General features: G+C 34.9%; 6 protein-coding genes across 6 annotated transcripts; 2 read left to right on the top strand and 4 right to left on the bottom strand.

The window, feature by feature from the left end:
• Positions 1-23,970: 23,970 nt before the first annotated feature.
• On the bottom strand, positions 23,971-24,471 carry LOC123686250 (histone H2A). The gene has a single exon (XM_045626267.1). The coding sequence runs from the start codon at positions 24,433-24,435 to the stop codon at positions 24,061-24,063; it is 375 nt and encodes a 124-aa protein (XP_045482223.1). The 5' UTR covers positions 24,436-24,471; the 3' UTR covers positions 23,971-24,060.
• Positions 24,472-29,205: 4,734 nt separating this feature from the next.
• LOC123685868 (histone H2B-like) lies at positions 29,206-29,667 on the bottom strand. The gene has a single exon (XM_045625728.1). The coding sequence runs from the start codon at positions 29,623-29,625 to the stop codon at positions 29,254-29,256; it is 372 nt and encodes a 123-aa protein (XP_045481684.1). The 5' UTR covers positions 29,626-29,667; the 3' UTR covers positions 29,206-29,253.
• Positions 29,668-30,895: 1,228 nt separating this feature from the next.
• On the bottom strand, positions 30,896-43,126 carry LOC123686651. Its single transcript, XM_045626865.1, has 4 exons — positions 42,713-43,126; positions 40,718-41,053; positions 38,034-38,226; positions 30,896-31,741 (listed from the first exon to the last, which is right to left on the bottom strand). Exons 1-4 carry the CDS (start codon positions 43,119-43,121, stop codon positions 31,315-31,317), a joined length of 1,365 nt encoding a protein of 454 aa, XP_045482821.1. The 5' UTR covers positions 43,122-43,126; the 3' UTR covers positions 30,896-31,314.
• On the top strand, positions 31,815-32,286 carry LOC123685802 (histone H4). Its single transcript, XM_045625689.1, has one exon. The coding sequence runs from the start codon at positions 31,929-31,931 to the stop codon at positions 32,238-32,240; it is 312 nt and encodes a 103-aa protein (XP_045481645.1). The 5' UTR covers positions 31,815-31,928; the 3' UTR covers positions 32,241-32,286.
• Positions 40,602-41,063, bottom strand: LOC123685801 (histone H2B-like). The gene has a single exon (XM_045625688.1). The coding sequence runs from the start codon at positions 41,019-41,021 to the stop codon at positions 40,650-40,652; it is 372 nt and encodes a 123-aa protein (XP_045481644.1). The 5' UTR covers positions 41,022-41,063; the 3' UTR covers positions 40,602-40,649.
• Positions 43,127-43,212: 86 nt separating the features above from the next.
• Positions 43,213-43,684, top strand: LOC123685804 (histone H4). Its single transcript, XM_045625690.1, has one exon. It carries the CDS (start codon positions 43,327-43,329, stop codon positions 43,636-43,638), a length of 312 nt encoding a protein of 103 aa, XP_045481646.1. The 5' UTR covers positions 43,213-43,326; the 3' UTR covers positions 43,639-43,684.
• Positions 43,685-69,739: the final 26,055 nt, after the last annotated feature.

Raw genomic sequence — 69,739 nt, 5'->3', positions numbered from 1 at the left:
CCGGCTCGAAGGACCACCTTTGTTAACGATAGCGTTTTATACCGGAATTCACATTCCTTCTTTCGAATGTCGTGTATTATCGATTATGGGAAATTTTCCGGGAATATTTCTAGACGAGATGGTGCAGAAATTTTCTATTTTTGATTTTTCCATTCGGAAATTTCAAGGATTGATCAATTGAGCATTTTGCTCGAAATAATCCTCATATTCATACATTTCTAGCCAAAGTTCCGTCGACTTCAGTTTTAATGCATTAATTTTCAGTATTTTTCCTGCAGAAAGTGTATCTAACGTTTTTGAAATATATACACTGTAACGATTTCATCAATTATCACGATAATGTCTTCTGCCGATACAGAGGTGCAACAAAGCGGTGCGTCCGTTCCAATCGGTGCGAAAACTGCGAAGAAATCCGAGAAAAAGACTGCGACCGCGAAACAGGCCAAACCCAACCATCCTCCGACTTCAGAGATGGTTAATAACGCCATCAAAGATTTGAAAGAAAGAAGTGGATCGTCATTGCAGGCCATCAAGAAATTTATAGCTTCCAACTATAAAGTAGATTCGGAAAAATTGGCTCCTTTCATTAAGAAATACCTCAAATCAGCTGTGCAATCTGGATCTTTAGTTCAGACAAAAGGAAAAGGCGCATCTGGTTCGTTCAAATTGGCAGCTGGTGGTTCGACATCGGGATCCCAGAAGAAAGTGATTAAAAAAGCCACCTCCAAGTCCAAAGATGATCTTAAAAAATCCACTTCGGCATCAGCTGTGGTGACCGACAAGAAGAAAAAGAAGTCTACTGTTGCCAAAAAACAAGCCGCTGTAACGAAAACGAAGAAAGCAGTTGCAACAACCGAGAAGAAGAGCCCCAAAGCCGCCAAGTCCCCTTCTAAAGCTAAGAAGATTGCGAAATCGCCAACTAAGAAACCGAAAGCTCCAAAACCCAAATCAGTCAAGTCTGTGGCAACTCCGAAAAAAGCAGCACCTTTGAAGAAGAAGAAGTGAATAAATATATAAAAATTACTGTTGTGATGAGAATGGTTCGTCTAACTAATCGGTCCTTCTCAGGACCTTCAAAAATTATCGATCAAATTTGAAATATTCATCTTGTTCTCCAATTTTTCTGATTCCCCATTTCTCTGTCCACCTTGAAACCGAAAGTCCTTACCGTATTGATTGTTGTCCTTCAATTTATTTTAGAATGAGACTACAAAAATTTTTTTTACAAATTTTGCCTTGAAAATGTTCTTCATTTCATTTCAGGGATCTTAGGGCTTGATGTGCTCTGAAGTAGATGAAAGACTCTGGCATTCTTGTATCGTCAGGTTCTGCGTGCCGACCAGATCTGTCCCCTATTAATTGTACTTGACTTCTCTCTTCGCCTGAACCACGGCACATTCATCTTTCCCCGGCTTCATTCCGATAGCCCCAAAGAACGCTACCACATTTCCCAATTGCTCGTCGTTAGCGGAGTAGAGCTTGAGGTCGTCGATGTATCTAACTGGCTTCTCAGTAGGTTTAGCGCCAAACAAAACCAGAAGAGACTCTGCGTGTCCCCCTGAAAAATATCTATCCTGATTTTGATTTCGACAGTTTTAACATAGATCTTGTTCTTATCCAAAAACATGTGGACAAGAGGTGGCGGGTCAGGTTTTTTTACCTTTAAAACAAAGTCAGTACTTGCAATCAATCATTACCGAATACATATAGGTACTTCAAATAAATATATAATTCAAGCGGAATATCGAAAAAATGCCAATATTCACGTAACAATAAATCGGACAAATGCAGGTACCGAATGAATAATATAAGGCTGCTAATTTCACACATACTTTCTGAAGGACTAATTGATACGTAAGTATCTATCACTTTGCAATCACAAATAAACGTTTCAGAAACTATAATTGATCATTTCAAAGAGCGATTAATATTTGTTATTCATATTTAATACCTATATATGTGTGCTCGTTAAATCGCTCTTTGAAATGATCAATTATAGTTTCTGAAAGGTTCTGTGTTTGCAAAATGAAAGGTACCTACGTGTTCATTAGTCCTTTAGGATGTCTGTGTAAAATTAGAAGGTTTTTTCTTATTCCTGCATTTCAAACAGCTGAAAATAGAAAACATGAAATTCGAGCGATTCTTGGGTGTTATTGGTGGTAATAACCTATTGATGGCGGAGCTTATCAGAGAGAAGCACTCTAGCTCAACGATAGAGTCAAGGAGGCTCTCAGAAAGGTCCGGAATGATAGTTGGGAAGAGAAACTACTTTCTCTTTCCACAGAAGACAACAGTGTTTGGCGGATGGCCAAAGCATTGCACTCAGATAGGAAACCAACCCCGCCGATTCACGGTTTACGAGGAATGGTATACTTTCCAGAAGAAAAGTCTGAAGCTTTCGCAGATAACCTCCAACGCCAATGCAGCTGTAGTTACAACTATGCGGAATTGGACCACATTGAGGACGTCAACCGCAAAGTGAAAAATGAATCAACGGAAGCTATTGGTTTCGAACCGTTCAGGAAATCCAGAACACTATTATGTCGAGTAAAGTGAGAACGGCACCAGGACCGGACGGCATTACTAACTTGACGTTGCGGAACCTCCCTCGAAAAGCTTTAGTAGCACTGACGAATATAGTCAATGCTAAAGATTCAACACAATAACGAAAGAAAAGAATATCATACAGTAGGAACAGTTCGGTTTTTAAAGCCAACATTCCACTGTGCAACAAGTGCTCCGAGTAGTGGAACCAATCACGGATGGATATAACCGGAAACAAGTCACAGTTGCTGTGTTTTTGGATGTAGCCAAATCGTTTGATAAAGTACGGCCCAAAGGACTGCTATACAAACTGCTTACGGCAGGTTTCCCACTCTCCATGGTCCAACTTTTAGCTTCTTACCTGCATTCTCGCAAGTTTAGAGCCAGATTTGACGGAGTATTGTCTTCAGAGAGGTCTCTTTCAGCCGGAGTTCCGCAAGGATCTCTGCTGTCTCCAATATTTTTCACAATATATGTATCCGAAATGCCAAAAACGGTGAAAAACTCCATGGCACTTTACGCTGACGATACCGCCTTTCTTGCCAGTTCTTGGTGTCCCAAAATGGCAACGAAGTACCTACAAGAAACCCTGAGAAGATCGAAGCAGTTTTTTTTAGCCGAAAGAAAATAGATCCCATCGGACTCGTCGTAATGTTCGGTAGGAGGATTGTAATGGAAAAACGAGGCCAAGTATCTGGGAGTGATACTTGACAAAAAGCTCACTTGGAACCAACACGTCACATCAGCTGTGACGAAGGGGAAAGACAACAGCGGCAGCGTTGCAACCGCTACTTTGCAAAAGCACAAAAATGTTTCTTTCCAACAAGCTTCTTCTTTATAAGGCCACCATCCGGCCGGTCATGTGTTACGCATGTTCGGCTTGGGGATACGCCGCAAAGACGCACCTGCAGAGACTTCAAGTCGTGCAGAATACGATCCTAAGACCAGCCGTAAATGCAGCTTGGTTTGTCAGCAAGGTACGGATAGGTACATGAAGACCTGAAAATACCATTCCTGGGCGACCATCTAAAAGATCTGAGCGTGAAGACCTTCATTGAAATGGAAAATCATGCAAACCCTTTTATAAGGAAGGCTTGCGACTACGATGAAAAAGCTCCTAGGAAACACAAACGACCGAAGATGGCACTTCTCTAAGAAGTGTGTATTAGAGCCAAACCCTTACTGGCACAGAGATTGTGTAATGATTACACAAACTTTGCCACCTGCTAGAGCAGATCAAAATAGCTCACCAGAGGTGAATTATATTGAGATGGAGCAGTAAAAGGCTAATTTATAGCCTGACTGCAAAAGAGAAAGAAGTTGTTAGCTCTTCACTGTATTTAATAAGTAGAGCGAGTATGGACTGTATTTTTATTATAGATGTTGCGATGGCAAAAACAATTCACAGATTTTCCGCTAATGAGAAACTGAATATAAAAGCTCCTTTTCTTTCGTAGGCCTGGAGGGATCCCTCAATGATGGCACACCAGTGGTCATGCACTTGATATTCTTGAACCTTATAACTAATTACTGTCTCTATCAGTTACTTACACTTGAATTAATTTGCCACACACAGCGAAGTCAATAAACTTATCGAAATTAGCGATAATGCGAATACTATTGTTTATAGCGACGAAATATGCGGAGAACAAGAAAGTATATCACTCTCATTAACAGTTCCAATTAATAATAATGTTTTTGCTGTTATAAAAAACCGCTCGTTCCATATTGGCTCATATTGCCAATATTTTCAAATCATTTTATGAGTCAGCAACCCACAATACAGAAAAGTGCAATTGTGTGCTGCCGACACAACAGAAGTTGTAAGTTAAAAAAATTCATACTACCTTTTTTTCTCAAAAATAAAGGGGGAATTCATTTGTTTCAAATTTGATTCACAATGCATTGGGGAGAAGACACAGTAATAACACCAAGAAGTTTTAACACATGATTTATTACAATTTCGATAAGTATGACAGCTTCATGATTTTTCTTTTTGGGTTGAAGGAATCAATAAGGTCAATTGGCTTGAAAAACATTTATGTATGATAATCAAAAAAACAGTTCCTCTGTCCGAAATGATCAATGAGCCTCTCCTCCAACGGAATCGTTCTTCTAATTCTTTCTTTCTACTGATTACTGGTTTTGGAGTTATCTACTAAAAATCTACCATCATCGTTCAGAAATCTATCAAAAATCTACTGACATACTTTTTAGAAAAAATTCCACAGTTGGCACTGCATTACAATTTCACATTATTCAGATTACACTTCATTCTAGTGTCTCTTATGGTTAAATTTTACTTCATGAATAGGATAGATATTAGAGATGCGTATAGATTCGAACATAAAACAAGAAAATTTTTAGGAAATCGTTAAAGAATGGATCGAATTTTTTAGACGAGATATATTCTACGCCTATGGACTCAAAACGCGAACTTACCTATGATAGGTTAGGTTTTCATTTCCGGATGTTTTACACACTATACATGTTTTTCGAGGTTTTACCATGATTAAAATTAACAATATGTAACTTTAAATTCACAAACTTGTATAAAATAACGACGATTACAAACGTGAAATTAAAATGAACAGTTAACCCTTAACGTCCCTCTAGTTGTCACGTGCAATAACAACAACAGAACCGTGTTGCCAAATCCCCACAATATTCGCAAAACATCTATGCCACAGAACGGAGAAAAGTTTACTTCTTCCTCAGAATGGCAACGCAGTACATTATAAGTGTTTGTAAACAAAAATGTTATAGCGATGTCAACAAATGCTATAAGGCACCTCTATATTTTCTTTCCTCTGACGTATTCACCATAAAATCGTACTCAACTTATTATATTTTTCTGTTTATCAATAAGAATTTTCCTTTTATTTACTGTTTTGAACTTGTGACCAATAAATTTTATGTAATGTTGTCTTTGATTTATTGAAATTCAGATGCTTTTTGGTCAAATTTTATCCAGACTGATATATTGGTTGCTTTTGGTAACGATCAAATCATTCAATGATTCTTTGAAGGTGAAATCGTATTGCACAGATTTTCTTCCTCTAATAATCCAGGCTGTAATGACTTGCCTTCTTTTTTCAAACAGTACTGTGAGAAATACTCAAATAAACTAATCAATGTGTGTTTGAAATTGATACAACTTTTTAGTTTCAAAATTTCTTGGATCAAAACCAATAATACAAACAAACTGAATAATCTAACCTCCTGTCAATGACATTTCCAATGCCAACCCGAAATCTGCAATTCAAAATGTTACTGATCGAATGAGCCATTACCAACTTAATTTCGATTTTCCACCAGCCACCCGGGATGTCAATAATTCCTGAACGGACTATATTCTAAAACAAGTTGCAGAATGGGCTTCTATTCTAACACGAATGCGAAATTCGAACGCATGAGTGTTGGAATTGCCTTCTGCAACGAGTATTAGACGATATTTTCTCTATTTCAGTCAAGTTTTGTGAATTATTGTCGAAATTAAATGAAAATTTTAGATTGAATATCCTAGTGACATTTGTATTGTATCATTGCAGTTGGTGTGACTGTTACGAACATTGACAGATTACGGAATTTGAATATGAATCGTACATTTAGAATTTTGAAATAATTTACAATTACTCATTAAATTCGTTAGTTATGTCTGACGAAATCGATTTAACACCACCAGAATTAAGAGAAATTGCGATTAATGTTGCAAATCATTTCACTATAGGTATCCGAATTACTGTCTCCAATGAGTAACGTCATAAAATTCGTACACTCGCTCATAGATGTCCCTAGCCCTAGCAGTATTAAAAATACGATATATCAAATATGATAATTAATGCAGTTAAGAGTTAACTCGTATAACTCGAAACACCACGGGAGCAAGATTTTTCGTCGAGTTACGTATAGTTCGACATAGGCGTAGTTCGAGTTATACAATTCGTTCTTGATTAAATTCGACTTACGGGAGAGTTGGATAATACCGAGCCCCTAAGGACTTGGACCTATAATTAGGAAACTATTTGATATTGAAAGAAACAATATTGAGTAATTAGTAGGACATTTATTCAGGTACAATAACCGCATAACAAAAACTTCTGAAATTTAATCAAAAAGTATTTATTGTCAATTTATAAAAAAAAATAGAGGCGCGGTATTATCGAACTGATTCGATATTATCGTGCCCAGGTTTGACAAAATCGTGCGCACATTATTTGCTCGCGAATGGGTAAGTAACAAAAGTATCTAATAATAAAAAAATTGATATCTTTCTGAGTAATTTTTCTGCGTGAAGATAGGGAGAGCCGAATCTTCTTCTCAAAATTAAATCAGTATATAAAATATCACGCAATAAGTATTGATGGAAACTTAAAGTCTATATGACAACAAAACGTAAATATTTTTTTATAACATGAAGTCTAAGTAAATTTTCGTCTGAAGTTTCTAGCAGATGTCTTTATTTTATTTCCCTTTCGAATAGCCTCAAGTACAGACTTCATATTTTACGGATTGATAATATCGCGCCCCGGCGCGGAATAATCAAACTTGATAATTTTATTTTTTAAGCTCAAAATTTTATGGGAAATATTATAGTACGTAAAAAAGTATTCGGTCAATAATTCTACAGTGTACAAGCATTAGAAATTTATAGTATTAAAGTATTACAATATAAATACAGTATTACTTACCTCTTACTGAAAGTACGCGAAAAATTATAAGGAGTGACGAAAAAAACTTCTACAGGGCGTGCTATTTTCGTCGTTTCAGGGACCGTGATGGCATTGCGCGGAGAAGGATGTAGGCATGTCCAGCTTTGATGTATACACACTACATCAAAGAAAAAGTGGATAGTTTTTGAATAATACTGAAGCGCGGAATTATCAACCGCGCGGTATTATCCAACTCTCCCCTACAAGATAATATAGACCTAAACCGCTTTATAGAGGTAAAGAATAGTGATATTTATTCCCTATAATAGGAGTAGATCGTACATATTTGATGAATTTACTGAAAAATGAATTGACAGTGAAAAATTTTATAATGAGATAGACCAATATGTCTCTCTGTGTTGACAAATTCTGAACATTTTAAGAGTTTGTCTAATGGAGGAGTCTGATTTAGACTCTAAAACAAAGGTTAATTAATTCAAAGTGTAAGTATTCCATTTTTTCGTCAACATTTTTTTCAATCCAAGAGCGTAGAAATGGGGAGGTACAGGGTGTGATTACCCCACCCCAAGATTTTCAAAATATAAAATTTTAGAAATATCGCGAATACGAATAACGAAAATTTCTCCATCAAATGAACCAATAATAATAATCATTTTTCTTTCCTTTGAAATCGACACGTCAGTAAAAAATCGGACCCCTTTACCGTTTATGAGTTTATTATCGCTTTCAAAATGAGTACATTAATTGCATTTCAGCTCGTCTTTGTCCGAGGTTTATTATTTTCCTTCATCTATCCGTTTTCTCGGCATCGCCCCTTTTTTGTTACCTGTGATTTTTGCATTCGTCATCGGTATACACTTACCTACCCGTTGTTTTCGGTTTTTTGTATAATTTTCGTCACAATACTGTACTTGTCGAAGAACTGAACTGAGTAATTCCCATCTGAAAATTGTCTGGGCTGTGTTATATAATTTATTGTGGATCATTCAAATTGCAATTTTTTTTGTGAATATATCAGTTTTGAATTGATTATATCTGAACGGTGTTCCTAAATTGGAGGTACAAATGAAAATGACAGATTTCTCGGATCCTATTAGGAAAAAAAGTCCTAACACGATTACGCAAACGCTTTGTTTTTGAGATGCCGGTGTTAAAGTTCAAGTTTTTTTCTCATATCACCTATCCTTCACAAGATATTCAATTTGAATTGGCATAGATCTTCCGATTTAAAGTTTTCAGCTTGTGATATGCTTGCAAATCTGCAGTGTGATATTTTTTGTGGAAGGGTACCTGCTTCTTTCCACCAGAACTATTTTTTGGTGAAGCACTGGTTCTATAGAAAAATGTGGAAAGAAACTCTTGTCTAGTACAACACTTTTTGGTTTGTTATAGTTTTGTCGTATCTGCTATCGATTTCGAAAAAAAAATTCAAACAGCTCTCTGGTAATCCTCAGGAAAATCCAAATTATTATAAAAATCCAGTTAGTAAGCTGTGATGAATAAATTGATTATAACTTCTGGTACTTATCAACAAATTCTGTAGCGAAGATTAATAAAGATTCGATAAACTAATAAATATAAGCATCACTAAAAAGTATGACTATACAAGAAACACCCTGTATCTCGAAAACAAAGCGTTTGCGGTCTCATGTTTATAGGACTTTTTTTTCTTAAAATTATCCAAGGAATATTTTCCTTCGTAACTCCTTTTTAGGAAAACCCAGTATAAGGTGAGAACAATCGAATTGGTAATAAAAAAAAATATTGAGTAATTAAGATTCAACTTCGTTATCAAACTTTTTTCCCACATTACAGATATGAGTAAACGTTGTTGTAAAAAAAAATTTTGTTCGAGAATCCCCCCCCCCCCCCAAGAAAAAAGAAAGATCTCCGTCCTTGGTTTCCAGATTCCTCGTCATTGCTCGTTGCGAGGCGTATACTTGAAAACCGAGTTGTGATCTTTCGAATTATTATGTGTGGTGCTCCAATTATTTTTTCTCTTGATATTTTTGGGCGCCCCTGCAGACCTTGCGCCCGTGACAAGTGCACCTTTGCCACGCCCTAGATACGGCACTGGTATTGCCTATTACCCTAACTGAATCAGGGATGTAATGTATTTCACAAAGACGAAAAACAACACTTCGAATTACGTGGAAGTTGTTTACACATTTAACATATGGAAATTTCCTACGATTCTGCGTTCGAAACTAGTTACTGACAAAGGCTAAGTGTTTTCAGCGGAACATATGTTTTTAATCTCATTTAGTTTTCGAAGCTTTGCATGCCTTACCGCCCTTTGTATCAAGGCACTTAAACATGAGCCCGCAAACGCTTTGGTTTCGAGATACAGGGTGTTTCTTGTAGTCCTACTTTTTGTGATGCTTAACCAGTTTATCGAATCTTTATTAATCTTCGCTACACAGTTGGTAAATAAGTATCAAAACTTATAATTAATTTATTCATCACAGCTACCTAACTGGATCTTTATAATCATTTGGATTTTCCTGAGAATTGCTATAGAGAGCTGTTTGAATTTTTTTCTCGAAATCGAATGCAAATACGACAAAACTATAACAAACCAAAGTGTAGTACTGAACAAGAGTTTCTTTCTTATTTTTTTTAAACTACCAGTGGTTCACAAAAAAGCCTAATTTACATTTTCTTGATATCTCTTTTTGTTAAAAAGTTATTACCATCGGAACACCTTACCCCGGGAACTTCCAGCCCCACTCTCCCCTAATCTCATACCGCCAGTACGTGAAAAATGCAAATCGAATATGAATTCTAACATATAAGTTTAGCAATAAAGAGTTCTAATAATAATAACATAAGATTCTACGGATAGAAAATACATTCGGAAAGATCAGTATGATATGGGTTCTTTGGTTTTTTCAATGAAATAAATTCTACGAAAGTAAGAAAGATAATGGAAAATAAAAAAAATATACCTGTATAGCTATAATGGGTTCATATACCTGTATACCTGTAATGGGTCTATGTAGATTGTAGTGTCCCAGCGCAGGTTTTACTGCGTCTACTTAAAGATCTATTGTATTTTGTACGTTGTCATGGAATAGAACTAATTGCTGGATTTTCCAAACGACAATTTGATTATAAAAATATAAGTAACCATTTTTTCGGTAAAACCAGGGTACTCTCGACTTTCCAAGAATAACGAACATTTTTACATTTATCCATCAGATAACAGTAAACTGTGTTCAGTATTACCTGTTCATTCAATAAATCTGTTGAATAATTATGCATATTTTTCTGCTATGGAAATTGATGGCATGGTGGCTATGTTGGAATATCGTGATATTGATGGAGATTCTGTGCCAGTTTTAAAGGCATTCAAACATGGATTGGAGGAAGAAAGTCTAGATGACTTTAATAGCAAAATATTATTTATGACAATTCCATCTTTTTTCAATTGTGAAATGCTCATTATTTTTTAAACCACCGGAAATATATTTATTTATTTAAAGATATCAACAAAGTTCCAGTCATAGGTGGCTAGGTTTTTTGAGTGGAATACTGGAATATTCGAATAAGTATTAACAAAATAATCATTGAATATTCACTTAATATTCATTGAATGATCAGTTATTATGTCATAAGAGCATATATAATATTCGATTAAACACTGAGACACGAGAGTGCAACTCGCGTGGTGTTTCCCGATATACGACGAGATGAAAAGGTCCGCATAATCGAAATATATAGTCTACACTCTGGTATTCGTTATGATTATATCACGAAAAATAATTTCAATTTCTTATTTATTAATGGACCTATAACCAAAGCGCTGCCTTTTAAAAAATTCAATGACATTTCAGTGAGCTTGACTTTTTTTTTTTTCCAAGTACGTTACTATGGAAATAATCACAATCTGACAGGAGGCGAAACACCAAAACGATTATACCAAGTCGTCAAAGGTGTATTTACTTATCAAAACGCCGGAATAGGGTGATAAATTAGTTTGAATAGAGCCTAAAATTATTATGTTATTTAAATTATTCTGAGGAGTATAGTTACGATTGGGTTCCGCTAGCTCAACCGTAAAGCTCGCAGAACCCGCGATTTCTCCGACAATTCAAGAAAAAAAAAATTTTGAATAAGGTAATAATAAATAAGCCTACAAAATCAAAATAAAAATCAAAAATTCGAAAGTCTTTCTGCTAGCTTAACGAGGGTGCACCTTCTCCCCACAAGATATTTAACTGAATTTGGCATAGATATTCCAATTTAAAGTTTTTGTGATATTTTTTCTGGAAGAGTGCCCGCTTCTTTTCACCAGACCTTTTTGATGAACCACTGGTTGTTTAGAAAAATGTGAAAAGAATCTCTGGTCCAGTACTACACTTTACGGTTTCTTGTCAAACAAATTTTCAGAAATCCCAAGGAAAATTCAAATTATTATAGGATCCAGTGATAAATAATTAATTATAATTTTTGGTATTTATTTATTCAATCTGTAGAGAGGATCAATAAGAGATTCGATAAAATGTTATATGCATCACAAAAAAGTAGGACTACAAGAAACGTAGGTACCCTCTATCCAGAAAACATAGCATTTGCGGGCCCATGTATAGGACATTTGCTCCTTAAAATTATTCAGGGAATTTATCATTTTTCTTCGCACCTCCAATTTAGGAACAATCGAATGGTATGAACAATCGAATTAGAAAAATTCTATTTTAATTTTTGCTTCAAACTTCATTATCGAACTTTTTCTCACATTACAGATATGAGTAAACGTCGTCAACAATTTTTTTTTGATACGCACATTTATCTGGTTATCTAGAACTTCAAATATATCCTTTTCAGAATTTCTAGATGCTTCAACTGTTCCAAAACTTAGAAAGTTTGCGACATACTTCCAAAATATCTTCTCCCTCATCGGAGTTGAATGTGGATATTTTTAATTGAATGTTCGACAAGATCCAAAATTTAATTAATTGAATAGCGGAGATTCAGTTCGTGAAATTATATTGCACTACTTTTAATAATGAATACACCTGTCACTTGTGAAAAAATTACATAGTTTAATTTCTATGCTATAGAATATTTATTTGAAACGCACCCTAAAAACACATTAGATGGAATTAACCCTACGTATAAATAAATAGATAACATTGATTGATAAAATCTCGAATGACTTTTAAATTATTGAATTTGGGAGCATAATAATGCTGGAACAGTACCCGCTTCATTCAATATATACTTGCGCAGAATTACCCCATCCCATGCGCGGTATTATCCCAGCACATGGGGAATTTCGCGCAATGACATTATTATTTCAGATTTTTAATATATTCTCAAAGCGATTCGTCGAATAAATGCAAAATTTCGAAGTTAAATTGTGAAAGTTTGCATTTACATAGGAAACTTTTTTGAAACCTTTTCCGTTAGGTGCGCGAAATTCCCCCGTTCTCCCCTACTCAATAGAGAAATAATAATGATACTTCCGTACACCGTTCTCTGAAACGATTCGTATCAAAGTTGGTATAAATTAAAAACCGATTGTCAAACAGTATTAATATTAGGGAGAAAAGTCTCACAATTAGACATTAGTAGGAAATCGGAGAAATTAAAGTAGAGGCGTAGGGAATAAAATTCCAGTCCTTATACCTAAAATGAACATCTGAGTCATTATTAATATTCCTACCCCTGATTTTCGATTATGTGAAAAAGGACCTTTTCTCGGAAATTCTATGGGAACTATTTGTAATATTGTTAATGTCAACTTTCAAAGAAAAAGATGGTTATTTAGCTATTGTATAGGTAGCGTTTATTATTGCATTCAAAGGATTTCAGACATGTTTTATTATATACATAGGAAAGGTTGATTTCACTTTTATATGGGTATCTTCGATTCTGAGAAGCTACCAACTTTATCTATTCAAAATATCTGCTCATTAATAACGAATTTGCCTTCTGAAAGACAGGACCTACAAATCCTTTTGTTCGAGTAATAACCAGAGGGCCAAGGGCGTAGAAATGAGAGGATACTCGGGGTAATTACTTCCCCCCCCCCAAGATTTACAAAATATAGAATTTCAGTTTATTATCGCTTTCAAGATGATTACTTTTATTGCACTGCGAGCACGTCTATGTCCGAAATTTATTATTTTCCTTTATCTACCCGCTTTCGTCGGCGTCCCTTCAGAGGAATATAAATGACTTATCATATTTCAAAATGAAAACAATCTTAACGCGTGACACCACATTTTGCTAAATTCACTATTTGAAGGAAACCTATAAATGTAAGCATTGAATTGAGTTTTACGATATCGCGCAAATACTACACCATATACGAGATATATTCTATATGTAGAACTACAAGGAACACCCTGTATCTTGAAAACAAAGCGATTGCGGTACCTCCAATTTAGGAACACCCTGTATAAGGGTTGATGATCGAATCGGTAATCAAAAAATTGCTATTATTTTGAGTGATGTTTGCTTCGAACTTCGTTATCGAACCTTTCTTTCTCACATTACAGGTATGAGTAAACGTTGTCGTCAAAAAATGTTTTCGATTTTTTTTCGGTCTATCATATCAGTTCATTTACATATTATATGTATTATTTCGCGTTATGAACTATTTCTTGTTATCGTTCGAGAAAAACAGACAAATCTGCAACATAAAAATTCCTTTTTTTTCATTTCGCAAGCTTATAATTATGATGATAATTTTGAGCAAATTTTTGTGAAATAAATATTAGGTCGGTAGGTAGGGATTTGAAGGAATAATTTTTCTGAAATATATAATTCATCCAATCAGCTGTTACATAACCATGAATTAGGAATACCTAATACATTCGAATTTTTTTTTTTATCAAACACGAAAAGCACGGAAGTTCGTTAGGAAAGATATACCTACAGGAGGTATATTTACCCCTAATATCCAGAGGAAAAGGTCATAAAAAAAGGTTATTTTTGAAAACATTTCTTCCCAGAAAAGGCGAGCGGCATTTTCAAAGAAGTGAATAACAACAATCGTAAAACCCACTAGAGTATTAGACCAGATGTAACCATTCACCAAATATTTTGCAGCAGAAAACGGTTCATTTCAATTATGTGCGTTGAGCTGATAAGTGAGTTTTAGGTGCGTCGTTATGTGAATATAATAATTCTTCATTCTACGCAGTGTTCGGAAAATAATACATAGGCTATTTTAATAAAACTGTATGAATCATTCGATGACGCTATTGAAGGTGAATAGGTAAGTCATGTAATCTGTATGTACCTATTTATCGATTAAATATTAATTTCATCAGATTTGTGGTCGATTCTAGATTTATAAAACTAGCAAACTAGAATTCTGTTCGAATCTGAAGGAATCGTTATAAGGATATAACGATCCCCCAAGATGACTCATCATTCGAAGCACTCATTGAAAAGTACATTGTTAGTGGATATCAGACGATTCATTAATAATGAAATTCCATAACATGAAGCAATATCTATATGACATATTTAATTATCAATTGCTCCACTGATCATATTTTTGTACAGTATCGTCACAGTTATTACATCAACCCATAGAAGTACAGTGACTGTCTCTGCAGTGTGCAAACAAATATGCTCCGATAACGTTTCTGATTATTCTTCATTCAAATTAATTCAATCGTCATATTTCAAGCGCCATAAATTTTTTCAATTTTGAATCCGTTTTCTCTTCTTCATATCGCCAAATTGTACATATAACAAACTTTTGATGATGACCTTTATTGTTATCTTCATTTACTTCTGAAGATGTATAATTATTTTCTCTACAAATCTATTTTAGGACCTCAAAGTATCAACTTAGGTACATGTGTGCTCTAGCTTAATATTCTAACAGTTATCAATCCATTTGATATCTGAAATTCATAAAAATTAACTTTCATATTGAATATTTGATATGATGCACCTCCAGCCCATAAACGTGTTGATGAACATCTAGAAGACAATACAAATTTATTTTCTTTCCATAACATACTATTCTCGTCATTTCAGGTAAAATGACGAGAAATTGAAGGCTCAATTTTAATTAATATTTCATATTGTAAACTATCAGATGAGTCATTTTTACTGAAGAAGGAGAATGTCTCCGAAACGTATAATTATATATTTTTTTATATGAACTAAACAACTTCATTAAAAACCTGACACTTCCAAATAAAGAAAATACTATTGACTATTAAAAAGCAGGTAAATAACATGATCAAAATATATATATATATATTTTTTTTTTTTTTTTTTTTTTTTTTTATTTACCGACAAGCGGGATGGATCCAAGACAACCGGGTCACCACAGCGACCAAGGTTGTACTCAGGAGCTAGTAAGAAATCTTCTGACTGTCCGCGTGGTACCTAGGATGACCTCTTTCTGTGCTTGGCTAATCAGGTAAGTATCTAATTGTAGACGTTTCGTGTTTTCAATCATGTGTGTCTCCACCAGGCCATTTACCGATATTATGAGTGGGAGAATTGATGTTTTCCTCAGACCGTACATTTCTTTCAGCTCAAACGCGAGGTCATGATATTTGGTGAGTTTCTCAGTGTACGCTCGGGCGATATTATCATCGGCGGGTACCGTTATGTCTATTATCTGCACCAATTTTTCGGTCTTATTAAACAGAACTATGTCCGGCCGGTTATGCGATATTGCCCTGTCCGTGACCATAGTTGTGTCCCAGTACAGTTTGTAGACATCGTTTTCCAGGACGCTGCATGGTTGGTAAATATATATATATATATATATATATATATATATATATGTCGGAAGGATAACGAGGGCAATTGTTCATAAAACAAATCATAAGGATAAGGACAGTCCCTCTCAGAGAAATACCAACCGTAGACACGTGTTTCGGGCTTTCGGCCCTCATCAGTACGGTGAACAAGTGTTAGGATGTGCAACACTTGAAAGAAACAACAAACAAACAGAGTCAACAACAGAACAACTGTTTGTTTGTTGTTTCTTTCAAGTGTTGCACATCCTAACACTTGTTCACCGTACTGATGAGGGCCGAAAGCCCGAAACACGTGTCTACGGTTGGTATTTCTCTGAGAGGGACTGTCCTTATCCTTATGATTTGTTTTATGAACAATTGCCGAATTGATTCGAATTTTGTAGAAATGAGTAAGAAGCATAGAAATAATCAGATTGCCGGAAGGACACTGCTCTTGTTATAGAAAGCTCAATTTTTATGAGCTCATCAACAGTTGAAACCATAGAAATATTGAGACTCTTAGGTAAAAAAAGGTTTTTGACCATTTTCTGTTGTTTATTTTAATACAAATCATTCAATGTTATAAATTTTTGAAATCAGGAAAAATTAAGCTTTCAAAACATGGCATAGAAATTTAGTGTTCCCTTTGAAAAAACATAACTTTGGGTCATAGCTTCGTAATTAAAAACCTTTTCGAAAACACGAGCACGCCACTGGATTCTACGTAAAAAAGTGTCTGTATAATGTTTAAATTTCGGAGCTCTAGCATCAGTATAAGCGGAGATGTAAAAGCTTTCGATATCGCCATTTTTCCAATTTTCGCTTATAACTCGAAAACAAAAGGTGGCCAAAAATGAATTCTAACCTTGTTAGTTTCTCAAAACAAGAGACCGAGAATATGGGATATCAGATTTTGTCTATCACCTCAGGTTTAGAAGTTGTAGTGCAAAAACATCGAAATTTGCCCACTCTGTTTGTGAGGAGAAAATCAAATTTTGTCCCAGATATACAACATAAATTAACTATTGAACTGCTCAAAATAGTCATCATTCATTTTTCATTGCAATTAAGTTTTGAAATCATTATACAAACGTGTTTTTTCAGATGTAAATCAGAAATATTTCTATGCAAAATAACGATTTTCTTCCTTCTGAAACATAAAAAACTAAATATTAATTATTCATCAAACTTCAAAAATCATCGAAAGTTTTACTTTCACATGGCATGTTAAAATCATTAATATTTTCCATACAAGAATCATTTGGGGAAGTTCTGGAATCATAGGGATGATGATAATTAATTTGATATTTCAGTAAAGGCCGAGGAACAGAATTTAACTTAAATCCAGTTGATTTTGAAGGAATATTATAATCGCAAGTAAGAGGGCTTTCAGATATATTAGTACATTGAAATAGGATATGAGGAAAAACCCAGTCTAATTATGTTCTAAATTTAGTTTCTCATGGATTACCTGAAACCTAAAACAGAACTTGTAATAAGCGACAATAAAAACTACTTGATCTGTTCATTGCTACCATACATGCATTACAAACAATTAATTGTTGGCTGTTCAATCAAATACCTATTTATTGGAAACCTCGAACGCTGATTGGCTTGTTATGAGAATAAAATTTTTACATCGTGATACGTATACCGTGTAATGCTGAGTGACTGTGACGTCACATCCGTTGCCAGTGTTAGCACTAGCGGTTTCACCCCCCTGCTCTAAAGGCTGTCGTGTAACTTTGCCAAATCCCTCATTTGTAAGAATAACCCTTTTTACAGTCGCAGTTTTTGTTGCGCGTGTCACAGTATTGTTTCGCTATTTTGATCCACTCTGCTTATGTAATTGAAAGATTTGCGCGAGAATAAGTTATTATGATCCGATTTTCTAACGTTTCCATATCACATTCATTCTCAATTTCAGAAGTTCATCGCACCTGCGCCAACTCAGGAGATGGCAATAATCAAAGCAACCTGTTTTAATATGCACTGAAGGAATTCAGAAGTTACGTCACTAGGGAGACATTCTACAGGAGCATCGTTCAGAAATTTTTATTGCTCCGGAAGGAACACTTGACTTATTCGCTTTGTATCCAACATTCTGCCTTTTCAAGTATCTATGCTCGCTATTTAGCATAATGCACTGGACTTATTTCATCTTCACTCGCACACCAGTTTATAAAAGCTTCGTACGCTTTTCGGATAGCTACTCGAAGTTCTGGTGGCGTGGATTCAAATTCACAGGATGTGCAACACTTGAAAGAAACAACAAACAAACAGAGTCAACAACACAACAACAGAACAACTGTTTGTTTGTTGTTTCTTTCAAGTGTTGCACATCCTAACACTTGTTCACCGTACTGATGAGGGCCGAAAGCCCGAAACACGTGTCTACGGTTGGTATTTCTCTGAGAGGGACTGTCCTTATCCTTATGATTTGTTTTATGAACAATTGCCGAATTGATTCGAATTTTGTAGAAATGAGTAAGAAGCATAGAAATAATCAGATTGCCGGAAGGACACTGCTCTTGTTATAGAAAGCTCAATTTTTATGAGCTCATCAACAGTTGAAACCATAGAAATATTGAGACTCTTAGGTAAAAAAAGGTTTTTGACCATTTTCTGTTGTTTATTTTAATACAAATCATTCAATGTTATAAATTTTTGAAATCAGGAAAAATTAAGCTTTCAAAACATGGCATAGAAATTTAGTGTTCCCTTTGAAAAAACATAACTTTGGGTCATAGCTTCGTAATTAAAAACCTTTTCGAAAACACGAGCACGCCACTGGATTCTACGTAAAAAAGTGTCTGTATAATGTTTAAATTTCGGAGCTCTAGCATCAGTATAAGCGGAGATGTAAAAGTTTTTCGATATCGCCATTTTTCCAATTTTCGCTTATAACTCGAAAACAAAAGGTGGCCAAAAATGAATTCTAACCTTGTTAGTTTCTCAAAACAAGAGACCAAGAATATGGGATATCAGATTTTGTCTATCACCTCAGGTTTAGAAGTTGTAGTGCAAAAACATCGAAATTTGCCCACTCTGTTTGTGAGGAGAAAATCAAATTTTGTCCCAGATATACAACATAAATTAACTATTGAACTGCTCAAAATAGTCATCATTCATTTTTCATTGCAATTAAGTTTTGAAATCATTATACAAACGTGTTTTTTCAGATGTAAATCAGAAATATTTCTATGCAAAATAACGATTTTCTTCCTTCTGAAACATAAAAAACTAAATATTAATTATTCATCAAACTTCAAAAATCATCGAAAGTTTTACTTTCACATGGCATGTTAAAATCATTAATATTTTCCATACAAGAAACATTTGGGGAAGTTCTGGAATCATAGGGATGATGATAATTAATTTGATATTTCAGTAAAGGCCGAGGAACAGAATTTAACTTAAATCCAGTTGATTTTGAAGGAATATTATAATCGCAAGTAAGAGGGCTTTCAGATATATTAGTACATTGAAATAGGATATGAGGAAAAACCCAGTCTAATTATGTTCTAAATTTAGTTTCTCATGGATTACCTGAAACCTAAAACAGAACTTGTAATAAGCGACAATAAAAACTACTTGATCTGTTCATTGCTACCATACATGCATTACAAACACAATTAATTGTTGGCTGTTCAATCAAATACCTATTTATTGGAAACCTCGAACGCTGATTGGCTTGTTATGAGAATAAAATTTTTACATCGTGATACGTATACCGTGTAATGCTGAGTGACTGTGACGTCACATCCGTTGCCAGTGTTAGCACTAGCGGTTTCACCCCCCTGCTCTAAAGGCTGTCGTGTAACTTTGCCAAACCCCTCATTTGTAAGAATAACCCTTTTTACAGTCGCAGTTTTTGTTGCGCGTGTCACAGTATTGTTTCGCTATTTTGATCCACTCTGCTTATGTAATTGAAAGATTTGCGCGAGAATAAGTTATTATGATCCGATTTTCTAACGTTTCCATATCACATTCATTCTCAATTTCAGAAGTTCATCGCACCTGCGCCAACTCAGGAGATGGCAATAATCAAAGCAACCTGTTTTAATATGCACTGAAGGAATTCAGAAGTTACGTCACTAGGGAGACATTCTACAGGAGCATCGTTCAGAAATTTTTATTGCTCCGGAAGGAACACTTGACTTATTCGCTTTGTATCCAACATTCTGCCTTTTCAAGTATCTATGCTCGCTATTTAGCATAATGCACTGGACTTATTTCATCTTCACTCGCACACCAGTTTATAGCTTCGTACGCTTTTCGGATAGCTACTCGAAGTTCTGGTGGCGTGGATTCAAATTCACAGTCGAACATTATCCGTTGAAATCGGCGATAATTTAATTAATGACTCAACTGTCGTCAGTATTATCAAAACTTGATTATTGGTGTGATAGATCGTTAAAACTGTTCAAGTATTCTAATGAAGAGTGTTTTTGGCCACAATGGAACGTATGTTCAAAGGGAAAATTAACAATCCGCTGAAGTTTACGGTTCTTAGTGACAAATTGTAGTTTAGTTATAAGTAGATTATAACGATATACTGTGATTGGTAGGTGTTACGATTAACCTATAATGTGGTAGGTAGTGGAGGTAGTTTGAGCCCCCCTCCCCAGGGACATGTTTTGCTATATATAGTTAGTAGCCTAACGTTTCTGAAGATCACATCGTTGGCGAAACGATTCGAGTGTGGTTCTACATAATTCATTAATCGTGAAACATTTTCATCATTCTCTACCTCGTTGAATTTTTCATATCGGGATGATATAAAATCATCCCGCGTGCTTTCAATTCCCGGATCCCAATTAACCGTAAAAAAATTTCCTTTTGTAGGTAAGATATCATTCACTTTACGCATTTTCAATTAGGTGTTCATGTTGTTAAGTTACGACTTTTATTCCTAGATTGTCGAACTTGTCGGATTGTCGGATTCTTCAGCAAGTAGAATTTTTGTAGCTTTTCGTCGATACATTTTCCTTACTACAACACGAACCCTAGCATTTTTCAAACCATGGGAGCGTTATTGATAGGTGTAGCTTTCCTACCTGTTAGTGTGAGTTCGAGGTATAGCGAAAGATGGTAAGTTCGCGAGTGTACAAGTGAACAATTGGTGGCTTCATTCGGAAACTCCCGCATTATTCGTCGATTTTATATTCGCTCGAACGCATTATGTTAGAGCTTTTCTACACCGCCCTTGAAAACCGAAAGTTGGAGCTGAAATACAGGGTGTTTCCTAAACATGCGGCAAAAATTCAGGGGGTTGTTCCTTGGACTATTCTAAGAATATTTTGTCCTTTGATGATTTTTGAAAAACCTATTTGTTTCGAAGATATAGGGGAAACAAAATTTCAGATAATAACATTTTATTATGAAAAATTACATGAAAATTCAACTCAACCTACAAAAACTGTTGAAAATGACCACCTCTAGCCAGCATACAAGCATCCAATCTTCTCCTCATTGACTGCCGAACCCTTTCAAAAACACCAGGATCATTTCTTATTAAGTTACACCCAGCAATGATCCGATTTCGCAAGTCTTCCACATTTTCTACTGGAGTGGTATAAACTAATGATTTTAGATGGCCCCATAGGAAATAATCTAAGGGGTTTAAGTCCGGGGAACGAGCAGGCCATAAATGAGGTCCACCTCTTCCAATCCAAATTATTATTAATTATTGAACTATTATTAATTTTAAAAATATGAAAAATGTTGTTCGCCCTGTATCTTCGAAACAAAGAGGTTTTTCAAAAATCATCCAAGGACAAAACATGCTTAAAATAGTCCAAGGAACAACCCCCTGAATTTTTGCCGTATGTTTAGGAAACACCCTGTATATCCCGCACCAAGGGCCCTGTGGAGAGGCTATGTTTTCTAACCTGACGCCCATCAGGTAAGTTATAATGTTAACCACAATTTTAGACTTTAGTATCATTTTCATATGTTTCGCTGTCGCTTATACAGTCCACCATTTCTCCACTAATTTAATGAACAATCGGACTCGACTTACCTGTTGCAACCTCGTAGTATAGTTATTTTTTATTGAGTTTGATTTCATTATCTTTTACTTTTGTTTTATTTCATTTTCAAAAGATAAAAGCACCAATTAACATAGCCCCATTAGTTGACATAACTATTGAATAATACAAAATAAATAAATTGTAGCTCGAAAGTAACTCCGAAATCCATCGTAGCCACCGGTACGATAATTATCGAATTATACGATAATTTATTCGATTCGATAAATCGAAGTTTGAAGGTCTAGTTAACTAGAATAAGTCCTTTTCTACTGTTCATAGTGGGGGACTGTTTTACAAATTTGTTCATTTTTATTCGAAAATAGACCATTATTCAGAACAACCCATTTCGTAAATTTCTTACCTGATCTCCCACTGTATTATATTAAGTCTTTCGACCCGATTATCTCGTCGGTGGGTTGCGATCGACCCGGGTCTAATAGCTACCTAAGCCACTGTATATAGGGTAAATGCACTGGTTAGCCGACCGTCAGTGTCTCTCGACTCGACCATTCCGTGATTTGAGATAAAATAATAATAAAATATATCTTGTAGTGTAAAATATTTCCGCCGTACGTGTTTTCTCGACCATTGCTACCCTTTCAAGATAGTTTGCATAGTAGGGGTATAGGTCAAAGTTTTCGCGCTGAAATAGTATATTGTGCAACAAGTGGGGAAAGTCCAACTTTTCTCGCGAGTTCACACGAGCGAGAAAAGGACTTTCTCCACATGTTGCACACTGTACTTTTCCTACAACTGCACAAATTTCAATAATTCAAGTAATGGACTTGATTCAAATCAAAATGTATGTGCGAATTTATCGCGTTTCCATAGAAACGACTCAAAAGCCCAATTACATTGGTCTACCAAGCGAGGTGTGGGCAAAGTGCTGTGAGAAATAATATTTCCCACAGTATGAGCAATACATAGTTTTGAAATTGAGTAAGCTATGAAGAATACGCTACTTTTCATAGCAGTTGTGGGAAAATGTATATTATTCGGCAGTCGCGAACTGGTATTGGAAAATTTTTACCTTTTATTTCTCGACCAAAGTGGTCGACAACCAATATGTAATTTCAATAATTGTTTATTTCAACCGATATATTTCTGTTGGATCATGTTCGTTTTTTTTTTTTGAATATTAGTTTGCGACCACTGAATTAACGTTGAAACATACTTATTCTACCTTTCATTTATTCTCGGTCGAGAACCAATTTGATTGTATAGTATATACAAAGCCACTTGAACTAGTCCATAAAAACGCTCGGCCAGATGTCTCTTTGAAATGGAAACCGCGATCCGCTAAATACCGGGGGTTTATTCGAAAGTATTGTTAGGCAATAAATTCACTGGCCCCAAAGGAATTTCTGGAAACTTGGACAACCCTTGAACATATAATTGAAATATTCTGGTTCCTCCAAGTGACTTTGGATATACTATACTTAATTCTCGACCACTTGTGGTCGGTGTTTTATATACTCATTAGTTTCTGAAAAGATATTAAGAACAAAATAACCAAATAATATTATTTAATATGAGTTCCTATTTTGAAATACTTATAGAAAATGAAAACTTTTGCAGAATAATTTTTTTACGTTCCCAGTGTTTCTTACTCAATTACCTCATCTGAAATCCATCTGATTGATATAAATATAAAATTTTTAAGTGAAGACGAGAAGCGAGCGGCCACTATTATTAGTGGTCGAAAACAAACAAAAAAATGGTCGAGAACTCTGCGGCATGGTCGTGACCCGAATGTTATTCAGATTTTCTGTTTTCACATTTCGAAGGTTGAATGCGAAGAGAACGTTTAAAATTATATGACAAATTATTTAAAACTAGCCAAAGAATCGATGAACATCAACACCTTTAAAATTTGATTAGTTTATGTGTGAAAAAGTCGTACCCGAAATCGATGTTTTTGTTAATTTGGTCGAAAATCAGAGCATTTACCCTACTTACGAATGTCAGTAGGACCGTGAAATTGTCGCAATTTTATTATACCCAAAGTGATCAGATGATAAAAAAATCTTTTCAATGAGGAAATATTGTGGCCCTGAAAAGGGCCGTTTCACATACAGATTGTATTTATGATTTCTTTTCTGTCTTCTTTGGCAAGAGGACGGCTTGGATATTCGGTAAAACACCACCTTGAGCGATAGTTACTCCCGATAGCAATTTGTTCAACTCTTCGTCGTTTCTGATTGCCAGCTGAAGATGTCTGGGAATAATTCTGGTTTTCTTGTTGTCACGTGCTGCGTTACCGGCCAATTCCAAAACTTCGGCGGCTAGATATTCCATAACAGCGGCTAGATAGACGGGTGCTCCAGCTCCAACTCGTTCAGCATAATTTCCTTTGCGTAATAAACGATGAATACGACCAACTGGAAATTGTAATCCAGCTCGGTTGGAACGAGACTTTGCCTTACCCTTAACTTTTCCACCTTTACCGCGACCAGACATTATAATATAATAATATAATACGCGAATATGGGAGAGTAAAATGATCGTTGGGCTTTGATAATTCCTCGAAAATGTCCTCGTATACATATATATATACTCGCGGTTTCGACCAATCAGCGTAGTACGTTCCATACTCTGAATGAGGTAGGGCTTAGTATACTAATTTCATACATTGAATGCCATTGATTGCCATCCATAGAGTTTGAATTATTATTTGTTTTTTGTTTGTTTTTTTATTTGCATACAGTCCCAATATATTTGATAATTGGTTCCGCAAACAGCTAGAAATTAACAGGAAGAAAAATACAATCGCACAGTTGACTATGCAGGTTTAGTCATTTCATTTGAATCTTTCACCTTAATGAAACATTCGTCTGTAATATATAAATCATCTAGTGCTGCGATCACTATTCTGTAAATGACATCTATCATCTGCGTATAGAGCTAGCATATTCCTTGACCTTTTTGGGGCGTTGCATATGCAGATGTTGTTGATTTTGGGCTTAGAACTGAACCTTGAGGCACTCCTGCTTCCATTTGTCTGGTGGGGATATTACGTCGTCTATTTTGACATAAAAACTCTTCAGAATCCGAAAAGCTCGAGCGTTCTATCAGATACGGATCAAAATAATGATTTTGACTTATTTATTCGGTGTGATGTCATTTTGATGATGACATCAGCATATTGGATTCCCTTCACTTCTAGGTACTGTTGTTGCCTAGTGATACCGGCAGCTAGATAGGTCAGGAGAGGAGTTTTTTTTCATCTTTCGTAGAAGTAGATTGTGTGATATTAACTACGTCCTTTGGGGAGACCTCTGATTGCTTACGGGCTCTAGAGTTTCCGTTAATTGAAGAACACGTAATGATTGTAACAGCATGATATATGTAATCTTTTAGCGTTAGTTACTCTGAGAAATACAGAGTTGAAAATTACTACACAGCAGAAAGGATGCCCCAAGAATAGGATCGAAAGAACAGCTAATAGACATCCTAATTAGGAAAAAATCTGGGTAAATCTTTTTACGACATACATATTTAAATTTTGAGAATATACAAGATCCGACCCCAATTAAAATAAACTTCCTGGAGTATGCGACTGGAGAACTATGATATCATCTAACATTCTAAGGCAAACATAACCACTAAGCAGATCCCCAATTAATGGGGGCCATTTCTATCGAGACTCCTCCACCCCTACTCAACTCTATAAACAACTGAACGGCTACTGAAACGAAAAAAAAAGGTTTCAATATCAGAGGCAACAATCTACACAACAGTTGTAGAATCTATTTTAACTTATGGCTGTGAATGCTGGCAACTTCCAGAAAAAAAAAGACCATAGACAAATTAGAGATGGACATTTCGATAAGATCTGGTAGAGTTTCCAGATTGCAACATATCAGGAACGAAGAGATAAGAAGGGAAACTGGGCGGGATTTTACAACGGTAGAACGCATGGAAACTAAACAGTTACTGATATTATTTATATATATATATATATATATATATATATATATATATATATAAATCGAGGTGTATGTTTGGTTGTCTCGTCTTGAATCATGATTTTCTTTGTTGGTTGAAATATACTATATATATATATATATATATATATATATATATATATATATATATATATACAGGGTGAGTCTTTGACTTGTACATATATTTTAACCCAAGATTCCTGAGGTCAAAAGAAACACTTTTTTCCTTTACCATTTTTTCCGATTCGGCCCGGTTAAAAAGATACAGGCTGTTGAAAATCGTTAAAAAAATGTGATTATCGGCTATATCTCGGAAATGGTTGTATCGAAGGAAATGATTTTTGAAATATAGCTTTTTTTTGATGTGATACATCTTCTCCGAACACCAGATTCCATACACATTCTTCTGTTTCTATGTTATGAACATAACATACCATCAAAATACCAGAAATTCGAAGAAACCAACTCTTAATAGTAATTTGAACGTTCATTGAAGAATATTTGGCTAATTTGAAAAATAAAAGTATTCTTCATATTTTCTCGTACAAAGCGCCGTTTTCGAATAACTTGATCTTAAAAAAAAAAAATTATCTGTGAAATTCAAAAAATTGGGTACTTTGGCTGAATGCAACTCTGTTCTATTGTGGAAAAAAAACCACAGAAATGAATATTTACTATGAAGTCATGTCTCAGATTTAAGAATTGAAGTACTAGCCAACTTAGTTTGAAAATGAAGTTATTTGAATAAGCTCACCTCAACTCCTCGATTTGATTAAAAATCACTGAGCTTTGGCACAGCTCTGATAATAAGAAGATACTTCACTAAAATCAACATTCTTTTTGAAAAGTCCAGATTATTCATAAAACCCATGTTTAAAAAAGTTTTCACAAAATAGTCCCATTATAATGACAACAATCAATATCCCACTAAAGACTGCTGCTATCGAACAATACTGTATTCTTCTTCGGCTCATTCTAACTCACATCGAAACATACCACACACATCGAAACATACCACTAGGTACATACTAGACAAATTTTCATGTGATTGAGATTGAATACTTTTATTCTTTTGCTATTCCATAAATTCATCCTAAGAGCTTATGATTGACATACTTCCAAGAGGGCCATAATTGTTTTAATGTGAAAACAAATCAGGTGAGTTGAAAGAAACCAAATATTCTATTGCGGATAATTATATTGAATACTTCTCATTTATTTTCAATGCCAAAATCAAGATGAATTAAGTAGTAAAGTTGGCTATAATGTAGGTACACATTAACAACAAATTTGATTACAAGTGGAGTCTAACATTTTCCATTGATTACAGAGCCAGAATATTTTACATATTTCCATATTTTCATACTGATGGTTTCAAAAATATTGATGCATTTCAATATTTTTATGAGATAGTTGGAACAAATCAAATGCTTCATTTCATAACAAATATCTTATAACAATAACAGTGTAAACTGTAAATGAAAATTTTAGGTTAGAACATAGATTATTCGAACCGAACTGCTGTGTTTATATTTGGCATCACTCGAAATTTGAAATTCAAACTTAAAACCACAGATTACTATAGTCTGTGTTAGATCTTTCATAGATGAATATTATTTATTTGAGATTTTAAGGTTAATTCTTGCACGAAAAATAAACAACGATATCATATAAATGAAATATAATGAATGAATGGATATGAGTATCAGAACTAATATGGCTGGTAGCGAGCTCAATTCGTTATAATTATCGAAAATGAAATAGAAATCAAGAGAAGAATATTTAATCTTTAGCGTCAACGAAATTGGAATAACTCATTTATTTGATTATAAACACTACTTTGTTCAACAAATGGAATGTTAAACGTAAGTTTATGATGGTTTTTCTAATTTAGTAGCTTATTTCCAAGGTTCGAGAGGTATATCTTATGCTTGAGAAAACTTCAGTGTTCCGGTTTTCAGGGGTGAATTAGCTCATTTTGAAAATTTAAAATGGCTATATCTTTTTAACAGGGCCGAATCGGAAAAAATGGTAAATGAAAAAAGTGTTTCTTTTGACCTCAAGAACCTTCGGTTAAAATATATGTACAAGTCAAAGACTCACCCTGTATATATATATATATATATATATATATATATATATATATATATATATATATATATATATAGATATATGTCGGAAGGATAACGAGGGTAATTGTTCATAAAACAAATCATAAGGATAAGGACAGTCCCTCTCAGAGAACTGTCCTTATCCTTATGATTTGTTTTATGAACAATTACCCTCGTTATCCTTCCGACATGTTATTATTCCTGGATTCGGATGTCACGCAGTTAGTTATAGCTTTTCGCGTGGTGATGTCGGTTGTTGCCCGAAAACACATTGGGTCTTCCTGCTGAAACCACAAATGGATTGCTGGCTTCTGTTGTTGACTCTGTTTGTTTGTTGTTTCTTTCAAGTGTTGCACATCCTAACACTTGTTCACCGTACTGATGAGGGCCGAAAGCCCGAAACACGTGTCTACGGTTAGTATTTCTCTGAGAGGGACTGTCCTTATCCTTATATAGATATATATATATATATATATATATATATATAGATATATATATTGATATATATATATAGATATATATATATATATATATATATATATATATATATATTTTTAACAATCACTGTTTGCAACAGGTTTATATATATATATATATATATATATATATATATATATATATATATATATATATATATATATATATATATATACATATATATATATATATATATATATATATATATATATATATATATATATATATATATATATATATATATATATATATCTACTCACACCACGAATGGGCTGGTTGAGATGCATCTAACTGGGAACACAGCCAAACTTGGACTTCACGAAGATCTAATAGAGAAGGCGCAAAAGGAGATGATCTTGTGGACCACGAGAATTGTGAGAAGTTTCCTCAGAAGCAATTGAGTGTTGCCTTGTTCTGAGAGGAACCGGCAACCTCTAAGCCTTACCCTGCAACGGTATAAATATATATTTATATATATATATAGTAACAATTGAAAAGCAGGTAAATAACATTGAACCGAATATATATACATATATATATATATATATGATATTGGTGTGCAAAATTATCAGACATGGTATAGGAAGTTGACGAACATATTCGAATTATATTAGTATGGATTATTTCAAATTGATAAATCTACATGTCGTTAACGGTGAAATTAGATATCAGACTATAATTATAAGTTTTAAAAATTTGTGGTTCTGAAAAGAACCGTTTGATATGCAACAACAATTCCTGCTTTATTTGGAACTGGTGTATTTTGTTACTGCTTTAGTTCCTTCGCTGACGGCGTGTTTTGCCAACTCACCGGGCAAGAGAAGGCGCACTGCTGTTTGAATTTCCCTGCTGGTTATTGTCGAACGTTTGTTGTAGTGAGCAAGTCTACTCGCCTCGGCGGCGATGCGTTCGAAAATATCATTAACGAAACTGTTCATGATGCTCATAGCCTTGCTTGAAATACCCGTATCCGGATGGACTTGTTTCAATACTTTATAAATGTAGATAGCGTAACTTTCCTTCCTCTTGCGTTTCTTCTTCTTGTCGCTTTTAGAAATGTTTTTTTGGGCCTTGCCAGCTTTCTTGGCAGCTTTTCCGCTAGTTTTAGGAGGCATCTTCAATCGATCAATCTGACGATAAGTGAAAACTAAAAAATTACCTTCTCAGTGTAAACTTTTTATTTGAGATCGTACCACCTAAATTGACTCCACCTATTTAAGTTCGGGTATATACCCGAACCTACAAACTTCAAAAGAAAATAGAAGTTGGTCCCGGGTCATCTCCGACAAAACCATTTAGGAACCATAGCACTGCCTTTCACAACACTGCTGACGCATCACCTGAATAATCAACTGATGGACATTTCATCAAACCCGAAGAATTAAAGCTTAGCACAGAGTTCGATGGACTCTAGCAATGGCGAGTGTCTGCAAAAACTACCGCCATCTCATCGTCTATGGTATTCCAAACATGTCGCAAGCTAGATTGTTGTACATTAACCCTTACTGGTGATGGGATGTTATTTACAACTTGTATGCTCATTATCCTCTTCAAAATGTTATGAAACAGTCGGTGGAATGCTGATTAGAGAAGAGCGATATTTCACGAACTGTGATTTAATCACTGAGATCAGAATGTCACAGGTAGTCACGGTTCCGAAAAACGAATACAGAGCGTGACGGGATCACAGTTTGAACATTTCACAGATCTTTTCAGGGCATATCATCGTCCGTTGCAATCGTAAATTATGAAGGCAGCCTGATGTTTTTATTGCTTCGGAACCTTTTTCGACTAACATAATTGCATATTTTTATGACAATCCCAGCATCGTAGGCAACTTCGCATGCTGTAGGAAGTATTTTTGTAGAACTAGTTGAACAATAAATACTTGCTGCAAACTAATAACTACTGCATTACTGCATAATTGGTGGTGGCAATAAAATTCTATTTTATGCTTATCTTTGATAAACAACCCCAAAGAAATTCTTTCTATATTGAAGTTGTCGACCGAAGCAATAAATGGTACTCTGTATTATAAAAAATAAACGAAAACACGTCAGCGACATAATAATAATAGGCGAAAGAATAATAACAGGCGAAAGACCAGCAATCTTTGGGCTTTCTTCACAAAAGTTGATGTAAATTATGCTACTTGTAATTTATGCAAGTTGAAATTATCTTTCAAAATCACCTCTTCAAATTTGAGGAAACATTTGAAAAATCGATATCCTTCTGTTACGTTCCTAACTAAATCTGAAATAAGGAAAAGAGTTGAATATGTAAGAAAAATGGATGTTTTCATAACAATTTTGCTTTGAATGAGTGACCAATTCGAGTTGCAAAGATAAACGAACTAAGGTTTGGGTGATTCATACAAATATTATTAACAAGCAACCTAAACAGTGATCACGTCACGCTTTAATTTCACTGATATCATAAAGTAACGTTCACGTTTCACAACGTGATCTAGAAATCACGGTATCGCTTCTCTCTAATGCTGGTCATCAGAATCTTTTGCAGTTGAATGATCGAATTGGAAATAAGACGGCATAATTTGCTTCCAGCTTAAAATAAGCTATTGCGCCAAGATATAGAGGATATCAAAAGACTGATGGAAAATCCATAATCAAAATTGAAATTCGTAACGCATTTTGTTGGAAGAAATTAAGTAAGGTTATATTGCACTATTGATATCGGATCTTTAATTTGGGATACCTTATAAGAAATCAATCAATTGTATAAATGTAAAAAAAAAAAGTTGTGGTTCTGAAAAGAACCGATTTTAAACTTTGTGAAAAAGATGCTTAAGCACGTTCGCCACGGATACGTCGAGCAAGTTGAATGTCCTTCGGCATAATGGTTACTCTCTTGGCGTGAATGGCACATAAATTTGTATCTTCGAATAGACCGACCAGATAAGCTTCGCTAGCTTCTTGAAGGGCCATCACGGCGGAGCTCTGGAAACGGAGATCGGTCTTGAAGTCTTGGGCAATTTCGCGCACTAACCTTTGGAAAGGAAGTTTGCGAATCAACAGCTCGGTACTTTTCTGATAACGACGGATCTCACGAAGAGCTACGGTACCTGGACGGTAACGATGAGGTTTTTTTACGCCACCAGTAGCGGGTGCACTTTTACGTGCCGCTTTTGTGGCAAGTTGCTTACGCGGTGCCTTTCCGCCAGTGGATTTTCTTGCGTTGCTTCGTACGGGCCATCTCGAGTATGGGTATAAACTAGTTGAGGGAAATCTTAGATTCATCTATTTATAGCGGAATAGGTAGGCGGTTCCACTGCACATTCTCGCAATATCATTGGTTGGTCGTGTAGATCTAGTGGTGGGGAAAACTGTGATGGTATAAAAGCCGTATTTTCCGCTAAAACCTTTAGTTAATTCTTGTTATTGTAGTCGTTAACTGAAAAATGACTGGCAGAGGCAAAGGTGGTAAGGGTTTGGGAAAGGGTGGCGCTAAGCGTCACAGGAAAGTTCTACGAGACAATATCCAAGGAATCACGAAGCCCGCTATCAGAAGATTGGCCCGCCGCGGTGGGGTGAAACGTATCTCTGGTTTGATTTACGAAGAAACTAGAGGTGTACTTAAGGTATTCCTAGAAAACGTTATTAGAGACGCTGTAACTTACACCGAACACGCAAAAAGGAAGACTGTAACAGCAATGGACGTCGTATATGCTTTGAAACGCCAAGGTCGTACGTTGTACGGTTTCGGAGGTTAAATTTCACCATCGAAATATTGCTATCGGTCCTTTTCAGGACCACAAAGTTAACTTTTTCTCGTTTTTTCCATTACACAAATATCATACAATCCGAAAGCAAACAAAATTCCCACAAAGCCTAAGCCTGTCCGTGAGATGGGCAACCAAATTACTATGACGAGATAATTCTTTTGGAATTCAGCGTTAAGGGTAAACAGCTAACATTTTCATTCACCTAACTATAAATATTATTTATTAATTTTTTTTTTACTTGGAATTGCTGTGAACATACGATCGCAAAATGTAAAAATATTCCGAGGACAAACAAAAGTGTTATCTATTCAAGTTTATAAGCATTTGGTTAGTAGTGCACTAGGAGTAACATTTCTCATCCAAATTTTATTGCCACCTTATTTTATCAATTTGAACAAATTAAGAAATGGGCTTATATAAATTATTCCATAAAATATTTTCACAGAATCGATGACGGTAGGCGGCGATAAGATATATAATTATTTCTTCTGCGCGTTCCGTTCATCAACTTTACATCGACAACAGAATGGTAAAGAGTCGAAACAATTTCGTACCTCGGCATGGGATCATTCGAGGGAAATCCGCTGTAGGATTGAAAAGGCAAGAGCAGCTTCCATTAAAATGAAAAAACTTTTCACGATTCAGGACCTGAACAAGAAGACCAAAATACGACTTCTGAAGTGCTATGTCTTTCCTGTGCTTCTGTATGGGTGGAGTCATGGACGCTTACTGAAGCTTCGTGTAAGAGGCTTGAAGTATTCGAGATGTGGCTCTACAGAAGAATACTCCGAATCAATTGGACAGAGCACATGACCAATGAGAGGGTTCTAATATTAGTCAACAAGAAAACTGAAATTGTTGACACCGTGAAGAGGAGGAAACTGGAGTACTTGGGCCACATCATGCGGAATGAACAAAGATACAGCCTTCTCCAGCTTATACAGCAGGGCATGGTTGGGGGAAGGAGAGGTCCCGGCAGGAGGAGAATTTCGTGGCTCAGAAATTTGAGGGTCTGGTTCTGGGAAACAACAATTGGACTGTTTCGTGCAACAGTGAATAAGGTCACAATAGCCAGAATGGTCTCCAATATCCGATAACGGATTGGCACTATCAAGAAGAAGAAGTTCCGTTCATCCCACCCGTTTGAGTTGATAATTCTCGCTAAGTTAATCCCCTCCGCGTATAACGAGATCACACATTTTCTAATCGAGAAGCCAATTTTCTCATTCCTATCCCGTATTGCACAATATTTCACACACGGTACAATCCATATTATATTTACAAAGAAAAAACATATATATCAACCGTTGAACTTATCTCTCATAAGGGTGTCAAATATGAACCGATGGGTTCATATATATATATATATATATATATATATATAGAATGTTTATTTTTTCTCTTTATTGTAACTGATAATTTTTGTTGATATCTTGTAGAAGCCCTGAGGATGGATTGAATAAAATCCGAAAGCTCGGCAAAGAAAACAGAGTATTTTTTTGGTGTTCACACCGATTCCCTGAGAAATCATTCTGTATAAATCACGACCATTATTGCGTCTAAGTTATATATATATATATATATATATATATATATATATATATAACCATACCATAACCATAACCATACCAGCGGATGATAATGCTGACAAAGCGCATACTGAAAAAATTGTCAAATATCATGACCTCGCTTTTGAGCTGAAGGAAATAAACCATCTTACCTCAACAACAATTCTTCCTCTCATCATCACCACCAATGGACTTGTTGAAAAGCATCTGGCGGAAAACACGGAAAGGCTGGGACTTGACGAAAAACTGATTGAAAAAGCACAGAAGGAGGTCATCTTATGGACCACCCGAATAGTCCGAAGTTTCCTGACCACCAGCTGATAAATGTCTTGATCCGACCGATCCGGCATTATCGACAGCCAAACCCTATTAGGTTGATTAAAAAAAAAAAAAAAAAAAAAAAAAAAAAATATATATATATATATTTATATATATATATATATATATATATCAACAATTTTTAATTCCCAATATACAACAATAGTTATAAGTATGATAAGGGGTGTAGGAAAATTGATAAGTGTTATAATTTCATTCTTCTTTATTTCATTTAGTCGACGTTTCGATCCCGATGGGGACCATCTTCAGGACTACAATAGCAATAGAAAACAGTCAAAAACGTGGCAACCACAAAACATGTAAAAATAGTATATGTCCCACACCTATGTGGGACAGACATCTCAATGGTTAAAGAGTCGATTAACGTTACATAAGAGTGATATCCGGACAATGAACCCACGATGTGCTTTAGCTGTACACTCAATGAAAAAGGATCATAAAATTGATTTTGAAAATACAGAAGTATTATGTACGGAAGGTAAATATAATAAAAGACTGATACAAGAAATGATCAACATAAGAAATCAAGAAAATCCAATAAATAAAAAAACTGACGTACAAAGATTAAGCAATGTTTACACGTTCCTGTTAACATATCCAAACCGGGAACGATTCTATGATGGACCACTAGACGAATAAAAATAAGAAGAAAAAGTAAACCAAAGTTGACGCGATGCGATTCTGTGATATGTACCAAAGAAAATAATTAAGTTAGGTTAGACACACTGTTTATACTTCACATCCAATTGACAAAGAAAGATTAATCCAACTGATAGAGTATTTGAGACTAATTTACTTAAAAATTTGCGTTAATTGATGAATTTTAACTTATTAAGGAGACAACCTCAAATTCTGTGACTGTTTTTAAAGATTTGGGATAGTTCTTTTTGTATATGTAATTTTAATTTTAATTGTTAAAATTGTAGTAACCCTGAGGAAGGAACCAACCAGTTCCGAAAGCTTGGTATGAATAAAGAGTAAAACTGAAATCCTTCTTATCAGTCGAATTCCCTTAATAGATTCACGATATATATATATATATATATATATATATATATATATATATATATATATATATATATATATATATATATATTTATCTCAAGGAGCTGAATCTGCCTAAGAACACGATCACATGGATGCAGAAGGCTGTGATTTTGGGAACCGTGAATATCTTACGGAAGGTCGTTTACCCCCATTGATCAAAAAGAGGGTTATCCTTGATGCCTTGGCGTCCGGATAACTCTACCAAACCCACTAATGAGTGTTCAGATGTTCATTTCTGTTCTATATTGTTAACAAGTGTCGGGGACGTGGCACATCTTTGTATTAATGCTTTTTGAACAATATTCCTTATTCTTCATATAGGGATCTTGTTTTCGCTGTATATTTCATTACTCCGATCAACAATAACATTGCATAAACCTGCAAATATTCTTCATTGCTCACCTCTTTCTTTCTTCTTTTCTTCAATAACAGATTTATGGAAAATTACATTACGGCACTATTATGACCGTTAATAACAATAAAAATTAAATCTGCCAGTATGTACTCATCATCATAAACATTTCAGGCTCTCTTCATCGTTCAGCTTAATGACGAGTTGATGGAAATTTATACTTTCGATTCTATGACCATTCAATCTGCCAGTGAGTTATCAGACTCATCATCAAGACATTCCATATCCATTATAATATATTTATAATACAATATTATTATAATATAATAATAATAATGAGTGGCGTGTGAAGCAACTTTACCTAGACATTCTTCCAGTGCCCATTGGACTGTCAATATTATACTTGAGATTTATACTCTCCCGTGTTACTTAAGTTTCACATGTTTGAAGTGCAGAATTAACAATTTACTATTTCACTTGAATTATTAAAAGTAGTTTACTTACTGAATTATTTGATATCTTAATTAAATGAGGTAATATAGTTTTGTTTGCACGATATCGCTGGTTCCCATTTATATCATTCGCTGATTCCTGCTTCCAGTATGGAATTACAAATTGTTTTTTTTTATGGAGATTTTATATTATCCTTTTTTTTTTCAAACTATTAATTTGTATGATTCGTTCTTCAGGTAATTCATCCGTTAGTGCGTGTCTAACATTAATCGAGTTTTCATATTAGATTGACTACTTTTTCCGAACGCGCTTTTGTATTACGGCATTATTTAGCGGAAAAGCTTTTCTATGAATTTATGAACAATCAGCTACATTTCCAGCCTGCTCCAAAATACGATTATTATCCTTTCCTGTCTGTTATTTCTCACGAGTTGATTTAAAATTGTCTTCATTGAACAGTTAGAAGATTCATCCACACTAGATCACCCTACCGACTCGCCACTTTCAGAACTATAATAACCCTAATTGTAGGAAAGTTATCGATTATATCAAGTATGCTTTGAATTAACGAAAATTCGAACAATTTACGTTCCCTGAAATACAATTGATTATATTTCCTATTAATCAAATTACATGGAGAAAACTGAGGCCAATACTCCGGCTCGAAGGACCACCTTTGTTAACGATAGCGTTTTATACCGGAATTCACATTCCTTCTTTCGAATGTCGTGTATTATCGATTATGGGAAATTTTCCGGGAATATTTCTAGACGAGATGGTGCAGAAATTTTCTATTTTTGATTTTTCCATTCGGAAATTTCAAGGATTGAGCAATTGAGCATTTTGCTCGAAATAATCCTCATATTCATACATTTCTAGCCAAAGTTCCGTCGACTTCAGTTTTAATGCATTAATTTTCAGTATTTTTCCTGCAGAAAGTGTATCTAACGTTTTTGAAATATATACAGTGTAACGATTTCATCAATTATCACGATAATGTCTTCTGCCGATACAGAGGTGCAACAAAGCGGTGCGTCCGTTCCAATCGGTGCGAAAACTGCGAAGAAATCCGAGAAAAAGACTGCGACCGCGAAACAGGCCAAACCCAACCATCCTCCGACTTCAGAGATGGTTAATAACGCCATCAAAGATTTGAAAGAAAGAAGTGGATCGTCATTGCAGGCCATCAAGAAATTTATAGCTTCCAACTATAAAGTAGATTCGGAAAAATTGGCTCCTTTCATTAAGAAATACCTCAAATCAGCTGTGCAATCTGGATCTTTAGTTCAGACAAAAGGAAAAGGCGCATCTGGTTCGTTCAAATTGGCAGCTGGTGGTTCGACATCGGGATCCCAGAAGAAAGTGATTAAAAAAGCCACCTCCAAGTCCAAAGATGATCTTAAAAAATCCACTTCGGCATCAGCTGTGGTGACCGACAAGAAGAAAAAGAAGTCTACTGTTGCCAAAAAACAAGCCGCTGTAACGAAAACGAAGAAAGCAGTTGCAACAACCGAGAAGAAGAGCCCCAAAGCCGCCAAGTCCCCTTCTAAAGCTAAGAAGATTGCGAAATCGCCAACTAAGAAACCGAAAGCTCCAAAACCCAAATCAGTCAAGTCTGTGGCAACTCCGAAAAAAGCAGCACCTTTGAAGAAGAAGAAGTGAATAAATATATAAAAATTACTGTTGTGATGAGAATGGTTCGTCTAACTAATCGGTCCTTCTCAGGACCTTCAAAAATTATCGATCAAATTTGAAATATTCATCTTGTTCTCCAATTTTTCTGATTCCCCATTTCTCTGTCCACCTTGAAACCGAAAGTCCTTACCGTATTGATTGTTGTCCTTCAATTTATTTTAGAATGAGACTACAAAAATTTTTTTTACAAATTTTGCCTTGAAAATGTTCTTCATTTCATTTCAGGGATCTTAGGGCTTGATGTGCTCTGAGGTAGATGAAAGACTCTGGCATTCTTGTATCGTCAGGTTCTGCGTGCCGACCAGATCTGTCCCCTATTGATTGTACTTGACTTCTCTCTTCGCCTGAACCACGGCACATTCATCTTTCCCCGGCTTCATTCCGATAGCCTCAAAGAACGCTACCACATTTCCCAATTGCTCGTCATTAGCGGAGTAGAGCTTGAGGTCGTCGATGTATCTAACTGGCTTCTCAGTAGGTTTAGCGCCAAACAAAACCAGAAGAGACTCTGCGTGTCCCCCTGAAAAATATCTATCCTGATTTTGATTTCGACAGTTTTAACATAGATCTTGTTCTTATCCAAAAACATGTGGACAAGAGGTGGCGGGTCAGGTTTTTTTACCTTTAAAACAAAGTCAGTACTTGCAATCAATCATTACCGAATACATATAGGTACTTCAAATAAATATATAATTCAAGCGGAATATCGAAAAAATGCCAATATTCACGTAACAATAAATCGGACAAATGCAGGTACCGAATGAATAATATAAGGCTGCTAATTTCACACATACTTTCTGAAGGACTAATTGATACGTAAGTATCTATCACTTTGCAATCACAAATAAACGTTTCAGAAACTATAATTGATCATTTCAAAGAGCGATTAATATTTGTTATTCATATTTAATACCTATATATGTGTGCTCGTTAAATCGCTCTTTGAAATGATCAATTATAGTTTCTGAAAGGTTCTGTGTTTGCAAAATGAAAGGTACCTACGTGTTCATTAGTCCTTTAGGATGTCTGTGTAAAATTAGAAGGTTTTTTCTTATTCCTGCATTTCAAACAGCTGAAAATAGAAAACATGAAATTCGAGCGATTCTTGGGTGTTATTGGTGGTAATAACCTATTGATGGCGGAGCTTATCAGAGAGAAGCACTCTAGCTCAACGATAGAGTCAAGGAGGCTCTCAGAAAGGTCCGGAATGATAGTTGGGAAGAGAAACTACTTTCTCTTTCCACAGAAGACAACAGTGTTTGGCGGATGGCCAAAGCATTGCACTGAGATAGGAAACCAACCCCGCCGATTCACGGTTTACGAGGAATGGTATACAGTCCAGAAGAAAAGTCTGAAGCTTTCGCAGATAATTATCGAAAATGAAATAGAAATCAAGAGAAGAATATTTAATCTTTAGCGTCAACGAAATTGGAATAACTCATTTATTTGATTATAAACACTACTTTGTTCAACAAATGGAATGTTAAACGTAAGTTTATGATGGTTTTTCTAATTTAGTAGCTTATTTCCAAGGTTCGAGAGGTATATCTTATGCTTGAGAAAACTTCAGTGTTCCGGTTTTCAGGGGTGAATTAGCTCATTTTGAAAATTTAAAATGGCTATATCTTTTTAACAGGGCCGAATCGGAAAAAATGGTAAATGAAAAAAGTGTTTCTTTTGACCTCAAGAACCTTCGGTTAAAATATATGTACAAGACAAAGACACACCCTGTATATATATATATATATATATATATATATATATATATATATATATATATATATATATATATATAGATATATGTCGGAAGGATAACGAGGGTAATTGTTCATAAAACAAATCATAAGGATAAGGACAGTCCCTCTCAGAGAACTGTCCTTATCCTTATGATTTGTTTTATGAACAATTACCCTCGTTATCCTTCCGACATGTTATTATTCCTGGATTCGGATGTCACGCAGTTAGTTATAGCTTTTCGCGTGGTGATGTCGGTTGTTGCCCGAAAACACATTGGGTCTTCCTGCTGAAACCACAAATGGATTGCTGGCTTCTGTTGTTGACTCTGTTTGTTTGTTGTTTCTTTCAAGTGTTGCACATCCTAACACTTGTTCACCGTACTGATGAGGGCCGAAAGCCCGAAACACGTGTCTACGGTTAGTATTTCTCTGAGAGGGACTGTCCTTATCCTTATATAGATATATATATATATATATATATATATATAGATATATATATTGATATATATATATAGATATATATATATATATATATATATATATATATATATATATTTTTAACAATCACTGTTTGCAACAGGTTTATATATATATATATATATATATATATATATATATATATATGTATATATATATATATATATATATATATATATATATATATATATATATATATATATATATATATATATATATATATATATATATATATATATCTACTCACACCACGAATGGGCTGGTTGAGATGCATCTAACTGGGAACACAGCCAAACTTGGACTTCACGAAGATCTAATAGAGAAGGCGCAAAAGGAGATGATCTTGTGGACCACGAGAATTGTGAGAAGTTTCCTCAGAAGCAATTGAGTGTTGCCTTGTTCTGAGAGGAACCGGCAACCTCTAAGCCTTACCCTGCAACGGTATAAATATATATTTATATATATATATAGTAACAATTGAAAAGCAGGTAAATAACATTGAACCGAATATATATACATATATATATATATATATGATATTGGTGTGCAAAATTATCAGACATGGTATAGGAAGTTGACGAACATATTCGAATTATATTAGTATGGATTATTTCAAATTGATAAATCTACATGTCGTTAACGGTGAAATTAGATATCAGACTATAATTATAAGTTTTAAAAATTTGTGGTTCTGAAAAGAACCGTTTGATATGCAACAACAATTCCTGCTTTATTTGGAACTGGTGTATTTTGTTACTGCTTTAGTTCCTTCGCTGACGGCGTGTTTTGCCAACTCACCGGGCAAGAGAAGGCGCACTGCTGTTTGAATTTCCCTGCTGGTTATTGTCGAACGTTTGTTGTAGTGAGCAAGTCTACTCGCCTCGGCGGCGATGCGTTCGAAAATATCATTAACGAAACTGTTCATGATGCTCATAGCCTTGCTTGAAATACCCGTATCCGGATGGACTTGTTTCAATACTTTATAAATGTAGATAGCGTAACTTTCCTTCCTCTTGCGTTTCTTCTTCTTGTCGCTTTTAGAAATGTTTTTTTGGGCCTTGCCAGCTTTCTTGGCAGCTTTTCCGCTAGTTTTAGGAGGCATCTTCAATCGATCAATCTGACGATAAGTGAAAACTAAAAAATTACCTTCTCAGTGTAAACTTTTTATTTGAGATCGTACCACCTAAATTGACTCCACCTATTTAAGTTCGGGTATATACCCGAACCTACAAACTTCAAAAGAAAATAGAAGTTGGTCCCGGGTCATCTCCGACAAAACCATTTAGGAACCATAGCACTGCCTTTCACAACACTGCTGACGCATCACCTGAATAATCAACTGATGGACATTTCATCAAACCCGAAGAATTAAAGCTTAGCACAGAGTTCGATGGACTCTAGCAATGGCGAGTGTCTGCAAAAACTACCGCCATCTCATCGTCTATGGTATTCCAAACATGTCGCAAGCTAGATTGTTGTACATTAACCCTTACTGGTGATGGGATGTTATTTACAACTTGTATGCTCATTATCCTCTTCAAAATGTTATGAAACAGTCGGTGGAATGCTGATTAGAGAAGAGCGATATTTCACGAACTGTGATTTAATCACTGAGATCAGAATGTCACAGGTAGTCACGGTTCCGAAAAACGAATACAGAGCGTGACGGGATCACAGTTTGAACATTTCACAGATCTTTTCAGGGCATATCATCGTCCGTTGCAATCGTAAATTATGAAGGCAGCCTGATGTTTTTATTGCTTCGGAACCTTTTTCGACTAACATAATTGCATATTTTTATGACAATCCCAGCATCGTAGGCAACTTCGCATGCTGTAGGAAGTATTTTTGTAGAACTAGTTGAACAATAAATACTTGCTGCAAACTAATAACTACTGCATTACTGCATAATTGGTGGTGGCAATAAAATTCTATTTTATGCTTATCTTTGATAAACAACCCCAAAGAAATTCTTTCTATATTGAAGTTGTCGACCGAAGCAATAAATGGTACTCTGTATTATAAAAAATAAACGAAAACACGTCAGCGACATAATAATAATAGGCGAAAGAATAATAACAGGCGAAAGACCAGCAATCTTTGGGCTTTCTTCACAAAAGTTGATGTAAATTATGCTACTTGTAATTTATGCAAGTTGAAATTATCTTTCAAAATCACCTCTTCAAATTTGAGGAAACATTTGAAAAATCGATATCCTTCTGTTACGTTCCTAACTAAATCTGAAATAAGGAAAAGAGTTGAATATGTAAGAAAAATGGATGTTTTCATAACAATTTTGCTTTGAATGAGTGACCAATTCGAGTTGCAAAGATAAACGAACTAAGGTTTGGGTGATTCATACAAATATTATTAACAAGCAACCTAAACAGTGATCACGTCACGCTTTAATTTCACTGATATCATAAAGTAACGTTCACGTTTCACAACGTGATCTAGAAATCACGGTATCGCTTCTCTCTAATGCTGGTCATCAGAATCTTTTGCAGTTGAATGATCGAATTGGAAATAAGACGGCATAATTTGCTTCCAGCTTAAAATAAGCTATTGCGCCAAGATATAGAGGATATCAAAAGACTGATGGAAAATCCATAATCAAAATTGAAATTCGTAACGCATTTTGTTGGAAGAAATTAAGTAAGGTTATATTGCACTATTGATATCGGATCTTTAATTTGGGATACCTTATAAGAAATCAATCAATTGTATAAATGTAAAAAAAAAAAGTTGTGGTTCTGAAAAGAACCGATTTTAAACTTTGTGAAAAAGATGCTTAAGCACGTTCGCCACGGATACGTCGAGCAAGTTGAATGTCCTTCGGCATAATGGTTACTCTCTTGGCGTGAATGGCACATAAATTTGTATCTTCGAATAGACCGACCAGATAAGCTTCGCTAGCTTCTTGAAGGGCCATCACGGCGGAGCTCTGGAAACGGAGATCGGTCTTGAAGTCTTGGGCAATTTCGCGCACTAACCTTTGGAAAGGAAGTTTGCGAATCAACAGCTCGGTACTTTTCTGATAACGACGGATCTCACGAAGAGCTACGGTACCTGGACGGTAACGATGAGGTTTTTTTACGCCACCAGTAGCGGGTGCACTTTTACGTGCCGCTTTTGTGGCAAGTTGCTTACGCGGTGCCTTTCCGCCAGTGGATTTTCTTGCGGTTTGCTTCGTACGGGCCATCTCGAGTATGGGTATAAACTAGTTGAGGGAAATCTTAGATTCATCTATTTATAGCGGAATAGGTAGGCGGTTCCACTGCACATTCTCGCAATATCATTGGTTGGTCGTGTAGATCTAGTGGTGGGGAAAACTGTGATGGTATAAAAGCCGTATTTTCCGCTAAAACCTTTAGTTAATTCTTGTTATTGTAGTCGTTAACTGAAAAATGACTGGCAGAGGCAAAGGTGGTAAGGGTTTGGGAAAGGGTGGCGCTAAGCGTCACAGGAAAGTTCTACGAGACAATATCCAAGGAATCACGAAGCCCGCTATCAGAAGATTGGCCCGCCGCGGTGGGGTGAAACGTATCTCTGGTTTGATTTACGAAGAAACTAGAGGTGTACTTAAGGTATTCCTAGAAAACGTTATTAGAGACGCTGTAACTTACACCGAACACGCAAAAAGGAAGACTGTAACAGCAATGGACGTCGTATATGCTTTGAAACGCCAAGGTCGTACGTTGTACGGTTTCGGAGGTTAAATTTCACCATCGAAATATTGCTATCGGTCCTTTTCAGGACCACAAAGTTAACTTTTTCTCGTTTTTTCCATTACACAAATATCATACAATCCGAAAGCAAACAAAATTCCCACAAAGCCTAAGCCTGTCCGTGAGATGGGCAACCAAATTACTATGACGAGATAATTCTTTTGGAATTCAGCGTTAAGGGTAAACAGCTAACATTTTCATTCACCTAACTATAAATATTATTTATTAATTTTTTTTTTACTTGGAATTGCTGTGAACATACGATCGCAAAATGTAAAAATATTCCGAGGACAAACAAAAGTGTTATCTATTCAAGTTTATAAGCATTTGGTTAGTAGTGCACTAGGAGTAACATTTCTCATCCAAATTTTATTGCCACCTTATTTTATCAATTTGAACAAATTAAGAAATGGGCTTATATAAATTATTCCATAAAATATTTTCACAGAATCGATGACGGTAGGCGGCGATAAGATATATAATTATTTCTTCTGCGCGTTCCGTTCATCAACTTTACATCGACAACAGAATGGTAAAGAGTCGAAACAATTTCGTACCTCGGCATGGGATCATTCGAGGGAAATCCGCTGTAGGATTGAAAAGGCAAGAGCAGCTTCCATTAAAATGAAAAAACTTTTCACGATTCAGGACCTGAACAAGAAGACCAAAATACGACTTCTGAAGTGCTATGTCTTTCCTGTGCTTCTGTATGGGTGGAGTCATGGACGCTTACTGAAGCTTCGTGTAAGAGGCTTGAAGTATTCGAGATGTGGCTCTACAGAAGAATACTCCGAATCAATTGGACAGAGCACATGACCAATGAGAGGGTTCTAATATTAGTCAACAAGAAAACTGAAATTGTTGACACCGTGAAGAGGAGGAAACTGGAGTACTTGGGCCACATCATGCGGAATGAACAAAGATACAGCCTTCTCCAGCTTATACAGCAGGGCATGGTTGGGGGAAGGAGAGGTCCCGGCAGGAGGAGAATTTCGTGGCTCAGAAATTTGAGGGTCTGGTTCTGGGAAACAACAATTGGACTGTTTCGTGCAACAGTGAATAAGGTCACAATAGCCAGAATGGTCTCCAATATCCGATAACGGATTGGCACTATCAAGAAGAAGAAGTTCCGTTCATCCCACCCGTTTGAGTTGATAATTCTCGCTAAGTTAATCCCCTCCGCGTATAACGAGATCACACATTTTCTAATCGAGAAGCCAATTTTCTCATTCCTATCCCGTATTGCACAATATTTCACACACGGTACAATCCATATTATATTTACAAAGAAAAAACATATATATCAACCGTTGAACTTATCTCTCATAAGGGTGTCAAATATGAACCGATGGGTTCATATATATATATATATATATATATATATATAGAATGTTTATTTTTTCTCTTTATTGTAACTGATAATTTTTGTTGATATCTTGTAGAAGCCCTGAGGATGGATTGAATAAAATCCGAAAGCTCGGCAAAGAAAACAGAGTATTTTTTTGGTGTTCACACCGATTCCCTGAGAAATCATTCTGTATAAATCACGACCATTATTGCGTCTAAGTTATATATATATATATATATATATATATATATATATATATATATATATATATATAACCATACCATAACCATAACCATACCAGCGGATGATAATGCTGACAAAGCGCATACTGAAAAAATTGTCAAATATCATGACCTCGCTTTTGAGCTGAAGGAAATAAACCATCTTACCTCAACAACAATTCTTCCTCTCATCATCACCACCAATGGACTTGTTGAAAAGCATCTGGCGGAAAACACGGAAAGGCTGGGACTTGACGAAAAACTGATTGAAAAAGCACAGAAGGAGGTCATCTTATGGACCACCCGAATAGTCCGAAGTTTCCTGACCACCAGCTGATAAATGTCTTGATCCGACCGATCCGGCATTATCGACAGCCAAACCCTATTAGGTTGATTAAAAAAAAAAAAAAAAAAAAAAAAAAAAAATATATATATATATATTTATATATATATATATATATATATATCAACAATTTTTAATTCCCAATATACAACAATAGTTATAAGTATGATAAGGGGTGTAGGAAAATTGATAAGTGTTATAATTTCATTCTTCTTTATTTCATTTAGTCGACGTTTCGATCCCGATGGGGACCATCTTCAGGACTACAATAGCAATAGAAAACAGTCAAAAACGTGGCAACCACAAAACATGTAAAAATAGTATATGTCCCACACCTATGTGGGACAGACATCTCAATGGTTAAAGAGTCGATTAACGTTACATAAGAGTGATATCCGGACAATGAACCCACGATGTGCTTTAGCTGTACACTCAATGAAAAAGGATCATAAAATTGATTTTGAAAATACAGAAGTATTATGTACGGAAGGTAAATATAATAAAAGACTGATACAAGAAATGATCAACATAAGAAATCAAGAAAATCCAATAAATAAAAAAACTGACGTACAAAGATTAAGCAATGTTTACACGTTCCTGTTAACATATCCAAACCGGGAACGATTCTATGATGGACCACTAGACGAATAAAAATAAGAAGAAAAAGTAAACCAAAGTTGACGCGATGCGATTCTGTGATATGTACCAAAGAAAATAATTAAGTTAGGTTAGACACACTGTTTATACTTCACATCCAATTGACAAAGAAAGATTAATCCAACTGATAGAGTATTTGAGACTAATTTACTTAAAAATTTGCGTTAATTGATGAATTTTAACTTATTAAGGAGACAACCTCAAATTCTGTGACTGTTTTTAAAGATTTGGGATAGTTCTTTTTGTATATGTAATTTTAATTTTAATTGTTAAAATTGTAGTAACCCTGAGGAAGGAACCAACCAGTTCCGAAAGCTTGGTATGAATAAAGAGTAAAACTGAAATCCTTCTTATCAGTCGAATTCCCTTAATAGATTCACGATATATATATATATATATATATATATATATATATATATATATATATATATATATATATATATATATATATATATATATATGTATTTATCTCAAGGAGCTGAATCTGCCTAAGAACACGATCACATGGATGCAGAAGGCTGTGATTTTGGGAACCGTGAATATCTTACGGAAGGTCGTTTACCCCCATTGATCAAAAAGAGGGTTATCCTTGATGCCTTGGCGTCCGGATAACTCTACCAAACCCACTAATGAGTGTTCAGATGTTCATTTCTGTTCTATATTGTTAACAAGTGTCGGGGACGTGGCACATCTTTGTATTAATGCTTTTTGAACAATATTCCTTATTCTTCATATAGGGATCTTGTTTTCGCTGTATATTTCATTACTCCGATCAACAATAACATTGCATAAACCTGCAAATATTCTTCATTGCTCACCTCTTTCTTTCTTCTTTTCTTCAATAACAGATTTATGGAAAATTACATTACGGCACTATTATGACCGTTAATAACAATAAAAATTAAATCTGCCAGTATGTACTCATCATCATAAACATTTCAGGCTCTCTTCATCGTTCAGCTTAATGACGAGTTGATGGAAATTTATACTTTCGATTCTATGACCATTCAATCTGCCAGTGAGTTATCAGACTCATCATCAAGACATTCCATATCCATTATAATATATTTATAATACAATATTATTATAATATAATAATAATAATGAGTGGCGTGTGAAGCAACTTTACCTAGACATTCTTCCAGTGCCCATTGGACTGTCAATATTATACTTGAGATTTATACTCTCCCGTGTTACTTAAGTTTCACATGTTTGAAGTGCAGAATTAACAATTTACTATTTCACTTGAATTATTAAAAGTAGTTTACTTACTGAATTATTTGATATCTTAATTAAATGAGGTAATATAGTTTTGTTTGCACGATATCGCTGGTTCCCATTTATATCATTCGCTGATTCCTGCTTCCAGTATGGAATTACAAATTGTTTTTTTTTATGGAGATTTTATATTATCCTTTTTTTTTTCAAACTATTAATTTGTATGATTCGTTCTTCAGGTAATTCATCCGTTAGTGCGTGTCTAACATTAATCGAGTTTTCATATTAGATTGACTACTTTTTCCGAACGCGCTTTTGTATTACGGCATTATTTAGCGGAAAAGCTTTTCTATGAATTTATGAACAATCAGCTACATTTCCAGCCTGCTCCAAAATACGATTATTATCCTTTCCTGTCTGTTATTTCTCACGAGTTGATTTAAAATTGTCTTCATTGAACAGTTAGAAGATTCATCCACACTAGATCACCCTACCGACTCGCCACTTTCAGAACTATAATAACCCTAATTGTAGGAAAGTTATCGATTATATCAAGTATGCTTTGAATTAACGAAAATTCGAACAATTTACGTTCCCTGAAATACAATTGATTATATTTCCTATTAATCAAATTACATGGAGAAAACTGAGGCCAATACTCCGGCTCGAAGGACCACCTTTGTTAACGATAGCGTTTTATACCGGAATTCACATTCCTTCTTTCGAATGTCGTGTATTATCGATTATGGGAAATTTTCCGGGAATATTTCTAGACGAGATGGTGCAGAAATTTTCTATTTTTGATTTTTCCATTCGGAAATTTCAAGGATTGAGCAATTGAGCATTTTGCTCGAAATAATCCTCATATTCATACATTTCTAGCCAAAGTTCCGTCGACTTCAGTTTTAATGCATTAATTTTCAGTATTTTTCCTGCAGAAAGTGTATCTAACGTTTTTGAAATATATACAGTGTAACGATTTCATCAATTATCACGATAATGTCTTCTGCCGATACAGAGGTGCAACAAAGCGGTGCGTCCGTTCCAATCGGTGCGAAAACTGCGAAGAAATCCGAGAAAAAGACTGCGACCGCGAAACAGGCCAAACCCAACCATCCTCCGACTTCAGAGATGGTTAATAACGCCATCAAAGATTTGAAAGAAAGAAGTGGATCGTCATTGCAGGCCATCAAGAAATTTATAGCTTCCAACTATAAAGTAGATTCGGAAAAATTGGCTCCTTTCATTAAGAAATACCTCAAATCAGCTGTGCAATCTGGATCTTTAGTTCAGACAAAAGGAAAAGGTGCTCGTTAAATCGCTCTTTGAAATGATCAATTATAGTTTCTGAAAGGTTCTGTGTTTGCAAAATGAAAGGTACCTACGTGTTCATTAGTCCTTTAGGATGTCTGTGTAAAATTAGAAGGTTTTTTCTTATTCCTGCATTTCAAACAGCTGAAAATAGAAAACATGAAATTCGAGCGATTCTTGGGTGTTATTGGTGGTAATAACCTATTGATGGCGGAGCTTATCAGAGAGAAGCACTCTAGCTCAACGATAGAGTCAAGGAGGCTCTCAGAAAGGTCCGGAATGATAGTTGGGAAGAGAAACTACTTTCTCTTTCCACAGAAGACAACAGTGTTTGGCGGATGGCCAAAGCATTGCACTGAGATAGGAAACCAACCCCGCCGATTCACGGTTTACGAGGAATGGTATACAGTCCAGAAGAAAAGTCTGAAGCTTTCGCAGATAACCTCCAACGCCAATGCAGCTGTAGTTACAACTATGCGGAATTGGACCACATTGAGGACGTCAACCGCAAAGTGAAAAATGAATCAACGGAAGCTATTGGTTTCGAACCGTTCAGGAAATCCAGAACACTATTATGTCGAGTAAAGTGAGAACGGCACCAGGACCGGACGGCATTACTAACTTGACGTTGCGGAACCTCCCTCGAAAAGCTTTAGTAGCACTGACGAATATAGTCAATGCTAAAGATTCAACACAATAACGAAAGAAAAGAATATCATACAGTAGGAACAGTTTAGTTTTTAAAGCCAACATTCCACTGTGCAACAAGTGCTCCGAGTAGTGGAACCAATCACGGATGGATATAACCGGAAACAAGTCACAGTTGCTGTGTTTTTGGATGTAGCCAAATCGTTTGATAAAGTACGGCCCAAAGGACTGCTATACAAACTGCTTACGGCAGGTTTCCCACTCTCCATGGTCCAACTTTTAGCTTCTTACCTGCATTCTCGCAAGTTTAGAGCCAGATTTGACGGAGTATTGTCTTCAGAGAGGTCTCTTTCAGCCGGAGTTCCGCAAGGATCTCTGCTGTCTTCAATATTTTTCACAATATATGTATCCGAAATGCCAAAAACGGTAAAAAACTCCATGGCACTTTACGCTGACGATACCGCCTTTCTTGCCAGTTCTTGGTGTCCCAAAATGGCAACGAAGTACCTACAAGAAACCCTGAGAAGATCGAAGCAGTTTTTTTTAGCCGAAAGAAAATAGATCCCATCGGACTCGTCGTAATGTTCGGTAGGAGGATTGTAATGGAAAAACGAGGCCAAGTATCTGGGAGTGATACTTGACAAAAAGCTCACTTGGAACCAACACGTCACATCAGCTGTGACGAAGGGGAAAGACAACAGCGGCAGCGTTGCAACCGCTACTTTGCAAAAGCACAAAAATGTTTCTTTCCAACAAGCTTCTTCTTTATAAGTCCACCATCCGGCCGGTCATGTGTTACGCATGTTCGGCTTGGGGATACGCCGCAAAGACGCACCTGCAGAGACTTCAAGTCGTGCAGAATACGATCCTAAGACCAGCCGTAAATGCAGCTTGGTTTGTCAGCAAGGTACGGATAGGTACATGAAGACCTGAAAATACCATTCCTGGGCGACCATCTAAAAGATCTGAGCGTGAAGACCTTCATTGAAATGGAAAATCATGCAAAGGTTTGAAGTAGTCATACTCATTTCAATTAATTTGAAGAATAATTGATAAAAGTAGTTTTTCCTCCACGATTTCTTGCCAACACTTATATGTAGGGTTTAGCCAATAACTGAATTGTAGTTTGATTAATTCAATAATTTTGGTTTGAATCGAATTTCAGTATTGAATTTAGGTGAAAATTCAACATTTTGAGTTTCAAGGAACATTATAGATCGAATAGTTCCTCTCACTTATCAATCAGATTTAAAAATGTTATTATCAGAAGTGGAAGTGACGCTTTTTATTAGGCCGTATATTGAACATAACTAAAAACATATATTTCAGTAACAAAACATTCATTTTATGGAAATTAAACAGATAATAATCTACAACAGTATCAGTTATTAATGAATAATGAATACATTATTCCTAGTAAAAACACTGTCCATTTCGTTATAAATGTTATTTGCCTCAAAATTTTGGTCACCGAATCAATTTAATCATTCTGAAAGGTTTTCGATATAATTTGCAAAATACACTAATACAGACGGAACGGAAATATATTCTAATAACGTCTGACGTCATGGCGACTTCAACAAGCTTCTCCAAATTTCCTCGAATGTCAGTATTAACACTTTCATTGATTCCCCTAAATGCTCTTGTGTCGATAGGAAAATGATCATGTTCACTAGATACTTTATCATTTTACGATTTTCCCTAACCTCATTATTAACACTGTTATGAATTTGCTTGAGCACTGTACATAGTAGGTATTTACAATATTTTGTTTCACGAACAATTCAGATTTTATAGCCGGATGAATATGTTTTTTGGAAATTTCATGTTTACTCGTAAAACAAGGAATTTCAAGTTATCGTATCCAGTCGAAACGAAAGGGCTTTTTGATTGAAATGTAGCAGGCAGTATCAACAGAAAAGTTTGTTTTGAATTTCGTTACCGGTTAACCAAATGAGTTTTTCGTGAATGGTTTTTGAAAGGGCACAATAATAATGAAAAGCTAACACAGTCACCGTTACTTGCACGGTTACTTGACACAACCCCCTTATGTTAGAAATCACTCGATTACTCAAATTGACCGATCAAGAAATTCAGAATTCACTCAGATTTAACGAAATGAAACAAAGAAAACAAAAAATTTGTGCATCCCAAACTTTCTCTCATTTTAACACGTTATTCTAACTAGCGATTCGCATCTTGGTCGGCTGGTCAATGTTACCAAGTATTCCAATTATCCGCATGGGATTCACTCAACCCAGGATACAATTCAAATTGTCCTTATATTTCTACTTGAGTAATACTCATGCATATTCTCTCAAAAATATTATATTCAGAGAGGAGTTTTTAATCAACATATTTTTTCGATAATTCAGAAGATAAATTTCATTTTAATAACATAACATAACATACTTTATTGATTCTGTAAAACAATAACAATAATTTCTGTTTGTTTTCTTATTTATGTGATAATTGAAAACGTTTTGTGGAAATACGTGTTATATGCTATTGACTAAATTTCAGGCAATGCACAAAAAAAAATGGAATATAGAGTCCGAGAAAGAAATGAAATACAAGAAAAATTAACGAGAATGAGAAACACTTTATGTTTTTTATGTCTGATTCTCATACATTATATAGGTAAATTTTTTTTCTGATAAAATTAAGGATTTATCAGTATTATTTTCTTAACATGTATAAAAATTGACGAGGGAAATTGTTTCGCTGTCAAAAGCAGGTTCAATTGGTTTTGATATATTTTCTACCCCAACTGTATCATGAAGAACCAATCAAAATATACCTCTACTTCTAGGACATTGTTGTTATAAAATATAAAGTTCCAAGACAATGAACACCAAGTTGAACGTTTTATGTCCTATTGTCTTCATATTAAAATTGATATTGTTTTCGAACTATAATATATATTGATATTGTGTGCTAATGTCCTGAAAGTGGAGGTTATATGAGCAAATATTTCGATTCATTTGAATCATACTATAATATAATACATCACTTTAATATGACTCGTTTCTGCTTATATTTGGATCTCTGCCTACAACTTCGACTAAATATTATAGATGATTAGAGATTATAAAAATTTAACTCCAAAGTTTTATATATGTATAAGCAGGTGATATTGCTTTCATCGATATAGAAAATAGAATGCAGGTATCAAATCTCAAGAAAGATGTGCACCACTTGCGCATCAGGTAACACATTTCATCGAAATAACATGAGTTACTTATTAAAAGATAAAACACTTCGAACAAATAATTGTATTTTCCTATATATATAAACATGGGATCAATGCATCGTTAATATCTATATACTTTATTGTGTAAGTACACACGAATATTTTAATATTCACACAGATACATATATAGTACTTACATCGTTTTATCTAAGACTGTACATTGCTGTACATTGTTTTGATTGAATATTGTGAAATTACACTTTTTCCCTTCTTGATTTCCACCAATCTGAAACGCTCGATTTTGAATTACAAATAATTACCTTGATGGAAAACTGTATGATATCATCTTTCATCAGTTTTTTCGAGTTTACCCGTTGTAAAACTCGACAGCTCTTGTCACCAAAATCAAAATACCTTTGATAAAAAGAATTTATGGTTTCATGGAATAGTCCTGTCGATTACTATTTCGGAATCTCATTTTTCCTGTGAAAAATTATAAAAAACACAAACCAAAATAATGTGTTTCTAACGAGAAGCATTCGTGAAAGATCCTTGTCTTGAACTCAGATTTTTGTTGCCACAAGCACTCATGTTTTTTGTTGAAATATTATTCAGCAATGCGTTTTTTCGAAAAAATAAAATGCCGTTAAATTATCACTTACCACAATATATTGATTAAAATAAATTGCCTTGGTATTTGATGAAATTTTCAAAAATAAATCATTTATTTTTAATATGTACAATACCACTTCGGATATTTTAAATTTGATATTTTGAATTTTTTTTGGATGACGCACGGGTTTCGTCTGAAATAATAAAATCTACTTATGTCTCTGTATGATGATATTGTCAAATCAACGATATTGTTATGATCATGCAGAGAAACAGTTTTTAGTTTTTTAACGAAAACCGTGCATCGAATTGAAAAAAGTTAGATTATCAACTTTGGTGAAAAATGATTGGGAATTTCGAGAATAATTTTTATTTGAGGAAAAATATGTGGTATACTATCAATGTCTACCGAAATAGGCAAGTCATTTGACCTGCCTATTTCCGGCCTATTTACCCACTGGTGGAAATAAAAAAAAAAGGTGATAGATTAAAGAATGCCTCTTGATTCATAGTACATGAATGACAACTTTCATTGAAATATCGGAAGTGTTATTGGAGATATTAAAAATGAATTAATTATTTTCGAAAACTTTACCACCCTGAAAAGGTTAGGACATATGTTCATATGAAGTTTTTTTCTTAAAATGGGCACCAAAATCACCTCCATGGATATTGACATTCAATTACACTCTGTATATAAGAAGCAGTGCTGGTTATTCATGAGTCTGTTTCTGAATTCGTTCATTTCGTGATGAATTGCCTGATTAGTATTCTTACGCAACGCAAATGAACCACAATTATTGGCATTAGAGCTTCAAAATCAAGCAGTCGTGGATGATAGTTATTTTCTATACAAGTGGGATAAAATTATTATTATTATATGAGTGTGTATGTTGAAAACGAGTGCGTAGCACGAGTTATGTAAGCACACGAATATATCAATAATGATGCATTATCAAACATTTATATAGTACGACGATTAATCTACGACTGCCTATAATGAACAAAATATAGCACAACATTGTACTGTTGTTGATATAATTTCCCTCGAAATCATAAGAATATGTTTATTACATTGATGACTACTTGACGTCAAACAAGTTGGTTTGCAAACAACGCCTTTTTAGAAAAATATTCAGCTGGTATTCAATGTGTTTGGTCCAAATGAGTTATTCAAAAAGACTTCCACATTATACAGGGTGTTTCATTCGAAAACGGAAATACTTCCTGGTGCATAGGTGGCACCAAGGCGGTTCTGGGGATACCCCATTTATTGGGTCTTACTGTCTTCATAGTCGAGATACAGGGTGTTTTATGAATTTCACCCGTTTCTTTCTGAAGCCATATCGAACGAACCACCCGGTATATTTTCTTCATATTTGGCAAATATATTCCTGATTGAGAGCCCAAACGTATCATGCAATAACCGCCTCGAAAATCCATGTCTGGGTTAACAAAAAATTATGAATCGTTTGAATCCTCGTAACAACACCCTGTAGATCGGAATTTTGAAAATCTGAACTAAAAACTGAACTGGGAGGTGTACTTCAAATTTTAGCGCAGACAGTTTTACTGCACAAATTTTCAACGTAAAAGTGAAGTTTTTAAACTTCGATACCTGAAAGTGGTTTGAAATGACTTCTAACAATAAATCATGAAAAATATTGAATTCTTAATTATTTCAAGATTACTTTGTAATTAATTTCTACATTGGTTGTTTGTCACCTATGCACCTGTGAAATATTTCTGTTGCCCAATGAAACACCCTTTATAAAAAAACAGTTACGGCTATTGGTAGAGTTTAAGTTCTTTAGAGTGAATTCTTTTCCGAAAAATATGTAACTTAATGAAGTTTGAGTTGTGTAGTGAATTCTACTACGTAACGCGAATGAATCAAATTATGTGGTCCAATAGCTCAAAAATGAGGAGGTCGTAAAACATAAAGTACATTTACGGCAATTCGATTAAACATCGCTATTTTCTCTTTAGTTCAAATTATGTGTCAAGACAGCGTTGAACACAAAAATTTTACAGACTTATATCGATACAGTGTTGGTTTAGAAAACTGATATGAATGCGTTAAAAATTATCTTCGTCTGGGCAAATTATACCTGTCAACGCTTGAAGTGCCCCCTGCATATCGGTCTCCTCTTCCAGATGACACCAGATGACGGGCCGTCGTGGTAGAATGAAGGAACGTCGATATTATGCATAACTCTAACGTTTGTTTCTTTTTCTAAAACGGTCATATACAGAGCGTTCATCAATTTTTCAGTATCGCTTGAAATAACAGAATAGCTCTTAGGAACCAATACAATTAATATTACTTCCGAACGAACCATCAAACGTTTTGTTTATTTTTTGTTCCGAAGATGCAGGATATTCTCCGGCAAATACGAAAATATTGAAAAGCAATAACTTTCAAGCCACAGGATGATTATTATGGTTTGATATTCTATTACTAATACATAACCTTCGAATTCTAATAAATGTTCAAGACGTAATTCAAACTTATTGTTAATAACCCTTTCTGGTATATGTGAAACTAACATATTTCTAAGATAATGTGAAAAAATATTTTTATCAATTAGTCGTGAACACAAGGAAAATTTTTCATTTCGAGTGGAACAAATTTAATTACCCAAACCAACGATGGTTTTAATATACAATGTGTCCCGAAACTATGATGCCAAAACAGAACATTTCTCTTGAAAAATCAATAAGACTTCATTTTTTTCCCAAAAATCATTCGTTGCAGAGATTATAAAAAATTGAATGTAATTTTTATTCGTTAATTCCACATTTTCCGAAATTGTTCAAAGAAGTTTGTTCTTTTTCAATTCGGCGTAATAGTTTCCGGACACTCTGTATGTACAGGATGAGCTAAATTCGATGCTCACTGAACGTATCTCGAGACTCATAAGACAAGATGAAAAAATCTTCAAGGACTCCTGAGCTCTTCTTTCGAAATAAACCAAGATCAGAAAGCTGATCATAGATATCTTGCTCAGTTCTCAAGTTACAAGACATTCATGAAAAATTACTGTTTCAAATATTTCAATATATATATCTTATATTCAAGATATTCAATACATTCTAAAATATTGTCTTCAGTAATTTTTATGTTTCATATGATACTGATAACACATCATAGAAATCATTACCTACCGTTAAAAAAATAAAGAGTAAAATTGATGTTTCTCAAATGGTACACCATATATTTTTCGACGCAGGTTTTTGTCCGCAGATTTGTCGAAAAGCATCCCGTTATCGCTTTTTAAAAAATGTTATCTGTTTCAAAGATATTGTATTTTTGACTTCGTTGTTTCGATGGGACACCTCGTATATAAATATTTTTCATTTATCTTGAGATTCAATTTATTTCCCGTTATTCCAGTAATTTTAATGGTCAATATTTTAAGAATAACACAGCATAGGAATTAATAATCGTTTTAGAAATATAGACGGGAATTGGTCTCATTTAAATGGGACACCCTACATAATATTCGATTGAAATTATACAATGGACACAACATTTTGTGTAAAAATGTTTCACTTATTTCGAGATCTAATTCATCAGTTAGATCCCGAAAGAAATGAAACATATTTAAATCTATCCAATCAAAAAAAAATTTCTGTTATCCGTTTCAAACATAGGACACCGTTTTGATGGCACACCTCATATATACATATTTTTCATCAATTTCGAGATCAATTCATTTTGTATTCTTCGTATTATTGTAATTGAGTTATATATAGGGTGTTCCCACTTAATTAGAAATCAAATATCGATTCAGAGATATAGAGGAGTGTTGGTATTTTGAAAATTGGACACTTTAATGACTGGATTACAATTCTACGATGAACACAAAATGAATTAAATGTGCAGATAAATGAGAAATATTTAGTGTTTGATTGTTTCAGTCTTTACTTGTCGGAAATTCCGCTTTATATTATATAAAGCGGAAATAAGTTATTTTACTTTTTAATCATCGAGAAATATTTATATATGAGGCGTCCCATCAAATAATAAAGACAAATTACTCAAATCTTTGAAACAGATGACATTTTTGAAAAATCGATAACGGTACACTTTTCGACAATTCTGAGGTTGAAAAACTTTTCAACGCAGTTTCTTGTTTTTTAAATGGAACTCTACATATTTAGAGTGTCCCATTTATGAAACACCAACTTTGCTTTATGTCTCTGACACGTTAATTAATTTCTATGATCTGTTAAGAGTATTCTTTAAACCATAAAAACTACTGAAAAAAATCGTTTAAGAATTTTTCGAATTCCGAAGGAATTCCTATTATATATTATGTCAACTTTCCACATCAAATTTCCTTGATATTGAATGAAATTTTGTGGTTTATTTCTCGTGTAAAATCTTTTTTGTAAAGGTTCTATTCTAGAAAACACAAATGTGCGGTGCAATTTGATGGAAAATAACCTGGAATCATAAAAAACCTTTTTGTTAAACTCGCATATTAACTAGTGGAATCTGAGGTGGAATTTAATGTCAGCTTAGAGCTACGGGATTTAGAGTAGAATGGTGTGAGAAACACACAAGCAAAAGCATATTTCTTATTACATCATTCTTAGTAGATTCCAATATAAATCTCTTCAATCAGCAGATTCAATTTGAGACGTTTGGTGCAAAAATCGGTTTTAATTTAAAATTTTCGAAATTGAGTTGTAGGTGTAGTCTTTTTTGATATACAATAATTTTATTCGACTTATTATTCATATGTACTAACCAATTTTCATAGTTTATCCTGCTATTTCATGTTAAAGAATAATATTCGCATTCAAACTCAAATTGTTCATTTAATAAATAATTTGTTATAAATAATTGGATACCTTCCTCATGTTTGTTCCCACTGAAAAAATAACAAGCAGGTGCTACCTTTTAAATAACCAACAGTTATTAAATCGCAAAATTATGTGAGCGCTCTTGTATTATGGTAACAAAATAGCTTCGCCTCTTGTATATCACAATTTGAAAAACGGTACTCATCGTCGAAGGCTCTGAACTTATCCATTTTCGAGAGAATAATCAACAAAAATTTTAAGATTTGATTCTTTCTGAAATTGGAATTCAAGCAATTCGAATAAGATGTTCTAATTAAAAATGATGTTTTAGATAGGAGTATTGACCTCAAATTCATAGTTACTTGTTATAAATGTTTTCATTTAGTAAAAAGAGTTAGCACCTATGTTTGCAATGAATTAAGTTATATTATCATTAGTCTTCTAGCAAAAAATTCATTTTTCAAAAGAAAACGAGAGTTTTCGGGGAATACCCTATAAGAAGAAATCTTATTCCCTTACATATTACTGATTGACAAATACAACAGAGCAAAGGAAATTACATTCAACAATACCTAAGTTTTTCCAAAAAAAAGCCATAGACGAATATTCGGTATATACGAGAAATTGTAGAAAATATTGAAGCTTGTCAATGATACCTACAATCCGCCTAGTATAATTCGAAATCATTTGGTACGTGTCCCAGATATGATATTTTGCATTCCACCCTACATTAATCTTCAGTAGGTACTTCTGTTTATTGTTGGATACAAAATCCGATTCAGTAGGCTGGTGTAACATATCAATTTTCATAGAAAATTTTTCTTGGGAAAATGTAACGAAACTTTTCCTCCAACAATTTTTTTTTTAATTATTCAGCGACGTCACTTTCAGCCTAAAACTAATTGATCTGCGATCCGACATAATGATATCCGTTCTTAGAATTATAAATTGACAATAACAAAATTCCAAAGAAATATCTATTGACCGATTTTCAAGAAGATACTCCAAAAATTTCCATGAATTGATTTATGGTTTATAAAATCAATTCAACATATTGGCTCTTGAATTTGAGCTCTATCAATAAATATTTTATGATCAAAGCCTAGAACAACATTATGCAAAGGTACGAGTACTCAATATTTTTCTGTCTCGAGTACATTAAATTAGGAAAGGAAACGTACGTCTCGAATGATTTCATTTATAGTATTGAAGAAGAGATAAATTTTTCCTCATAAATATGAAATACTTCGATGAATATCATTTATTCATTAGATAAAACTCGCTCTTATTCATTTCGTTCAATTTTACTTATGTATATTCGAACACCTACATTAAAAAGTTGAAAATTTCCAACAAAGACCATCCTATACACTTATCGAAATAACAGTTCAAACTGCCCTAGCTAGACTTTCAAGCGTTGTCAGGAATTCGAGTATCAGAAAGCGAAATAAATGCATTCCCAAACCCTTCTCGTCATTCCACTTAGATAAATCACCACGAGTCATGACATGAATAATAGGTATGTATTTAATTCATCAAATTGATAAAGAGTTTCGACTTTCCGAGATCCACACAGTGTTGCAATTCAAGGATCTCCCAAAGTACGCACGACACCTCTAGGACGATATACATTTTCGATGCCAGCGCCAATTTTCCCGAACTTCATTTGTACAATTTGCATGTAATTAGTGACCGCTATGAGCTCCATCTCAAACTTCGCCAGAATGATATATACTACCTCAGGATACCGAAAATGAACGAAATACGTTACGAGATCCGGCCATCGGATCTCATGATCTCGTAGCGTTGATAACTTGGCTGTATACGGATCTCGTATTCCTACACCATACATATATATATATATATATATATATATATATATATATATATATATATATATATATATATATATATATATATATATATATATATATCAACGATTTTTAATTCCCAATATACAACAATAGTTATAAGTATGATAAGGGGTGTGGGAAAATTGATAAGTGTTATAATTTCATTCTTCTTTATTTCATTTAATCGACGTTTCGATCCCGATGGGGACCATCTTCAGGACTACAATAGCAATAGAAAACAGTCAAAAACGTGGCAACCACAAAACATGTAAAAATAGTATATGTCCCACCTATGTGGGACAGACATCTCAATGGTTAAAGAGTCGATTAACGTTACATAAGAGTGATATCCGGACAATGAACCCACGATGTGCTTTAGCTGTACACTCAATGAAAAAGGATCATCAAATTGATTTTGAAAATACAGAAGTATTATGTACGGAAGGTAAATATAATAAAAGACTGATACAAGAAATGATCAACATAAGAAATCAAGAAAATCCAATAAATAAAAAAACTGACGTACAAAGATTAAGCAATGTTTACACGTTCCTGTTAACATATCCAAACCGGGAACGATTCTATGATGGACCACTAGACGAATAAAAATAAGAAAAAGTAAACCAAAGTTGACGCGATGCGATTCTGTGATATGTACCAAAGAAAATAATTAAGTTAGGTTAGACACACTGTTTATACTTCACATCCAATTGACAAAGAAAGATTAATCCAACTGATAGAGTATTTGAGACTAATTTACTTAAAAATTTGCGTTAATTGATGAATTTTAACTTATTAAGGAGACAACCTCAAATTCTGTGACTGTTTTTAAAGATTTGGGATAGTTCTTTTTGTATATGTAATTTTAATTTTAATTGTTAAAATTGTAGTAACCCTGAGGAAGGAACCAACCAGTTCCGAAAGCTTGGTATGAATAAAGAGTAAAACTGAAATCCTTCTTATCAGTCGAATTCCCTTAATAGATTCACGATATATATATATATATATATATATATATATATATATATATATATATATATATATATATATATATATATATATATATATATATATATATATATATATATATATATATATATATATATATATATATATATATATATATATATATATATATATATATATATATATATATATATATGTATTTATCTCAAGGAGCTGAATCTGCCTAAGAACACGATCACATGGATGCAGAAGGCTGTGATTTTGGGAACCGTGAATATCTTACGGAAGGTCGTATACCCCCATTGATCAAAAAGAGGGTTATCCTTGATGCCTTGGCGTCCGGATAACTCTACCAAACCCACTAATGAGTGTTCAGATGTTCATTTCTGTTCTATATTGTTAACAAGTGTCGGGGACGTGGCACATCTTTGTATTAATGCTTTTTGAACAATATTCCTTATTCTTCATATAGGGATCTTGTTTTCGCTGTATATTTCATTACTCCGATCAACAATAACATTGCATAAACCTGCAAATATTCTTCATTGCTCACCTCTTTCTTTCTTCTTTTCTTCAATAACAGATTTATGGAAAATTACATTACGGCACTATTATGACCGTTAATAACAATAAAAATTAAATCTGCCAGTATGTACTCATCATCATAAACATTTCAGGCTCTCTTCATCGTTCAGCTTAATGACTAGTTGATGGAAATTTATACTTTCGATTCTATGACCATTCAATCTGCCAGTGAGTTATCAGACTCATCATCAAGACATTCCATATCCATTATAATATAATTATAATACAATATTATTATAATATAATAATAATAATGAGTGGCGTGTGAAGCAACTTTACCTAGACATTCTTCCAGTGCCCATTGGACTGTCAATATTATACTTGAGATTTATACTCTCCCGTGTTACTTAAGTTTCACATGTTTGAAGTGCAGAATTAACAATTTACTATTTCACTTGAATTATTAAAAGTAGTTTACTTACTGAATTATTTGATATCTTAATTAAATGAGGTAATATAGTTTTGTTTGCACGATATCGCTGGTTCCCATTTATATCATTCGCTGATTCCTGCTTCCAGTATGGGATTACAAATTGTTTTTTTTTATGGAGATTTTATATTATCCTTTTTTTTTTTCAAACTATTAATTTGTATGATTCGTTCTTCAGGTAATTCATCCGTTAGTGCGTGTCTAACATTAATCGAGTTTTCATATTAGATTGACTACTTTTTCCGAACGCGCTTTTGTATTACGGCATTATTTAGCGGAAAAGCTTTTCTATGAATTTATGAACAATCAGCTACATTTCCAGCCTGCTCCAAAATACGATTATTATCCTTTCCTGTCTGTTATTTCTCACGAGTTGATTTAAAATTGTCTTCATTGAACAGTTAGAAGATTCATCCACACTAGATCACCCTACCGACTCGCCACTTTCAGAACTATAATAACCCTAATTGTAGGAAAGTTATCGATTATATCAAGTATGCTTTGAATTAACGAAAATTCGAACAATTTACGTTCCCTGAAATACAATTGATTATATTTCCTATTAATCAAATTACATGGAGAAAACTGAGGCCAATACTCCGGCTCGAAGGACCACCTTTGTTAACGATAGCGTTTTATACCGGAATTCACATTCCTTCTTTCGAATGTCGTGTATTATCGATTATGGGAAATTTTCCGGGAATATTTCTAGACGAGATGGTGCAGAAATTTTCTATTTTTGATTTTTCCATTCGGAAATTTCAAGGATTGATCAATTGAGCATTTTGCTCGAAATAATCCTCATATTCATACATTTCTAGCCAAAGTTCCGTCGACTTCAGTTTTAATGCATTAATTTTCAGTATTTTTCCTGCAGAAAGTGTATCTAACGTTTTTGAAATATATACAGTGTAACGATTTCATCAATTATCACGATAATGTCTTCTGCCGATACAGAGGTGCAACAAAGCGGTGCGTCCGTTCCAATCGGTGCGAAAACTGCGAAGAAATCCGAGAAAAAGACTGCGACCGCGAAACAGGCCAAACCCAACCATCCTCCGACTTCAGAGATGGTTAATAACGCCATCAAAGATTTGAAAGAAAGAAGTGGATCGTCATTGCAGGCCATCAAGAAATTTATAGCTTCCAACTATAAAGTAGATTCGGAAAAATTGGCTCCTTTCATTAAGAAATACCTCAAATCAGCTGTGCAATCTGGATCTTTAGTTCAGACAAAAGGAAAAGGCGCATCTGGTTCGTTCAAATTGGCAGCTGGTGGTTCGACATCGGGATCCCAGAAGAAAGTGATTAAAAAAGCCACCTCCAAGTCCAAAGATGATCTTAAAAAATCCACTTCGGCATCAGCTGTGGTGACCGACAAGAAGAAAAAGAAGTCTACTGTTGCCAAAAAACAAGCCGCTGTAACGAAAACGAAGAAAGCAGTTGCAACAACCGAGAAGAAGAGCCCCAAAGCCGCCAAGTCCCCTTCTAAAGCTAAGAAGATTGCGAAATCGCCAACTAAGAAACCGAAAGCTCCAAAACCCAAATCAGTCAAGTCTGTGGCAACTCCGAAAAAAGCAGCACCTTTGAAGAAGAAGAAGTGAATAAATATATGAAAATTACTGTTGTGATGAGAATGGTTCGTCTAACTAATCGGTCCTTCTCAGGACCTTCAAAAATTATCGATCAAATTTGAAATATTCATCTTGTTCTCCAATTTTTCTGATTCCCCATTTCTCTGTCCACCTTGAAACCGAAAGTCCTTACCGTATTGATTGTTGTCCTTCAATTTATTTTAGAATGAGACTACAAAAATTTTTTTTACAAATTTTGCCTTGAAAATGTTCTTCATTTCATTTCAGGGATCTTAGGGCTTGATGTGCTCTGAGGTAGATGAAAGACTCTGGCATTCTTGTATCGTCAGGTTCTGCGTGCCGACCAGATCTGTCCCCTATTGATTGTACTTGACTTCTCTCTTCGCCTGAACCACGGCACATTCATCTTTCCCCGGCTTCATTCCGATAGCCTCAAAGAACGCTACCACATTTCCCAATTGCTCGTCGTTAGCGGAGTAGAGCTTGAGGTCGTCGATGTATCTAACTGGCTTCTCAGTAGGTTTAGCGCCAAACAAAACCAGAAGAGACTCTGCGTGTCCCCCTGAAAAATATCTATCCTGATTTTGATTTCGACAGTTTCAACATAGATCTTGTTCTTATCCAAAAACATGTGGACAAGAGGTGGCGGGTCAGGTTTTTTTACCTTTAAAACAAAGTCAGTACTTGCAATCAATCATTACCGAATACATATAGGTACTTCAAATAAATATATAATTCAAGCGGAATATCGAAAAAATGCCAATATTCACGTAACAATAAATCGGACAAATGCAGGTACCGAATGAATAATATAAGGCTGCTAATTTCACACATACTTTCTGAAGGACTAATTGATACGTAAGTATCTATCACTTTGCAATCACAAATAAACGTTTCAGAAACTATAATTGATCATTTCAAAGAGCGATTAATATTTGTTATTCATATTTAATACCTATATATGTGTGCTCGTTAAATCGCTCTTTGAAATGATCAATTATAGTTTCTGAAAGGTTCTGTGTTTGCAAAATGAAAGGTACCTACGTGTTCATTAGTCCTTTAGGATGTCTGTGTAAAATTAGAAGGTTTTTTCTTATTCCTGCATTTCAAACAGCTGAAAATAGAAAACATGAAATTCGAGCGATTCTTGGGTGTTATTGGTGGTAATAACCTATTGATGGCGGAGCTTATCAGAGAGAAGCACTCTAGCTCAACGATAGAGTCAAGGAGGCTCTCAGAAAGGTCCGGAATGATAGTTGGGAAGAAAAACTACTTTCTCTTTCCACAGAAGACAACAGTGTTTGGCGGATGGCCAAAGCATTGCACTCAGATAGGAAACCAACCCCGCCGATTCACGGTTTACGAGGAATGGTATACAGTCCAGAAGAAAAGTCTGAAGCTTTCGCAGATAACCTCCAACGCCAATGCAGCTGTAGTTACAACTATGCGGAATTGGACCACATTGAGGACGTCAACCGCAAAGTGAAAAATGAATCAACGGAAGCTATTGGTTTCGAACCGTTCAGGAAATCCAGAACACTATTATGTCGAGTAAAGTGAGAACGGCACCAGGACCGGACGGCATTACTAACTTGACGTTGCGGAACCTCCCTCGAAAAGCTTTAGTAGCACTGACGAATATAGTCAATGCTAAAGATTCAACACAATAACGAAAGAAAAGAATATCATACAGTAGGAACAGTTCGGTTTTTAAAGCCAACATTCCACTGTGCAACAAGTGCTCCGAGTAGTGGAACCAATCACGGATGGATATAACCGGAAACAAGTCACAGGAGCTGTGTTTTTGGATGTAGCCAAATCGTTTGATAAAGTACGGCCCAAAGGACTGCTATACAAACTGCTTACGGCAGGTTTCCCACTCTCCATGGTCCAACTTTTAGCTTCTTACCTGCATTCTCGCAAGTTTAGAGCCAGATTTGACGGAGTATTGTCTTCAGAGAGGTCTCTTTCAGCCGGAGTTCCGCAAGGATCTCTGCTGTCTCCAATATTTTTCACAATATATGTATCCGAAATGCCAAAAACGGTGAAAAACTCCATGGCACTTTACGCTGACGATACCGCCTTTCTTGCCAGTTCTTGGTGTCCCAAAATGGCAACGAAGTACCTACAAGAAACCCTGAGAAGATCGAAGCAGTTTTTTTTAGCCGAAAGAAAATAGATCCCATCGGACTCGTCGTAATGTTCGGTAGGAGGATTGTAATGGAAAAACGAAGCCAAGTATCTGGGAGTGATACTTGACAAAAAGCTCACTTGGAACCAACACGTCACATCAGCTGTGACGAAGGGGAAAGACAACAGCGGCAGCGTTGCAACCGCTACTTTGCAAAAGCACAAAAATGTTTCTTTCCAACAAGCTTCTTCTTTATAAGTCCACCATCCGGCCGGTCATGTGTTACGCATGTTCGGCTTGGGGATACGCCGCAAAGACGCACCTGCAGAGACTTCAAGTCGTGCAGAATACGATCCTAAGACCAGCCGTAAATGCAGCTTGGTTTGTCAGCAAGGTACGGATAGGTACATGAAGACCTGAAAATACCATTCCTGGGCGACCATCTAAAAGATATGAGCGTGAAGACCTTCATTGAAATGGAAAATCATGCAAACCCTTTTATAAGGAAGGCTTGCGACTACGATGAAAAAGCTCCTAGGAAACACAAACGACCGAAGATGGCACTTCTCTAGGAAGTGTGTATTAGAGCCAAACCCTTACTGGCACAGAGATTGTGTAATGATTACACAAACTTTGCCACCTGCTAGAGCAGATCAAAATAGCTCACCAGAGGTGAATTATATTGAGATGGAGCAGTAAAAGGCTAATTTATAGCCTGACTGCAAAAGAGAAAGAAGTTGTTAGCTCTTCACTGTATTTAATAAGTAGAGCGAGTATGGACTGTATTTTTATTATAGATGTTGCGATGGCAAAAACAATTCACAGATTTTCCGCTAATGAGAAACTGAATATAAAAGCTCCTTTTCTTTCGTAGGCCTGGAGGGATCCCTCAATGATGGCACACCAGTGGTCATGCACTTGATATTCTTGAACCTTATAACTAATTACTGTCTCTATCAGTTACTAACACTTGAATTAATTTGCCACACACAGCGAAGTTAATAAACTTATCGAAATTAGCGATAATGCGAATACTATTGTTTATAGCGACGAAATATGCGGAGAACAAGAAAGTATATCACTCTCATTAACAGTTCCAATTAATAATAATGTTTTTGCTGTTATAAAAAACCGCTCGTTCCATATTGGCTCATATTGCCAATATTTTCAAATCATTTTATGAGTCAGCAACCCACAATACAGAAAAGTGCAATTGTGTGCTGCCGACACAACAGAAGTTGTAAGTTAAAAAAATTCATACTACCTTTTTTTCTCAAAAATAAAGGGGGAATTCATTTGTTTCAAATTTGATTCACAATGCATTGGGGAGAAGACACAGTAATAACACTAAGAAGTTTTAACACATGATTTATTACAATTTCGATAAGTATGACAGCTTCATGATTTTTCTTTTTGGGTTGAAGGAATCAATAAGGTCAATTGGCTTGAAAAACATTTATGTATGATAATCAAAAAAACAGTTCCTCTGTCCGAAATGATCAATGAGCCTCTCCTCCAACGGAATCGTTCTTCTAATTCTTTCTTTCTACTGATTACTGGTTTTGGAGTTATCTACTAAAAATCTACCATCATCGTTCAGAAATCTATCAAAAATCTACTGACATACTTTTCAGAAAAAATTCCACAGTTGGCACTGCATTACAATTTCACATTATTCAGATTACACTTCATTCTAGTGTCTCTTATGGTTAAATTTTACTTCATGAATAGGATAGATATTAGAGATGCGTATAGATTCGAACATAAAACAAGAAAATTTTTAGGAAATCGTTAAAGAATGGATCGAATTTTTTAGACGAGATATATTCTACGCCTATGGACTCAAAACGCGAACTTACCTATGATAGGTTAGGTTTTCATTTCCGGATGTTTTACACACTATACATGTTTTTCGAGGTTTTACCATGATTAAAATTAACAATATGTAACTTTAAATTCACAAACTTGTATAAAATAACGACGATTACAAACCAGTGGCGGCCGCTCAGAGGAGGCAGAGGAGGCCGGGCCTCCCCAAATTTTACCGCATTATAATTCTTAGTTCAAGTCCAACTATATTATGTTAACCTAAATCAATAGAATATTCAAATTTCTGGATACTTTTTACCCCAATATTTCATCATATTTATACATTCTCCGCAACAGACTTCAAAACTGAGAAGATTGCGCATCGCTGCACCGTACTACAGGCATGCGATGCGCTAAAGAATACAGCAGACTCCAGACGCGGGTCGCGGAGGCCCAATTCCTCTCTAGTCGCGTTTGTCTTGAACGTAGAATTTCAAATTTCTCCCGATACGAAGCTCCAGCCACTCTAAATTCGAGCTGGATATCACGTGCCGGAGGCCCTGTCTCCGTTGACCGAAAGCGCCCGAACATGATCCACGGCGATTAACGATGGGTCAGCTCAGCTGTTTCTGTTTATTAGCGCCAGAATTAGGGAAAGATAAAGATAGGCCAGTACTTTTTATTCCTTTCGGCGTCTTGTTTGTGGTTTCGTGTTAGGATTGTTCGGCAAAGTTTGTAGGTAAGGAAGGATATTGGCTGGCTATTCAGATATATTTTATCGAGAAAAATGGAAACGGAAACGTCGGAAACTAGAAATGAAAATGATAGTGTCAGTAGGGAACTCAGAGTTACTGAAGATATTGTAGATTTTATTTTGATTAAAAAGTTCAGCCAAATGCCTTACGATGACAAAATTTTCATTACCAAAACTACAAAAACACCTCAGCCTGCTATGCAAAATTTAATTGTCAATTCCAGGCATAATCCTATCTATCTATCTATAATTGTTCCTTCTGCGTCCAATGGTACACTAAATGCGAGTGGCTGACCGGAAGTACAGTTCGGAATAAATTATTTTGTTGGTTTTGTTTACTTTTCTCCGACGATTCAGAAAACAATGTGTGGTCAAAATTAGGGTATTCGGATTTAAAAAATTTACAGAGGTCTATTGAAAGACATGGCAGATCAAAATCTCATTTAGGCGCATCAATTAAATTTAAATTGTTCGGAAAACTCAATATTGTAAATTCACTTGATCAGGGTCATAGACAAACTATCATAGATCATAACGAAAAGGTCAAAGAAAACAGGGATATTTTGAAAAGATTATTATTTGACGCAGTTATGTTCCTTTGTTTTCAAGAATTGCCGTTTAGAGGACATGATGAAAGTGTAGATTCGGATAATAGGGGAAATTTTAAAAAGCTATTGTGTTTCATTAGCCGCTATGATTCAAAATTAGAAAATTTTTTGAATGATGCCACTGTCTTCTCTGGAACGTCAAAAACCTATTTTTTTTGCTTGGCCTCCTCTGAATGAAAGCTCACGAGCCGCCACTGTTACAAACGTGAAATTAAAATGAACAGTTAACCCTTAACGTCCCTCTAGTTGTCACGTGCAATAACAACAACAGAACCGTGTTGCCAAATCCCCACAATATTCGCAAAACATCTATGCCACAGAACGGAGAAAAGTTTACTTCTTCCTCAGAATGGCAACGCAGTACATTATAAGTGTTTGTAAACAAAAATGTTATAGCGATGTCAACAAATGCTATAAGGCACCTCTATATTTTCTTTCCTCTGACGTATTCACCATAAAATCGTACTCAACTTATTATATTTTTCTGTTTATCAATAAGAATTTTCCTTTTATTTACTGTTTTGAACTTGTGACCAATAAATTTTATGTAATGTTGTCTTTGATTTATTGAAATTCAGATGCTTTTTGGTCAAATTTTATCCAGACTGATATATTGGTTGCTTTTGGTAACGATCAAATCATTCAATGATTCTTTGAAGGTGAAATCGTATTGCACAGATTTTCTTCCTCTAATAATCCAGGCTGTAATGACTTGCCTTCTTTTTTCAAACAGTACTGTGAGAAATACTCAAATAAACTAATCAATGTGTGTTTGAAATTGATACAACTTTTTAGTTTAAAAATTTCTTGGATCAAAACCAATAATACAAACAAACTGAATAATCTAACCTTCTGTCAATGACATTTCCAATGCCAACCCGAAATCTGCAATTCAAAATGTTACTGATCGAATGAGCCATTACCAACTTAATTTCGATTTTCCACCAGCCACCCGGGATGTCAATAATTCCTGAACGGACTATATTCTAAAACAA

The sequence above is a fragment of the Harmonia axyridis genome, chromosome X, assembly GCF_914767665.1.
Source record: "Harmonia axyridis chromosome X, icHarAxyr1.1, whole genome shotgun sequence".
NCBI lineage: Eukaryota > Metazoa > Arthropoda > Insecta > Coleoptera > Coccinellidae > Harmonia > Harmonia axyridis.
The sequence above is the reverse complement of the archived record's forward strand: the minus strand, read 5'-3'. Positions and strand labels throughout refer to the sequence as shown.

Bases quoted from the DNA above. Each gene is read 5' to 3' on its own strand.
- LOC123685868 (XM_045625728.1), bottom strand. From the start codon at position 29,625: ATGCCTCCTAAAACTAGCGGAAAAGCTGCCAAGAAAGCTGGCAAGGCC.
- LOC123686250 (XM_045626267.1), bottom strand. From the start codon at position 24,435: ATGTCTGGTCGCGGTAAAGGTGGAAAAGTTAAGGGTAAGGCAAAGTCT.
- LOC123685804 (XM_045625690.1), top strand. From the start codon at position 43,327: ATGACTGGCAGAGGCAAAGGTGGTAAGGGTTTGGGAAAGGGTGGCGCT.
- LOC123685802 (XM_045625689.1), top strand. From the start codon at position 31,929: ATGACTGGCAGAGGCAAAGGTGGTAAGGGTTTGGGAAAGGGTGGCGCT.
- LOC123686651 (XM_045626865.1), bottom strand. From the start codon at position 43,121: ATGGCCCGTACGAAGCAAACCGCAAGAAAATCCACTGGCGGAAAGGCA. The intron at 41,054-42,712 runs AAGCATCTTTTT...GTAATTTTTTAG, and splicing joins TATCCGTGGCGAACGTGCTT to TTTTCACTTATCGTCAGATT. The intron at 38,227-40,717 runs GTGAGTTGGCAA...GATATTTTTCAG, and splicing joins AGTGCGCCTTCTCTTGCCCG to GGGGACACGCAGAGTCTCTT.
- LOC123685801 (XM_045625688.1), bottom strand. From the start codon at position 41,021: ATGCCTCCTAAAACTAGCGGAAAAGCTGCCAAGAAAGCTGGCAAGGCC.